The sequence below is a fragment of the Perissodus microlepis genome, chromosome 1 (assembly GCF_051167445.1).
Source record: "Perissodus microlepis isolate ML-2025 ecotype Zambia chromosome 1, ASM5116744v1, whole genome shotgun sequence".
Taxonomy (NCBI): domain Eukaryota; kingdom Metazoa; phylum Chordata; class Actinopteri; order Cichliformes; family Cichlidae; genus Perissodus; species Perissodus microlepis.
Genome location: NC_140461.1, coordinates 8,141,837 through 8,197,881, shown reverse-complemented (window position 1 = coordinate 8,197,881; position 56,045 = coordinate 8,141,837). Strand labels below are relative to the sequence as shown.

At 37.8% G+C, this 56,045-nt stretch overlaps 1 protein-coding gene and 1 pseudogene across 3 annotated transcripts; both read left to right on the top strand.

Moving 5' to 3' along the window:
- The first annotated feature begins 14,437 nt into the window (after positions 1 to 14,437).
- Positions 14,438 to 31,773, top strand: pepd (peptidase D). 2 transcript variants are annotated; one of them, XM_084928794.1, is made up of 15 exons: positions 14,438 to 14,529; positions 17,586 to 17,769; positions 19,253 to 19,380; positions 20,049 to 20,112; positions 23,342 to 23,389; positions 23,732 to 23,793; positions 24,151 to 24,195; positions 25,426 to 25,501; positions 26,810 to 26,856; positions 27,702 to 27,770; positions 28,471 to 28,548; positions 28,854 to 29,002; positions 29,379 to 29,563; positions 30,334 to 30,525; positions 31,302 to 31,773. In XM_084928794.1, the coding sequence occupies exons 1-15, from the start codon at positions 14,513 to 14,515 to the stop codon at positions 31,428 to 31,430; spliced, it is 1,473 nt and encodes a 490-aa protein (XP_084784920.1). In that variant the 5' UTR covers positions 14,438 to 14,512; the 3' UTR covers positions 31,431 to 31,773. The 2 variants fall into 2 exon arrangements, with proteins under 2 accessions (XP_084784920.1, XP_084784912.1); XM_084928786.1 differs by lacking the exon at positions 14,438 to 14,529 and adding an exon at positions 14,538 to 16,837.
- Positions 31,774 to 40,262: 8,489 nt separating this feature from the next.
- On the top strand, positions 40,263 to 55,522 carry LOC146393268 (xaa-Pro dipeptidase-like; annotated as a pseudogene). The gene is made up of 14 exons (XR_014800024.1): positions 40,263 to 40,291; positions 40,400 to 40,575; positions 40,961 to 41,088; positions 41,750 to 41,850; positions 46,245 to 46,261; positions 46,541 to 46,606; positions 46,993 to 47,038; positions 48,450 to 48,530; positions 48,772 to 48,797; positions 50,531 to 50,611; positions 52,219 to 52,296; positions 52,463 to 52,600; positions 52,920 to 53,101; positions 55,073 to 55,522. The product of XR_014800024.1 is annotated as a xaa-Pro dipeptidase-like (transcript).
- Positions 55,523 to 56,045: the final 523 nt, after the last annotated feature.

Sequence of the window (56,045 nt, the reverse complement as noted above, 5' to 3'; positions counted from 1 at the left end):
TAAAGAATGTTGCAAAAGATCCTAAGACTAAAGTAGAGTATTTCTAAGCAAGTATAATATGAAAAACAGAATATGTGTCATTTAGCATGAAAAGTAAAACCAGCTTTATGACTAAAATTAGGTTAGGCAGAAGCCTGATGTAGATTGCAATTAAGCACCCAGTTTAAAAACCTTTATTCTTAGTTACCTCCCTAAGTGGTTTCATGACTAATATACTTAATTCACATATATTTAAATATAATTTTAAAGACATCTCCAATAAATGACAGCGATTGTGCGAAGATAGGTGTGAAGAAACTCTTCACTTAATGCATATAAACAAATTCCATTTATAGATAAATTTCAATCATCTGGCACTAGCAATTCAGCAAAATCTCTCCTGCTTATAGTTGATTGATTCATATATTCATCAGTCACAGTTCATAATAATTGATTTCAGTGAGTGTCCGTCTGTGTTTTTCAATATATTATATATAGTAACACAGTTAAGGTATAATGAGAGGTTCTGTTCCGAAGATTGTTTCGTTTTTCCAGGATTCACACAGACATCCTAAATGCTAAGAAGGAAATTTGTCAGCCTTACATCAGTAATGATGGAGTGCGGCCAAAGAAAATAGGTTAATATAATGGGTTTAAGAGATACATTTAAAGATTATTTGAACACATTAAACTCCAAATATATTGGATTACAATACAGGTAACAAAATCTTAACTTGGGCAAAATAGGACTTTGGAGTTGGCCACTTCCACAGGAATGAAACCTGCCTCCCACCACATTCATATTCCAGCACATGATATTCTGTTTTTTCTGCAGCTTATATAGCTGGATCAGATTAAACTAAAAATTCACTGAGCAATATTTTTTTTGACCAAATTACACAGTCTAATGTGAGGCTGCTAGGTGTTGCCAGCTCATAAGCATCCATAGTGCACACCCATGCAGCTCTCAGCCAGCTCTCAGCCTTGTTATCTTCGTCCAATAAACCACAAATGCTGGTTAACAGGAGACTGTGGGCAGCAGCTCTCACCCACAACTTGTCACTGACCAATTATTATCTACTTTCAATCACAACAAAAGCAGACCTCGAACAAGAATGAAAATTCTACTTTTCACATTGATAGAATAGAATAGAATAGAATAGAATAGAATAGAATAGAATAGAATAAGATGGTCCTTTACATGTACAACAAAATTATGGGTGCTCCACACCAACTGCGCATAAACAGTTGGCATGGAGTAGCAGGCATAAATAGAATACAGAAATAATATATCCAATCAAGAGGAATAAATACAAACTAGAGAAATATATGTAAAAAAAACAACAAAAAAACAACAACAACAACAAAAGAAAGACACATATTGGAAAACAAAGTGCTTGGCAGCAGTGCAAAAGGACCTGGTCTGAGGTCTGAGTTTAGAGTCTGTGTGTGAGTGGACTGAGTGATGAAGGTTGGCTCAGATTGATGAGGTGGGTGGGGGGATAGTGAGAGATCAGCTACTAGTGCCTTTCATAGATCTTTAAGATCGTTGTATAGAACTGAAGATTTTCTTATTTGAACCTTTGTTTACATGCAGCTTAAGGAAACTCTCATAATTTTCCTCTGTACAAAAATATAAAGTGATGTTTATCTTGTTTGGTTCTCTGCTGTTCTCTCATCAGCATATTAACAAGATGGAAACAAGCAGATCCGACTCTACTGGACCACATGTAAGGGCACATGCATGTAGATGATCATAGCTGCCATATAGTGCCTCAAGTGGCCTGTCTGGGTAAGGCGAGAGGAAATCAAATAGAAGTCAGAGAACCCGTGCGCGCGCTCTGGTGTGTATGTGTGGAGCCGAGGAGAGAAGTAGCTGTCTCGCACGTGTTGTCACGGCCAGCCACATTAAGAAAGCCTCACGGTTCGACTGAGCCCAAAAGGGGTATCCGTGAGGTCAGTGAAACAGAAGTCGCGACTGCGGCAATTTTAGACGGAGTTTCGCTCCGTGCGTGAAGCTTGGCTTGTGTAGCCGCGAGCCGCAACTGGTGGTGCTGCAGGCCACCGTCGAGGTAGATAGCGTGGGGACACGGAGTTGGAGTGAGAGCTAACTCCAGCTGTGCTTTTCTTTAAGACCCTCCAGCGTTTCCAGTTGGGTTAGGCTGGGTTTGGCCGTTAAGTGAACGTTCGGAGCGAGGGAGCACAGTTAGCCGTCTCGCTGGGAGCTGACGAGTCTATAGGAGGACTTTAGCCACGTCACTTAATGTTGCCCGTTGCTAACCTGACGTTGGATGCATTCTACGGACCCGACGTCGAGGACAAAGTGGGTCATCAAGGAATAAGTTACCCTACCATCTAGATGACGTCCTGGTTGTTCATCCTCCTTGTTCGGCTGTATGTGAAAGTGTCGCCTTTTCGTAGCCCAGTGCTTTTCCCACGCACTGTCGCCGAGAGACAAAGGTACGGTTTCTATTTCCCTTGCCTTTGTGAACCTGAGGCTGGATTGCTCACTCCGGCTGCTGTAACTTTCGTCAGCTTAACGGACTGGGACCCTGCAGTCAGCTCCTGTTCACTACAGTTACTCCTTCAAAAAAAGAGACTGTATATGGTTTCATATTCAAAGGACATTTTGTTGGAACTGACTCGTAGAAACTGGGACTATTACCCTGTGAACATTGTAAATTGTGTTATGTTTGTGATACAGTGTTAATCATTCTAGAGAGGAGAATTTCTTTGTTTTATTTTATTATTTTATTTATTTTGTGATTTTTGGATCCCCTTTTGTGCCTAGTGTAAACCAAGGGTTTTACAACAGTCACAATTGCCTGCTTCATTCGTTGAACCTGATTTCTTTTTATTTCTTTTGTATTTTTGTTTCTTGCCATCCATGATTTTCAGGGCCCATCGTAACCGATGGATGGTAAAGTTCAAAGGGCCATCCGAACAAATTAAAGTTTAACATTGTTTAGAAGTGACTGTTTCATGTTTTTGTCAAACCCAAGTTGCCTTGGAGTAGGGGCACCCTAACTATCTGGTTGGGTACAGAAAATCAGAGGGAAGGTAGGCTAGGCTGTGTTAATGTCTGATAGTGTAGCACACTCCAGGCAGGCATCGTTTCTCAAGATTGAATTCTGGAACCCCTCTTCTGTGCCCGCAGCAGCCAGACAGGTGACAACATTCCTATAGTAGTATGTCCTAGGGGGGGTCATGGACACAGATCCCAGCACCCCTCGGTCATTCAGGGCAACTTGTATACTCCTGCACCCCTACATAGCGGGGGCTGGTAGCCACCTTACAAGTGGCGTGACAAACAGGATCAGCTCATTGGCTTGGGGTTGTTACACTGTGATAAAGAATAGAGCTGAGGAAGGCTAAGGTAAACATGTCTGAACTAGAAGATTTGAAAAAGAGCTTTGATGAATACAAGTAGGAAAGCTTGTAGTGGGCAGAGCTGGGATCAGGTGGAGGCAGCACAGAGAAACAACCCCATTGTTAGGCCGGTCTACCAAGTGGTTGAGAAGGGCACTGGGATGAGCCATGCTGAACTGTGCTTGTCAACACCCGGTACAAGGCGACTTTACCATCAGCTTGACCGCCTTAGGCTTTATAAAGGTGTGCTGTATAGGCATGTTAGAGACCCCCGTGATGGGGAAGAGATCAGGCAGCTCATTGTTCCAGCGACCTTGCAACGTAAGGTATATGAAAGCCAACATGAGCATGGGGGACATTTCAGTGCAAAGAGTACCCTCAGAGTGATGAGGAGGAGCTATTACTGGCTGACAATGAGTAAAGATGTTCGGGGCTGGGTCAGGGATCGTCACAAGAAACTAAGGCCAGCTGTAGAGGTAGCAGACTCAGCTGCACAGGGTGCCTCCAAGAAAAGGAAGAGAATATATGATTGTAAGTCCCACAGTGCTCTGCTCCAGTCAAGTGACCATGTGCTGTTGCGCAATCACAAGCCCAGGGGTAGGAATAAGATACAGGATAAGTGGGAACCAAACCCTTATTTAGTGGTTAAGCAGAACCACCCTGACATTCCTGTGTTCACAGTCAAACCGGAGCGAGGTGGCTCAGTAAAGGTCGTTCATAGGGATGAGCTCAAGTTGTGCACTTTTCAACCGCCGACACGGCAGTTAAGGCATGTCAATAGGTCACCAGCACAGGTGGAGTCTGATACAGACTGCATGGAGGTTGTTTGTGTTCCGCCACCCCCGTGTGTGTCAAACCCGAACGCTCACATTGCCCCGGGGGTCGAAGATGTAGGTACTTGTGTTTCCCAGGGGTCAGAGCCAGATTTAGCGGGGGGAGTGCAAGCAGCTATGACTCCAAAGGAACAGGAAAAGAGTGATGAGACCTCAGAAATGAGTGATGAGGTACTAGGAGAGGGGGGCAAAGTTTTGCAGTCTAGGTGCCAACTAAGACGAAATAGAGGAATACCCCCTGTAAGGTATAGGGATTATGTTATGAGATAAGGTACATTGGAATCCCTACTGTGTTTATTTGCAGTTGTAAATGTAATTCATATGTGAATGTCACTGAATGTTTTTGGACAAATGACTTGATTTATGTTATTCTGTGTTTTGTTACAGTGATGCACTGCTGTAGACGTCACTGGTATGGCAGGGTTTAGCTGGGGGGAAATGTAAGGGCACATGCATGCAGATGGTCGTAGCTTCCATATAGTGCCTCAAGTGGCCTGTCTGGGTAAGGCGAGAGGAAATCAAATAGAAGTCAGAGAACCCATGCGCACGCTCTGGTGTGTATGTGTGGAGCCGAGGAGAGGAGAAGTAGCTGTCTCGCACGTGTTGTCACGGCCAGCCACATTAAGAAAGCCTCATGGTTCGACTGAGCCCAAAAGGGGTATCCGTGAGGTCAGTGAAACAGAAGTCGCGACTGCGGCAATTTTAGACGGAGTTTTGCTCCGTGCGTGAAGCTTGGCTTGTGTAGCCGCGAGCTGCAACTGGTGGTGCTGCAGGCCACCGTCGAGGTAGATAGCGTGGGGACAGGGAGTTGGAGCGAGAGCTAACTCCAGCTGCGCTTTTCTTTAAGACCCTCCAGCGTTTCCAGTTGGGTTAGGCTGAGTTTGGCCGTTAAGTGAACGTTCGGAGCGAGGGAGCACAGTTAGCCGTCTCGCTGGGAGCTGACGAGTCTATAGGAGGACTTTAGCCACGTCACTTAATGTTGCCCGTTGCTAACCTGAGGTTGGATGCATTCTACGGACCCGACATCGAGGACAAAGTGGGTCATCAAGGAATAGGTTACCCTGCCATCTAGACGACGTCCTGGTTGTTCATCTTACTTGTTCCGCTGTATGTGAAAGTGTCGCCTTTTCGTAGCCCAGTGCTTTTCCCACGCACTGTCGCAGAGAGACAAAGGTACGGTTTCTATTTTCCTTGCTTTTGTGAACCTGAGACTGGATTGCTCACTCCGGCTGCTGTAACTTTCGCCAGCTTAATGGACTGGGACCCTGCAGTCAGCTCCTGTTCACTACAGTTACTCCTTCAAAAAAAGAGACTGTATATGGTTTCATATTCAAAGGACATTTTGTTGGAACTGACTCGTAGAAACTGGGACTATTACCCTGTGAACATTGTAAATTGTGTTATGTTTGTGATACAGTGTTAATCATTCTAGAGAGGAGAATTTCTTTGTTTTATTTTATTATTTTATTTATTTTGTGATTTTTGGATCACCTTTTGTGCCTAGTGTAAACCAAGGGTTTTACAACAGTCACAATTGCCTGCTTCATTCGTTGAACCTGATTTCTTTTTATTTCTTTTGTATTTTTGTTTCTTGCCATCCATGATTTTCAGGGCCCATCGTAACCGATGGATGGTAAAGTTCAAAGGGCCATCTGAACAAATTAAAGTTTAACATTGTTTAGAAGTGACCGTTTCATGTTTTTGTCAAACCCAAGTTGCCTTGCAGTAGGGGCACCCTAACTATCTGGTTGGGCACAGAAAATCAGAGGGAAGGTAGGCTAGGCTGTGTTAATGTCTGATAGTATAGCACACTCCAGGCAGGCATCGTTTCTCAAGATTGAATTCTGGAGCCCCTCTTCTGTGCCCGCAGCAGCCAGACAGGTGACAACATTCCTACAGTAGTATGTACTAGGGGGGTCATGGACACAGATCCCAGCAGCCCTCGGTCATTCAGGGTTACTTGTATACTGCTACACCCCTACATAGCGGGGGCTGGTAGCCCCCTTACACATACATAATTGCCACCAACATTACATCCACAGGGTTGCAAACACTGTGCCTCTGAAAATCTAATGGAGGTTTTGAAGTAAAGATTAAAATACACTTTTTTTTTCAAGTATTCAAGTAGTTTTTTCAAGTAGTATTTACATTTAAGAGAATATTAAATGACTAAATGGTTGTTTGTGGGCATTTTTGTCTGTGTGTGTAATACAGCTGTCAAACCACAAGGTCATGTTACTAATAGTTAAAAATCATGATAAATAGTCTATTTACACGGTGTTCGTTTGTCTTGAGAAAAATAAGCTTCATTCATTAATTAAAAATGCAAGGTTTACTAAGATCTGTGCTTCTGCATTAAGTTGACAACACACTGACCTTGGCGTAGTACTCATGTGGCTTCAATAGATCAATTTCATCTGCCAAAACAAGACTGATTGGTTCACACAAGTGGGGCCTAATGTTTCCCATCATAAAAACAGCCTGCATTCGCATGAGAGAAGCAGCTTAAGATCCATGTACTCTAAAGCGTTTGTTGAGATCCCCACATAATTATTTAAATCTTTTCAAAGGACAAATTGAACCAAGTTTGACTAATCAATAATGATTCATTCCAAGAACTTAAATAGCATATAAAGAAAATTCTAGAAGATTTGTTATCTGTCTCCTGACCAAGAGACAGTATTACATCTTAATCAAAAAAGTTTTCAAGTACTGAGTCCTACTGGATACTAGGGCTGCCACGATTAGTCGACTAGTCACGATTACGTCGACTATCAAAATCGTCGACGACTAATTTAATAGTCGACGCATCGTTTGAAGCTTTGTAAGATCACAAAAGACGCAGGAATAAGTAGTAGGATTTAAGAGTGTAATAACGGACTGAAACAGAAGATGGCAGCACTGCATGTACAAGGATGCCAGCTGCCGTTAAACCCCGAAGAAGAAGAAGTAGCTCTGTCCCAGAATTCATAGCGCAGCCCAGCTCAGTTTCCAACAATGGCGGCAGCTAGTTAGTTTTAATGTTACTCTTATTATTCTTTCTGGGTCACAAAATAAACGTTTAACATATTTTCAGGCGAGAATGTAGCTGTGTAAACCTCAAATATCTGCTCAGTTTATCAAGACACCACATATTTTCAAAAGCGCTCCGACGTTTTCAGAGACGTCTGTTACCCACTAGCTCGATAGCTAGCCGGGGGCAAGGCTCACTAGAGCCGTGAGAACACCGGACTCCCGGCTTCAAACCCATCTCCGTCTTTCGCTACTCAGGTTAAACATATATAAGTCACTTAGATAACTTAAATATTTTATTGTTTGGCTTTTTTTAGTATTTTATTTGTTCCTGAGTAAATCGGTTTGGCTGAGATCAAAGTTATAGTTTTTACACAGCTGAATAAATGTCAGGCAGACAGCTGATTATCAGAAGTGTGAGATGCTCCAGAATTTACTCCGGTGTCCCGTTATATGTTAGATATCAAGGAGCAGACGGCTGAGTTTATTAAACTTCACCTAAACAATCTGCAAATTTCATTAAAATTTAATAAACTATCATCTTGTCTTTATTTTTAGTTAGCACCTTAAACACTTAAAGCTGTAAGCTAATGATAGTTATATAAGAGCAGATGCTGCTGGTGCAATAAGCTGTAGTTTTACGTCCAATGGATGCATGATCTGATTAGTCGACTAATCGCAAAATTAATCAGTGACTAGTCGACTATCAAAATAATCGTTTGTGGCAGCCCTACTGGATACCAAATTTAATCAAGCACCAAGTTTTCAAAAGTCTTTGAGATGCTCTCATAGGACTGGTATAGACCACAAGGTGAATCACTGAAAGCAAATAATAACGGAAAGGCATTAATTGGGAAGATCAGAAACCATAAAAGTAAATGTATGACTGAGATATACTCCTTCATTGTGAGGAAAATGCGTTCTCCCTCATCTTGTTCTCAGATGTCTGATTATGTCAAAACAGCCGTGGTTTCGTTTCAGACTGTGGTGGTAGTGTTACAGTAATTAGCTTTTCTGTCTCAGGAGCTACTAATCAGCTCAACTCTATCTCCAACAGACCCCCTACTGAGGGAACTACAATTTCCAGTCCTTTGTTAACTCAGCTTTTTGCATGGTTGTGTGGCAGTAATCACTTTTCCAATTCAGGTAGTGTTCTTCATAAGACATAGCTCAATGTTAAAATCAACAGAACTTTTGTTTATTCAGTGAGGAATGGATTTTCTCACTGAAAAGAAAACCATTAGTGTTGCATGAACACAATATAATAATTAAACTTAATTATTAGACTTGACCTATAACATGCTATGCCTTGTGTTGTAAATGCACTTTTCTATCTTTGCTTGAGTCACTATGCCACTGTTTATTATTATAATAGCCTCAGTTGACAAATTGAATTTAAAAACGCAATTGTTTTAAATTGGTTTTTATACTAATACACAGGATCAGGCATAGAATGCAAATGCAAAGTAGATTACACATTCATTTACATTTTGTAGAAGACTGGAATTTTGAGCAGTCAGAACAGTAGAAGTGTTTCATGTGGCCTCCTGTGCAGCAATTAGAGAACACAACGTTTTAAAGCTTCAACAGGAAAAGGGTTTGGGTGGGGGTGTAAGGGAGAAGCGAAGTGGTTTATTTGACAAAGACCTATAAAAAGAGTTGAGAGATAATAAGCAATTTTTTTTTTAATCTCTAAGAGCTATCATAATTAATGAAAAGGTTATCTTGAGTTTCTCCTTGCTGATTTCTCAGGTCAAACAGTACCTTTTATTTTCCCTGTTTAAAGATTTTTCCCACGTATAAAAACCTGAAATAAAACTGAGATTCATTTAGAATTTAGAATCTAATTAGGGTACAGTTCACTTTTATACACATAATCTGTTTTATTATATATTTTTAAAAAATATTTTAATGAAGACTGGAGCTGCTGTGGCCACTACTATTTAAAGTTTACACTTTTGTGTATTTATTTCTTTTTGTGTATTTATTTCTTCTTCAGCACTCCCCTCATTCACATTCATACTTTTGCTTGCTTTCACACCTGAGCTCACCCGTACATGTAAAACTTAATGCTGTTATTCAACAGCTTGCCTTGCCGTTTATATTTCCATCTGGCTGATGGTCATGCACTAACTAAATCCGAGAGATTGGGAGTATGATGAAATTTGTGAATTTGCAAATAAATGAAACTTGCTCGAAGCAGTTCAGTTACAATGAAAAGAAGAGACTAAGATTTAAGTGAGGTAGAATATCCCCATCCACACTTCATTAACTACTGCTCAATTCAGTAATCCTAATTTAGTTATTCAGTGTGCAATGCCCGGTAATCCCTGGTAAATTATTATTATTGTTGATGGCCATATTAGAGATATCGCCTCTTTTTAATACAGGTATTTTGCATTATTTGAAATTTGGACATATTTAATATGAGCATGTACCACTGTGCTAAGACTGTTAGCACAATCATTAGTTTAATATAAACAAGCTCTGACAGAAATTAAACATATTTCAAATGTGATTCAAGTCCTTATGGGCCTTGTATTGTATGGTTTCACATGATGTACATATGTCTGAGACATTCTCATCAGAGGGTAGTACAACAAGAACCTACTCATCAGAGTCCATCTGCCTGCAGAGAGCTTTTTTTGCTTTAATTAAACGCTCTTCTGGTAATCTGAAGAGAGTAAATCATTTAAATGAATAGTGCTTGGCACCACACTCTTAGTATCTGCTTAACTGATGGAAGCATTATTATAAGACTGGCAGTTGTAAGAGAAAATAAAAAAAATATTCTGCTCAGTTTTTGGAGTATGAAAATGATCCTGTTAATATAAGGTCTGCAGTTTAATAATATTAAATTGAATTTAACTACATTTATAATAGATGCTGGCGCCAAGACATAAAAATTTGTTAAAATGTTAACAGAAAAAATGTTCATGGTCATACCTTGTTAGCCTGGACAAGAGAGAAGCATCATTGGCATTTTGCCTCTGCATCCACTGAAGTGGAATTGCCCTCCAACTCTCTATGGATTAAATCTTGGATGCAAAAAATAAACTTTTTAGGCTTTATTTAATGAGGCAAGAACAGCAAATTTGTAGAAATGATCTGTGAGGGGATATGTTTAATAAGGACAAATACACGCTTTTGCATCTGTGAGCTGCCCTCATCAATCTCAGTCTTGCTCGTTAAGGTTTAAATACCTTGCTCAGGGAAACTAATCACTGAAGGATGGAGGACAACCCTTATTTACTATCTGAGTAGGTATTTCTGACTTTTTGGCTATAAAATATCACTCTCTATATATTTTTCTTTTCTTTTGGTTTAAATAACCATTCATTTATCTTTTATCTACTATTATATCCTTCATATTACAAAAGTCTGTGATCACAGCCATGCTGCTTTCTTTTTAATTAATAGTCTAGTATTTTTGAAGATGCCCTGCCACCCATTGCAAATGTCCAAAGCCTGCAAGGAGCAAAGTTTGGAGTTCAAAGTCAAGCAATATGAACTGCATCAGCACAACTTACAGCTGGTGCGACAGATAAAATTTAGGATGCAGGGGAATTGGCGCTTAGTCCCTAGTGACAGTGGTGGCTTGATGCCTGTGTCCTAAAGCCTTCCTTTGTACTAGTAGCAAAAACACTTCCAACATTATGTGTGTGGAACAGGACAGAATTTGACACAAGCCACCGATTATTCTAAGAACCAATCTGACATTTTTTGTAAATAGTTTGTAAAGAATTAAAAAAAACTGGATTTTACTCTGACCTTTTGAAAGTACCGAGTGTATGCATATGAATATAATGAGTACTGGATAGAACAGGACATTAACATAATTTTCACTATTTTTTTTTCTCTATACACACCATAATCAATTTGAAATGAAGCAACCAGGTTGTGAAGGAAGAGTAATCTTTTAGCTTTAGATTAAAAAAACCCAACAATAACAACAAGTAGTACCTCTACTTTCATAGACCCAAAAACTGGGGGTACTATATAAAGGACTATTGACTGATAAGAAGCTTCATGGCCAGGTGCGGGCTGTTTCCACATAACTTTAAGAACAATTAGGTGATAAAAAAAAGTCAGGAGCTGAAGTATTAAAAGCTTGTACATAGTAGAAAAACCTGTCAATGAAGTAACAAAGGCAAGGAGACTCATTAGAGGGATACTGTATAGCAGAAAGTGGCAGAAGTTAATTATTAAAGTAAAGGAAAGCTCAGCAACACCAAAAGGCATAGAGGAGCATGGAAAAACCTCAAATGAAGGACTGGGGGATTTCTGACTATTGGTTATTTTTAATTATTGTTGATTATTGATTTATTTATTTTTTTAGTTGTTTTTTTTTTTCATTAAAATAGGTACATCACTGACAAAGTGTAAAATCAAGAGATGTCTTCATGAATGTAGAAACATATAGTTTATCTCAAGATGTAAACCAGTGGTAGCACTGAAAAGGCCATATTAGACTTTGGTAGAAGTCTGCTCAGTCCTGAAAGAAGATTCTTGAAATATTGTATTTTACCAGAATGATGAGTAAGAAGATTGAGACAAAAGGCTCCTGGTCATAAGCATAACACCTCATCTGCTTTGGAAGGCAGTGTTATCATATGAAAATGCATAACTGAAAGTAGTACTAAATTAATGTTGTTTATTCAGGGATCAATGACAAGATATAGGATTAATTTTAGGTGTATAGATCACGAAAGCATCTTAAAACAAAGAATTATAATATATGTATCAAAGTCAGTCACCTGAATTCAACTCAGCTGCACTTCATCCTTGAGTTACTGAACACACAAAAAGATGCCACAAATAAACAATAAGAATGAAAAGTAATCCGTAAATTAATCCAGTACAAATGGTTGTAATTCCTCAGTAGTTAACACCATATTTTTGCAAAAACCATACGAATTAAAGCTGAATTAAAGCCTGTGCTTTCAGTCATATCTGTATTGCTTCATTTCAAATCCATTGTGGATTAAAAATATTGGGTCGCTGTCAAATACGGACCCGACTTAAGCTAAAATTAGGCTCAATATATTGAGCAATGGCCTCATTTAGTTTAGAAACCACAGCGGGAGAAAAAGTAGTGGAAAGGTTATGAGTCTTATTAATAATATCATGAAATCTAAATAAGTGTTCATTTTAAGAGTCCAAATAATTTGAAAACTTTTAGAGGAGTTTAGACATTTCCAAATGACATTTCCAAATACTTAAAGCAATGACTACTCAGCTCCATTCTCTCTATCCCACCTATAAATGACCCCGACTAACTCAACAAAGAATAAAGAGGAATGACTTTTATCTGCCCTGATTGTGTGTGCATTTATAAAGCTATTCAAAACTTTCTTTCTCAAGAAAAAGAGACATGAGTCATAATGTCTTGTTAACCTATCGTCAGACATCTAACTTTCATCTCAGTGAAAGCTGTTCATGCTTCATGTGGTGTGTCAACTCTCTTGACAGTCTGTCATCTAGTTCTGGGTGCTGTCTTCCATGACACATTGTTTGGTGTTATTCGCATCATGTATCTGCAGTAACTCGTGATGATTAATTATTTTTCAAACTCCCCCTGCATTGTATTAAAAGAGAGTTGCATCTCCCCCTACTGTTTCTACTGTAAATGCTTCCATGCAAAATGAAATCAAAAAGAAATATATTGTATATTTCCAGGTTTTTATGTGTCCTCATCTCACTTTGTTGTGAGAACACTAGGATTTTGATATGAACAACATCTCATGTATAGTAGCTAAACTTTTTTTCTCCTGTAAACTAAAAGTAAAATGTATATAACGGAGGGTGTTTATTTGAAGGCTGAGTACATGTAAAAGTCAACATATACACAGAATACATTGGTAATAAAGCAGATATTCTCTCACACTTTGTTTGAACTGAAGCTACTATGAGTGTTTGGTGAGTTTCTTAACCCTTGGGCTGTTGGTAAATTAAGTTCTAACTTGTAAACAATGAGGTTTTGTACACTAGTTATGATTTTAAAAAAATTTAAAAAACTTTCTTCGCTGAGCAAGGGCAAAACATTTATGAGCAAATAATTAAATGATAGTGTCCTGCCACATGTGCACGTTAAGTATAAACACATTTATTCCCAGTAGGTTACAGATTATGTAGATTCTAATTCTCTTAGTGTGAGCTCATTTATATTCATGACAGTAGATAATTTCACTTCCTCAGCACACTATGCACAGAAAAACGTTGAAGAAACGAAAGCAGAATCTTAGTATTACTGTCAGTGTGTGGTCAGGTGTCTTAATTGCACCACGCCTCTTCCATCTAATGTATGGCAGCACTTATAGCTTAAACAAATAGAGCACACTACAAAAAATATTAATAATAATAATAATAATGATAATAATATTAAATAATTGTAACTATATCCAATTATCCAGCATGGTTTTATTTTTTTGTTTATTAACGGTCATGCACAAAAAAAATGTACATTACTGATTAGTAATTTTCATCTGCAGGTAAATTAATGTTGTTTATTTAGGGATCAATGACAAAATATAGGATTAATTTTAGGTGTATAGATCACAAAAGCATCTTAAAACAAAGAAATATAATATATGTATCAAAGTCAGTCACCTGAATTCAACTCAGCTGCACTTCATGCTTGAGTTACTGAACACACAAAAAGATGCCACAAATAAACAACACAATATTTGATGAGGTTAGGCTATGAAACACAAATAAAGAGCCGTATATGATGCCTACATAGCCCCCAAACCTTCCACAGCCTAAATAATACACAGACACACAGTAAATATTATATGGTTTATTTAAAATAAATAAATCAGGAACCCTTATTAGGATATTGTCAAAAATTAAATATGCCAAAAACAGTCTTAAAAGAGGTATTGAACATGATTCCTATATTATTCTCTGTACTTGTGTGCAGACATTTTTTTGTTATAATTATTTTTTCTGTGACTATAGAGGAGTTGCATATTATTGCATATTTATTCCTCTAACACATCATTTTTCATTTTAAGGACAAGATTTTTTTTAAATTTCACAATCAGAACGTTATCAAACAAACAGTAGTATTTTGAGAAGTGCCCCATTTATAAGGACTCTTCTTAGGACTTTCTTTTATGTCTTTAAGGTAATGTGTTTTTGTACTATGGGGCGTTGTAAACGTTTAAGCCAAGACTGAAATTCTACTTCACTGACTGCTGGTGCTCGTATTTCCTGAATACGTGAATGCAACAACATGCCACGTCAGCTGATGTCGCCACGTAAAACTCACGTGACTGCTCTCCCCACGTGACATTCGTCGGACACTTGGCAATATCATGGCTGCAGCAGCGCAGTAAGTTGTGATTGACTGATGAATATGTATTTATTATACGCCTAATAATTAATAGAGTGGTGTTAGCGTAACCTGCTTTGCTGCATGCATGCATGTTTCACTTACGTATTCGCGATATATGTTGCCAGCTAAAAAACACCCTTTATTAACTGTCAAACTGCGCGATAAGTACCCGTTTTTTAGTGAAATATGGGACTTCTTAACTATTGATACTTGCAGCTACTTTTTCGCTATTGTCTGTAATATTGTGACGCACTTTTGCTTTACTGCATGGATTTGTGTGTGTGTGTGTGTGTGTGTACCTAAACTGTTGGGTGCGTGCGTGTGTGTTTTAAAATCAGTATCAATATTAGAAAATAATCCAAAAAGTTACTAAATATTTCAGGGTAAAACTACATAGAAAGGGAACATTATCTGAGCTCAAGGAGCCACATGATTAAACGGAAGACACAGAGACAGCCTAAAAGCCACAGGAGAACTGGGACAAGTGTACCTTGAAAAGTTGTACAAAAGTCTGCAAATTCAACCGTGCATTGCTTTAGAATGTTAGATATAAAGTAACTATATATAGTAAATTAAACGTTGTCCTCAAGGGCTGTATAAGAAACGCTGTGAATTCCAGCAAAATGGAAAACCAACTTTTGAATTACTTTAGTTTTTTTAATGAATAAAAAAAAAAAACTAGCTAGCTACAAGGCTATAGGCTATAAATTGGTTAAAACTATTTTAATTCTTAAATTTCAGTCTTCTTGTTCCGAGTTTGTACACCCTGTAGTATTATGCTGATCTCAACAAAAGTCAATTTTATTGCAATTGTGAAACAACCCAGATTGACTTATTAACCATTATAAAACAATAAAATAATCTGCTGTGGTAATCATGAAAAAGTCTGCAGTCAGCACATATAAAGTTATCTCTGCTAGAGCGTCCCAGGCAATTTTCAGAGTGTGGAACAACAGATGAGACACCTCACAGTATTATGTAATCTAGCACAACAATAGAAATTTTGCCTGCAAAATTAGGGTTTTTCTAATCTTAAGTTATTGATACAGTTGTACTTATACAAGCTATTATTCTTATTTCTGAGCTTTTGCTGGGTGGAATAGTTGGCTTCCAGTTTCATAGATTTTATCTGCCTTGCTCAATAATAGAAGTGGCTCTATTTTTTTGCAGATACACACTTTAGCCAGTAAACTCAGTCAACCGTGAATGATACTGAAAGCCATCAGCCATTAAATTCTAGGAAGTTATGGATTAACCTTTGGTACAGATATGTTGGGTTTTTTATCTTATCAGCCAAGCTACAGCCAGAGATCAAGATTTATACCCAAGACCTATCATTTACAAGGCTGTCTATCTGTCTGTAGCTTATGTCTTAACTCTTCCCAAAGAGAGCTCGGGCAAAGGTTCACCTCTCTCTTTAAAAGTTTGATAGTACTGAGCAAATCCTGACGATTACTCCCAGGTAGAACTAAAAACACGACAGGTCATCTACTCCTGCTATTTATTCTGGAATAAATCTTTTTTTTATAGTGACTGTGATGTATTATTAGATAAAATCTTCATCACTCAACCACAATATTAAAGTTCCAACACCACAGTCTGTAGGGCCCAATAGCAAAGTCCATGTTTTGATGGTTCAGACCACTTTTGCTGACACAAGGAGGCCGGCACGGTATTAGGCAGGGTTTGGATGTTCTGTCTGAGTGCTGCTGGTTTGCCCTAACATTAATTGAGAATTGATCATTTATACTGCAATTATAGACAGATTTGGGACCAGAGATGGGCAGTAACGCGTTACTTGTAACGCGTTACTGTAATCCGATTACTTTTTTCAAGTAACGAGTAAAGTAAGGGATTACTATTGCAAAAACGGTAATTAGATTACCGTTACTTTCCCGTAGGAACGCTGCGTTACTGCGTTACTAAAACCATGATTTTTTTGCAAGAATGTCTCATGACAATGACGTAAGCGAGTGCGACGTTTGTGACAACAGCTGTGTGCAGATCAACAATGGATCATATATCGAGTGCAGGAGAGAGTATGAGCGTGCAGCGTTTAAAGCGTGGAAGTACTGACCTTATTTTGAGTTTGATTCCATAAAAAGTGACAAAAACATTAGCATCCGTTGTGCGTGGGAAGAAAACTTCTTTTTACAGCGAAAAAAAACCCTAAGCTTCCAAGCAAGCACCGAGTGCGCTATGACGTAATGGGAAATTCACAGAGAAACTCGCGGATTCTTCCACTGACCGCTGCGGCACACCTGCACCAGGGTAAACCTCCGCCTACCCTGCTCCTGCTTTACAGGTGAAAATAGAGCAACAGGACCGCTAGTCTGTGACTTCATTTATTTTCTGCTGTGTTTTACTTGCATCTATTTGAAAGAGTGAGTGTAAACACACACAAAAAAATATTTTATGTGCTGGAATGTACAGAAAATAGGTTTAAATGTTAAACTAATTTATTCAAGTCAGAGAATGTTGCATATAATTTAATTTTTGCTTGATGCACAAAGTTAAAAGATTAAAACTAATAAAACAAGTTTTAAAAAGGGACTTTTCCATTTGATTACATTTTGTGATGGATTATGCAGAAAAAGTAGAATTGGCCTGACAGATCTATTACTTTATTACCTATTCAGGTTGTAAATCGTGTTTTTAAAAAGTAACTAAGTAATTAATTACTTTTGAAAATAAGTAATCAGTAAAGTAACGGGATTACTTTTTTGGGTAAGTAATCAGTAATTAGTTACTGATTACTTTTTTCAAGTAACTTGACCAACACTGTTTGGGACATATGACTCCACTGTGTACTACCACAGTGGTACAACATTAACTGTGTGAATCAAGACAATTAATTTTTGCTATATAAATATCAGGATATGAGAGAATAACTGAATGATGCAAACAGTGTGGTAGGTTTAGTAATTGTGTTTGCAGTCTTGTGCTCGCTGATACAGGGCAGTTCTAATTTTGACTCCAACTATGCATCATTTTCTCCAGCCACTACTCCACCCTGAGCCACGTTGAGATATCTTGTCTTCCTGTCCTTTCAGACCTGTCTACTGGCTGGGTAATGACACCCTGATGGTGTCTGCTGCCCTTTTTGTCGAGAACCGACGGCGACTGTGCCAGGAGCTGAAAGCCAAAGATGGTGTGGTGCCAAAGTCAGTAGTGGTGCTGCAGGGAGGAGAACAGACGCAGAGGTACTGCACGGACACAGACGTCCTCTTCAGACAGGTTGGTACATGTATTGGTAGTGTATTTATTCATTCGTTAAAGGAGCCCAGCCTATCAGTGAGTTTGCTCTTTATTGTAGAGCTGCAGAGATTCCTTGTGTAACTTGATTACAAAAAATCCTTGAGGGAAATTCTTTGCTTCAATGCTTTGTTTAATCAGTGTAAGCATGAACGTTTCTCTCACACAAAAACAGAACTGCAACAGAAACATATTTAGGAGTTTGCGTGTGAAGAAAAAGTATTACAACATTAAGCCCAAACGACCCCCAGTTTTCTCCACAAAAAGTAGGGAAGATGATGCTGTCGTAGTTTAATGTGGAGTCTACTCAGGTGTTAAGAGTTAAAGTGTGTTTTTAAGGTCTAAAACAGCAGGATTGCCATAAAAACTTTCTTCATCGGATCTTCATCAAACCACAAGCACAAATCTGAAGACTTTTTAGCTCCTTCCATCCACCACCAGGTTTTGGCTTCTCTCTACTCCCAATGAGGTTTAGAATTAATTTCAAGAGCCTTTTGTTTGACTGCAAAGCCCATCATGGTATAATTTGCTCAGTATGGCTCTTATGCGTTGTTTAGCCACAACTGCACATGTTTAGCACCTATTAACATGTATTTTACTTATTACTTATCTATTCCATTATTTATTGTGATTTATTTTTCTTTTCATAGCACGTTGGCCAATGTGAGTTGTTTTTAAATCTGCTTGTTTTCTAAAAATTTGAGTTGAATTTTACACAGCAACAAATATACAATATGCCTCTTAGTCTGACACTATTTTTTAGTCAGGCAGCTTGCTTAAGGCTGACTACTGACTAAAGCAAGGGGTGAGTCTAAAAGGGGGACATGGGGTGTACTACTACGTCATATTTATTTCAATAAATTATATTATATATTAAAATGTAAATGGCCTGTATTTGTATAGCGCTTTACTCAGTCCCTAAGGACCCCAAAGCGCTTTACACTACATTCAGTCATCCACCCATTCACACACACATTCACACACTGGTGACGGCAAGCTACATTGTAGCCACAGCTGCCCTGGGGCGCACTGACAGAGGCGAGGCTGCCGAACACTGGCGCCACCGGGCCCTCTGACCACCACCAGTAGGCAAACACGGGGTTAGTATCTTGCCCAAGGATATTTGGGCAAGGAGGAAGCCTGGGATCGAACCACCGACCTTCTGGTTAGTGGCTGACCTGCTCTGCCACTAACATAATTCTCCACACCCTGCCACAAATATCTTGGACAACCTGTACACTGCATAGAAAAAACTTACCTGCATTTTTTTCTTGAATATAACTCTTCTACAACACAAACTCAAGACTGTTATTTGTTTGAACAGAAATCAGTCTGAATATTGAAGGTTTACTTTTGATGTCACTTGACCTAACTGGCTGGACAAAGGAAAGCTCTTATATTTCCCATGAAATATTCTGAACAAAGCTAGTTCATTAATCCTGTTACTGATTCTTGGATTGTACAGGAGTCTTTCTTCCACTGGGCTTTTGGAGTGACTGAGGCTGACTGCTACGGAGCCATTGATGTGGACTCTGGGAAATCCATTCTTTTTGTTCCTAAACTGCCCGAGAGCTATGCTACTTGGATGGGAGAGTGAGTCACACTAATCCTCAAAGAGCAGTGTACAAGGCCGACATCAGCATCCGCTAGTCCATAGCAGTGAGCTATACCTTCAAGGAAGGGCTGACAGTTATGTTATCAGCTTTTAAACCTTGTGTATTTAATTGTGTATTTTATTTATTGTCAAATGCAATATAATATATAATCATTTTATAAATACATAGACCTCCTCAGTCTTAGTTATTTGGACTATAGCAGTGCTGCCCTATAATATCAAGATCACTTACTCACTACAGAATAAATTGTTCAGTTAAACTAGATTTATTTATTTATCCATAGTATTGTTTGGTTGTGTATAAGACGATCATTGAAAACTCTGGACACCATAACCGATACTGACCATCTCACATGGTCATGCTCACTTCCCTAATCTAGAAACCTAAAAGCATCTTTTGTCATATGACTCTTTAAGAAAAAAAATTCACTCAAAAGTAACGTGATCAGCAATTAATGTTCTAGGTTCTGCTCAGTTTCTTTCCCCTCTGAACTCTGTCCTCAATACTGCACTTCTGCTAGTGTGTTGTAACATAGCCCATCAGTAATGTTTTAAGAGACAAGCCTTTGAAAATTCATCTGATTTTATGTGTATGGTTTGTCTAGTGCACTTGTTCATCAGTTTTATGTTTTTCGTTTATTGACAGGATCTTTCCCAAAGAGCACTTCAAGGAGAAGTATGCTGTTGATGAGGTGCACCACACCTGTGACGTAAGTCTGTCAGTGTTGGTCTTTACAGCCCAGCCTCTCTGGTGTGATCTATTTTTCTGTATGGTAGCTGATCTTTAATGTTAATTGATAAAGCCATGACCAGGATCAAAGGACATTAGTGCCGTTTTCCTCACATACGTTGCAGCTCTGAACTTTTATAGTCATTACCCAGCAAAGGTGCAGTTGGCTCACTCATGAAACTAGAAACGGTTACAAGTGAGAAAAGTCAAAGAATCTTGAATTCAAATTTATTGAAGAATTCTGTGAGACCAAAGGCAGCGATACACGTGTAACTTCCCAGGGGAAGAAAAAACTGAAACCTTATGCTGGGGCAATAGCACTAAACCCTTTAAGAACATTTGATCAGATTTTACTGGTGATTTTATACATACCCTGATAACTATTAGAATTAAAGTTAATGTACATAATGCTTCAAAATTACTGGCCACATAAGTGCCTAGAGCCATTTCAAGATGAATGGCGAGCCTTGCTTTTAGAAGGACTTTGATTAAACAGCCTAACCTTTCAGCTCCCTGGTACAAAGTCAGTGTGATATATAATTATACTGATGTGTGAAAAGCGCAGGTAATAGACAGGTGTATTCACAAGTAGATAAGATAAGATAAGATAACTCTTTATTGTCATTGCACAGTCATACATAGTACAATAGTACAATGAAATTGGAAAAACTGTCCTACGTCGGCACTACATATAACACAACACGACACAATATGACACATCACAACGCAGGTGGCCTTTATGCATCCTGCCTCCTGCATGCTACCCAGGCACCATCTGAGCCTAAATTAAACAGTATTTTCAGTAGTGAGAATACTGCTGATGTAAGCCATCTCTTGCTCTGTGCTACAAATAAGAAAGGGTAACTTTTGAAATTGTGCTATGTGTTTTAAAACAGATATTATTTTTTTAAAGAAGAATCGTCACTATGCTAGTTGCACATCTTGGCTAAACCCCTATCGACAACCTTCTACAAGATATGTGCCAAATACATTTTTAGTGCAGGTCTTATTTGATTTATAGTTAGTTATTGAAATTATAATAGAATATTCATGGAAAGGTTTGAAATGATTTCTGAGACCTGTTTGTATTTGCATATAATAGAAAGATAGAACTAAGGTTATTTGTGTGAGACGGTGGAAAATCTCAGAGGATAGTCCTTAACCTTGTTGAGAAAATGTGGACAGTGCTTTTGGCTCCCCCAAAGCACATGGAGCATTACACTGATAATCCATTTGGTACAACAGTTCATTAGAATGCATAACTGAGAAAGAGCCAAACCACCCATACTCTTAGGGGGGCTTCATTTTGAATTTTATTATTTAAATTTGTAACCTGCACTTCTGTTTGCTTCATTTAACAGCCCAGGGTGAGGAATGCACTTAAGTTAAGGCTCTTTGTAATTGCATGTTTTGAGAGACTAGAAAAACGGTTATGTTTATCAATTTTGACAGCAGATTCCCAGGGGAGCTGTACTGGTGGATTGACAGCACCAGAGCTATTCTGGAGGTGTTCATGTTAACAAATCATAAAATATATTCAGACTACAATATAAGAGTGTTCACTAGCCAGAAAATAATAACATAATTATACAGTAATTTCCATGTTTACATTTTGTCCAAGTGATGATTCATACTTCAGATGATATTTCAGGTATTTTAACATCTCTGCACCTGCTTGAGGTGTTAGATATCCTAATTAGTCACACGTTAAGATGCAAGTCATCTGCCAATTTTTCCATGAATCAACACCAGCTTGAAAAAAAATAATAAACTGCGTGACTACCTACAAATACCCAAGGCTGACATCTAGAAAGACAAAAAAACAGTTGGTGGTGTTCAGCATTCAGATGGCAATGCTGCCTACAGAAGAACCAAAAAGAGAACAATATTTCTTTCTTATCCAAATCAGGTCATGAATATTTTAGGCAGCACTCAGACATGGGAGGTATTGAGGCACACACACACACTTTTCATTGCACTACCCTACTTTAAATGCACACAAATCACCTTTAAATTGTTGAATTTGTGTTTTAATAGTATCTGGCATTTTTATGATTCTGTTGTGTTGTTTCAATATTTTTTTAACTTTTAAATAATAGATGCATTTCTAACCATGAGCAGATCCTCTATGCATCATCACTATATACAGGGTAAATGTTTTCATGTTTTAAATTTACAGTTGAGAATGATAATGATTTCCTCACATTGCCATTAAAACTGTTCAGACACTATTCATGTGAGTGTCCTTTCAAACTATGTCTTATTCCAGTTTCTAAAAGTTGAGCTGCTAGAATCTAGATTGTAGGTTTTGAAGATAAAGTGTGTTTTAAGACAATGAAGTGAATATTTTAGGAATTTTAGTTTTATTAATAATAGTATTATTATTTGGCAGATACTTTTCTGACAGGCAGATATGTTGTATTGTAGAGGGTGATAACATGTAGTCTTACAGAGTTGTAATATATGTCCTTGTGGCGAAGGAGCTGATTCAGTCTGTTAGATAAGGAGCTCCGCTGCCTGCCCAGTAAGTGGTGCAGAGGATGGTCAGGATTATCTGTGATGGATAGCAGATTGTGTGACCAGTTTTCCAGCCAGTCATAAAGCCAGACTTCCTAATTAGTTTATTGAGTTTATTGGTGTCTCCGGCTCTGATGCTGCTCCTCTAGCACTGTAGAGCATTTTGGTGCACACATCATTTCAGCTGCCTTTGGAACTCTGATCCATAGAGTTCACTTGGGGAGAAGAAGGGGAGTGAGGGTGAGTGGAGACCAGAGTTTGTGTGGAGGAGACAGCAAAGGGCTGTGAACCAAACCTGTTGAAGACATCGTTTAGCTCATTTGCTCTCTCCAGGCTGCCCACTGGTTGTCTGTCTGTCACTTTAAACCCAGTGATTGTCTTTATTTTACTCCCGTAGGAGTCTTTGCGTTTCCTCAGCTTCACCCTTAGGTCGTGCTACATGCTTCTCAGTTCTTCCCTGTCCCCAGACCTGAAGGCTTTTTTTCTTTTTATTAAGCAGCTCTTTCAGGTCAGTGAGCCAAGGCTTTATTGTTCTTACAGCAGCATAGCGTCCTGCTGGAGAAGCCACAGAGGCAGGATGGTTCCTGCCAAAGTCACCTTTATTCTGCCACCTGAAAGCAAAGGAAAACTTGTGCTTGTTATTTCTACCATTCTATTATATGTCTAATTAGTTTTTGTCTGCATTCCTGTAGATAGCCAATGTCCTGTCCAACCTAAAACCAGCAGTTCTCCTCACACTGGTATGTCTCACTCATTCTTGCCCAATTACAGCTAATACTAAGCTTCTGTTAAGTAGTATTGAATATTGCTGGTATGGGAGTATTTTGCTGAATCATCCTCACCCTAATCACCCCTCTGTACCCTGCTTTATGTTGGCTCCCACCTCAGTTGTATGAAAAATAAAAATTTTGTTTAATTGAGCTCTTACATAGTAGCACCAAATCTGTTTTTGAAAAAGGTTACCTTTTAAAAATGGATGAACTCCTAGATACCAGAAAATATTTACTAAGCTGTATAAACATTTGAATTCACACGGTGGTGATGTGATCACTTGTTTGCCTGTTTGAAATTTTTTTTTGCAGCGAGGACAGAATACAGATAGTGGGAGCACTTGCCGTGAGGCCTCCTTTGATGGAATTAGTCGGTATGTTTAATTGGCTTCAATTTGCATTAACATAATTATACTTTGTTTGTGGATGGGTTTTTTTCTGTTTTTCACTAAGTATGCAGAAAACTCTTACATATACTTATTGTTGCTGATTAACCTAATTTCAAAAATATTTCAATTAAACAAATTTTCTTGTTATTCATTGATTAATAATAGCATTGTCCTTGGCACTGGTCTTTGTTCTTTTAACTGCATATATTTGCTATTTTTATCATCCTACTCTAACCCCAGATACTTGTGAAAAAGGCTCAAGTACTTGTTTCAAAAGAAATGTAACCATTTGCTTCATATTCATTTAATTTCTTTTCTTTTTGCTTTTCTTTCTTGGATTAGCTTCCAAGTGAACAACACTCTTTTACACCCTGTCATTGTGGACTGGTAAGTAATTAAAATTTGTCACTGAAAAAGTCCACTTGAGAAAAAGCACTTTTTGCCTACGAGTTTGTTCAGTCAGATTCTCGCAAATCTTGGCAATTACAGCTGCCCAGTCAGGTAATTGTGTGTCTGCTATCAGAAACGGGGGCTTTTCTTGTGGTTGTTTCTTTTTCTTTCTTTTTTTCCCCTCTCAATTGAGAAGTGAGACTGTGTGGATGTAATGGACTTCGTGCTTGCCTGGTTGTCCTTGGCATTAGAGCTTGCACCCTCCAGATGAATTGACATTTTCTAAAATGAGGAGGAATGCTTTTCAGGCACACCTCATGGGAAGCAGGGCTTGATTGAACCCTCTGCACACTCGTCTCACTACAGCTCTTTTTTCCCCCCTTTTAATTACTGTTACTGTTTGTTACAAGTGCATTGGATTATTTATGTGGATTATTTGTGTAGAAATCTTTATTTCATTTCATTACTAAGCCATCTTAGGTACACACAAAACATGAGAACAGCATGGTATGAATTAGCAAGCAAAGTTTTAATTCAAGTGAAAGACTCACATTGTAGACATACATATTATAGGTAGCTCTGCAACAGTAGCTTATAAAGCATCAACTGTAATAACAAAAAATGACAGATCTCATTTATATACAACTTACCTTAAAATTACCTAAAACAAGCTTCTCGACACATGATTCTTACACTCGTTGCTATGTTAGCAGTGTATATTAGAAATGACTATTTCAGCCACTAGAGTACAGATGTTGCACTAAATATGGGTACTTTTTCAAACTTTCTGTCCTTGCTCATCTTAATAATGACATCAGTGGAATGGAATCAGTCCAGTTTTGAGTTTGCATACTACAAGAATCGTCCACGAAATAGCTGCCATGAAAATCCCCCTGGGCAAATTGACAGCATTGCTACTACCTCTCTTACTGGTGGTACCAAACTAGTTAAAACTGATTGTCTCTACAAGTTTTGAGATTGCAGCTAATTTCTATTTACCTCAAATAAAAATAAGGACGTTTGCTTATTTTTTTACTTAGTCACAAACAGAATTGCAGTGTTGCTAGCAAAAAGGTTTGGAAAATAAAGTACAGGTTAAAGAAAAATACAGTTTTCTTTTAGTCTGGGGCCTATATTCTGTATACTATATGGCTGTAGATCCACTGTAATGTGTAATGTGATTTTCTTAGTCAGAGAGACAGCTGGTTACTCCTTCTCTGTTTGCAGCCGTGTCGTTAAGACTGATATGGAGCTGGAGGTCTTACGCTACACCAACAGAGTTTCCAGCGAAGCCCACAAAATGGTAAGTTAGCTCTCAGTTAAACAGGCGATTTTTAAAAACTGAAAGTAGTATATTTATGGAACGAAAGGAAAAGGAAGGAAAAAAAATCAGAGCATGGAATTAAACACGCAAAGTATCAAAAAGCTTATTACATTTTAAAACTCCCCCAAAGGTGTAAAGATCTCAGGATCCTCTAAGACATAAAATCGATAGTGTTTAAACAGTTTAAACTTCCTCCAGTAGCTTGGAGGCGAGCAGTTAACTGTGGTAGCATTTGACCAATAAGCTGTAACATTAAAGCAATACTTTACATCTGCACAGGATTTGACTCTATCAACATAAATAACCTCTTCAGGGGCTGAGCAGCAGTTAACCTCACAATTTTATCTGTCCTTTAAAGTCACTCACAATAAGTGTTGCGTGTGTGCTGTTTAAAAAAGAGAAGCTCCCAAATAAGCATCTCTCATACTTATAAAAACCTTATGCCTTTATGTAGTACTTCACTGCAGCTCTACAAAATACACTATTTTGCACATAAACTGTGTAAAGAACATTTATTAAATGTGTTATAAAGAAGAAGAGCAGAATCAGAAATTAGCACATTTGGTTATACATTGCGCTAAAAGTAAACTACTTAATTATGATGCACTTCCAGTTGATTCTTTATCCATATAATCTTTAAATATAACAACTTTAAACACCCTAACGTGCTCTAGCAGCTCCAAATGCTTAACTAGAATAAGCAATATGAGCACCTAATTACTTAGCATATCCCTTCGTAGTGCACATTACAAAGTGATTTTCAGCCTCCATTACTCATGCTGTGTTTACACACTGGTTGTTTACACCAGCAGAAATGTTTAACCACTTTATCAAAAATAGTTAAACTGATGCTCAGTTAAAATGTTTATTTTACCACAAAGCTTGGCTAGAATCCAGTAATGTCCCTGCAGTTAGCTACTGCAATGAAAAGATCCATCTGTTTCTTTATTTCCCTGCCATGTGTATCACACACAGTCAGCTTTGTCTGTGTTTAAATTCATGGGGGTATTGTGGGAAGATAAAACCATGGCACAAGATCATGGACATTTGTTTCATAGTTTGATAGAACTGGAACCAACACACCTCCAGCAGAGATTCAAAAGATTTCTGCCACAGTGCAGTCAGGTACAAAAATACATTAATAAGTTTAAAAAAAGCTTAACTTGCACTCTGTGGACATTGAAGATCATTTTAAAGGAGGATGGAATTTGAATTTAATTTAAAAAGGATTTAGAAAATAGATTTCAAGCTGGCTAATCTCATATATTGTTTTTCTTTTTTGCATAGATCATGAAGCATGTGAAACCCGGAAAGAAAGAATATGAAATGGAGAGGTCAAGTTTTTTTTTTTTATTATGAAGACGTAAAAACTTGTGTTTGGTGACAAGACATGGAAGCACACTGCATTCCTTAGACTTTACTTACTCTTGCTTACTTACATGATAATGAATTTTTTGAGCAAGTGGACTTAGTCCACAATAATTTGGGTAGATGTTATGCTGATGCATTTACTATGTTTGACGATATGTAATTGGTTTGTTATATATTATAATTGGATTAGTTAAACCTTTGATGTGTAAAATTAGCAGCAGGTGATGATGAATGAATAAATCAGTTTAGATTACACCCTGATGACACAGATGAAACAAACAGAAATGTCACACCTCTTTGCTTGCTTAGAATTATTAGCTCCAGTGTAGTAGGAAATCTGAAGCCCTTGTTAATAATGATGTGTAACGTAATGACTGGTTACTCAGTAACTGGCAAGTGTGCATATTGCTTCACTGCATGCTTCTGGTATACAAACATAGTATAGGATTACAATTCAGATTCAGTGCTTGGTTGTAGTTTTGAGGTACTCAAAATATCGGTGCTTAACACAAGAAATATGTAATGGTATAAATATTTCAGTTTACTTTCTTCATGTCTGAGTATTCACTACCCTTGGTGTCTTAGTAGCTTTCCATCATGCTCATTTGTGCTGGCCATTTAAGAGGAATCGTTTAACATCCTACACAGGTCTGCAATGCTGTCGAGATTCATAAAGGTGTTTGATGTGTTTGGCCATGTGATGATTAAAGAATGAGTGCTGAATGAATTCTTAAAAAGCATAGAGTCAGGAAAAGGGCAGAGGAAGCCTGTCAGGTAATTAGATTTTTTTTTCCTTCTATCTTTGCAGTCTTTTCCAGCACTACTGCTATACTAAAGGAGGAATGCGCCACACCTCTTACACCTGTATTTGTGGAACGTGAGCATTGACAATTCATTACCTGTTTTATTTCTGGTATTAGAAATCAAATTGAGTCTGTTCTTCCTGGTGCCAAAAATGAATGAAGGAAAACCATTGCTGTAGTGCTTTTTTTCCTTTAGAGTTTAATACCGGCAATCGTAGCATACTGATCATACAATCGAGCAGTTGACCCTGACACCATAGCCCTAGGCATTAGAGCACCAAATACTCTGTTCCTCTATTAAGTTGAGCGCTCCTAGGGGGAAAGAAAATACTTCAATTTTAGACAAAATTGCAATACATTGGAGGAAACTATGCTACTGCAGTACCTTCAAGGGTATATGACACAGTTGAGCAGGCTCCATGCATCTCTTCTGTATCCCTGGTGATTTGTTGGCCAGAATAAACTATGCTCATTAAAAAAAACTGTATTAACATCCCCCCTTTAGCTGTGAGCGAGCAGCATCATTATGGATGAAAGATTTTGAAATGTTGTTAATCATGTTCTGGCCTTTTGGGTTAAAGGCCATGCATCATGAACATTGTAAAGATTAGTGGCCTGTAGATGAAAGTGTTTTTCCTGTTAAAACTAGGGGTTTAAAACAAGAGATTGGAATCCATTTGATGGTTTAAAGTATTCTGTGCTTTGAAGAATAATAGTTATTTATGTTTTGTGACTGGATGTCTTTTCAATGTATGCATTGTTTATTCCCACCAGTGGCAATAATTCCTCTGTTCTCCATTATGGTCATGCTGGCGCTCCTAATGACAAGACAATCACAGATGGAGATATGTGGTGAGTACCGATGGGTTGTGGGGTTTTTTTTAATGAGTGGGGGGGGACTACAACCACCTCATTCTTCTGGATCTTAATTCAGAATGTGTACAGGTTCCCCTAAATGAGCCATTTCCCAGCATACAGTTTTTGTCAAATACCATCGCAAATGCCATCAAGGTTACTGTTCTTGTGACCTTTAGTGACTTTGCCATCTCTGTGCATCTCTTTTTATCGAAAAGCATGTGGGACACAAACCTAAAACATGTTGGAAATAAATTCTTTAATAATTCTCTAATCATTTTTATTTGTTTTGTCTCCTGCAGTCTCTTTGATATGGGTGGAGAGTACTATTGCTACTCCTCGGACATCACCTGCTCCTTCCCAGCTAATGGCAAGTTCACTCCAGACCAGAGGGCCATCTACGAAGCCGTCCTGAAAGCCTCACGTGCGGTGATGGCTGCCCTCAGACCAGGTTATATTATTTTACCTAACTAAAATTAAAGTGAGCAAATGTCATGAAAACTGAATCTGCTGTTCCTATTGAAACATAGCAGCATAGGGGTTAAAAACTAATTAATATATTACAGATATAGAAATCTGTTTTTCTTAAGTACAAATCATAACTGATCACCATGAGGATACTTGTCTGTAAAGTCTTTAAACTGGTTACACGTGTAGTGTTTTCGGTAGTTACAAAAGTATTCTTTAGTATTCATTACAATTGGAGCTTTGAAAATAATATCCTTGTCAATTACAGTTCCTAAAAAATTAATAAGCTTTTAAAATAACATGCATAGTTACATTTTTAACTGCTTTGTTGTTCATTGACAAAAATGCTTGTTTTGAAGGTGTGAAGTGGACCGACATGCACCGCGTGGCTGACAGGGTTCACCTGGAAGAACTTGTAAAGATTGGCATCCTACATGGCAGCGTGGAGGACATGATGAAGGTCCACCTGGGCTCTGTATTCATGCCCCATGGCCTTGGACATTTGCTGGGTATTGATGTGCACGATGTAGGAGGTTACCCTGAGGTGAGAACAGAACTCTTATGTTCTGCAATTTCACACAACACAACAACTAGTCAGCAGTTATTTCTGTGACAGTAATAGTCTGAAGACAGTAGAGGACGAAAATATTTCTGTTACTGGAATATTGATGTGTCCTCAGTAATAAAGAGACCATTGGTGCAGAAGTGAGAGAGGAACTAAATTAGGCCAAGCTGCAAGGAACAAGTTCAGGATGAGGACAGGAGCGAGGGGAAGATGAAATGTCATCTGAACTTTGAGCACAGATAGTTTCACGCTGTGGTGGAGGAATTTGTAGTGATATTCAGTTTTGACATGTAAATAGAGAAGTTGGTTAACCCTCAGCATTTCCAGTAGAACTACTGAATGTTATCCTGCTGACAGCAACAGTATGAGAATTAAACTTTGAGGGGATGGGAATCACTGAATGCAGTGCTCAGTGTGTGGATACATGACAATACTGTTGACTGACTTTGGTAAGTGTGACAGGAAAATATAAAAATGATGAATTAATAAACTTCCATGTTATATGGCTCTTACCTGTCTCTTCTTCTTGTTTGGGTAAAAAGCATTTTGATGATTTTTACATAAAGTCTTGCATGAAAAACCCTGAAATATTTTGACTTTGATGAGCAAACTGACAAATAATATAATAGCATTTATTTATGGTATCAGACACAGTAGTTGGAGAAACCTCAATTTAGTCAGTTTTGCACATATTTTAAAAGTACATTCATTTAAATAATTAAATAATACTACTGTCAACTGCTGTATAGGGTATCGAGCGAATTGACGAGCCTGGATTGAAGAGTCTTAGGATGGGCCGCCTGGTGCAGGAGCGGATGGTTCTTACCGTGGAGCCTGGCATATACTTCATCAACCACCTGCTGAACCAGGCCCTGGCTAACCCTGCCCAGAGCTGCTTCATCAACAACCAAGTGCTGGCTCGCTTCCGTGGCTTCGGAGGGGTTAGTATGCTTGCACAGTTCTTTTTGTTGTTTATGTTGGACCAGGGTGGTAACAGAACAAAGGGCCAACTGATACTGAAATTAATTCAGCTTCTGCTTGGTTTACAGTCTGACAGGATTGGTATTCTTTCATGATTTGCTAAAGGCCAAATGTGCAATGTTGAAGATACAAGCTATAAAGATTGAATAATGTCACTTTAAGCATGAAAATGTCAGCCAGTTTAAAATTTAAGGTGCTGCTATCTCTAAAATTGTGTCTGTAGAGTGTGCTTTTCCTTGTCCCACCATCTGTGACTTTTTATATGTAAATTAAACACTGCAAGATCTATTGAATGTTATGGTATTTTAGGTATTGTGTCATATTTTTGATCAGTTCAAAGTCACAATAGAACCTAGATTGTCATACAAGTATTTATAAAGTCTATTAACTGAAAAGTAATATCACAAATATGTTTATGCTAATTAATGTTAGAGTAACAGATTTTCTGTCAAGGCCATTTAATGACAAATCCTGAAAAATCAGCAAAATAAATGTGAGGATGTATTCCTCCAAAGAAAGTAGTATAGTAGCTCAGATCAACCTAAAATACATTTCAAATTGATAGTTTGAGTTAAAATTTCTTAAACTAGGGTATTCCTACAAAATAAATCAGCAAATGAAAATGTATATTTAAAAAACTTTCAGTAGCTGATCCAGCTCATTTCAAATCTTTGAATGCCTCCTGCTTTTGACTATTGTCATGTGTCACTAACCACTTTGTTCCTTCTTTCTGTAGGTTCGCATTGAAGATGACATCGCGGTCACAGCAGATGGCATAGAGCTGATGACTTGTGTACCTCGTACAGTTGAGGAGATTGAAGCTTTTATGGCTGACTCCACAAAACCTTTCAGTCCAGTTGTTTGAAGAAACTAAATTAACTTTCATTGAAGTTTTCTATATGATTACTGAGGAATATCAACAGTAATCAGTAAAGCTCAACTTATTTCTTGACTCTCATATCTTAATCATGAAACAGATACGCAATCAAGATCAGCAGCATCACATAAAGCTTTTGTAAAGTTTAAAGTTCTGATGTACATTAACCACTGTCAGTTTTACTTGACAAACTTTGCAATAATACAGTATTACATTAAAATCTTTGTGCCTCCAAGGAAAATACATTTTCTGATTTTAAAAAAATATTCTTATATGTTCCTCTTTGTAAACATTGCATTGAAATTGCCGTAAATAAATCTTTTAATTTCCAGCTGTGTAAAAGATTTGTTCATTTATTGGTCAGTTAAAAAAGCATTTGTAAATATACAAATTGTTACACTTGACAAAGAAATAGTGCAAACAAGACAGTAATTAGTGTAAGTATGAATGGTGAGTACTTCAGTTACACACCATATATTAGCTTGAATTACTACAATAAATGTTTTAATTGCATGATTTCTCACAAGCATAATACAACAGTGACACTGAACATGATGAAATCTGATCAATTAAAAGGGGTATACATCACTGTAGGATTTGGATACAGTGTTTAAGAGGATTATTGCACCCGAGTCAATTAAATGACAAACTACACTAAATGATCTCTAATGATCATTTTTAAGATGATGTTTTATTTATGTTTAGTGAATCCCTAAATTGTTAATTTCATGAAATTGTGAATGTCAGGAAGAGACCCCGGTGGATGGTGGTGACAAGGAGGGGGTCAAACTGCGGGCTGGCACTAGCTGGGGCTCACTACTGGAGCTACCTGCGGAAGCAACACCAATGGAAACACTCTCCAGGGTGAGGAAGAGAGCATACCAACTTCTCCTGCTCCCAGAATGGCTATGCATGCATCTTCCTAGAGCTAGGGAAGGTAACTGTCTCTTGGAAGGGCCGCCCGTTCAGCAGCACAAGCTCTATACAGGGGGCTTCTTCCCTTTGAGGGCATGAACCCTGCCAGCCCTCTGGCACCCCTCTGGGCCTTAGCAGTGGTGCTGGAGGGGCTTTGTGGCTCTCCATTTGAACCTCTGTAAGAGGCTGATTTGAGGCATCTGTCTTTAAAGACAGGATTGCTACTAGCTTTAACCAAGCAAAGGCTGCATATGCTGTGTCCTCTTTGTATTTTGCATGCTTATTTGGACAGGACGAAGGATTTTTGGAAAAGTGACCAGCTTTTTATTTCGTGGGCAGGCCTATCACTAAGCAGCAGCTCTCACACTGGTTTGTGGAGGCAATTGCTCTTGGGTATACGAGTTTGGGGCAGTAGACACCAGAGGGCCTGCGGGCTCACTTCAGCAGTGATCTGGGCCCTTTTTAGAGGGGTGTCAAGCCAGGACATCTGTATTGCAGTGAGCTGGTCTTCACCTCTCGCCTTAATGGGCTAGACATCTCCACTCCAAGTGTAGCCCAAGAAGTGCTGGGCATTGGGTCCTCACTTGGATACTGGCTATTGTGACTGCATGAGATAAGCTTGTCTGGCAATACGGGAATTTCCATTTCCCATAGTGAGACATCAAAACAAATGCTAGGAATGAGAACTTTAGGTTACTTGTGTAACCATGGTTCTCAAAGTAGCCTGAGTGAGATGTCTTACCAGACAGCCCTTCTTGTTGAAGCGAAGTGAGAAGAGGTGCTTATCTTGAATAGCGGCTACGTAATAGCGCAAGATATTTAAGCATGGGTGGTTTTGCCTGACATGATTGTTGCAATCACCAGCCAATCTGGATTGGCAGAACAAGAGGAATGAGGAATACGCAAGGAGGCGCACCCCATAGTGAGATGTCTCACTCATGCTAATCTGAGAACCGGGATTATGCAAGTAACCTAAAGTTTGCATGTGGCTGATGACACCACTGTACATTATGATTAACGCTATTAAATGCTGCAGTGCAGTGTTTGACAAATAGTATACAAGTCAACATTTCTAAAAATTAAAATACATTTCCACTGAAAATGTTAAAGACTTATTTAAATGAGACCTTTTGTTGTAAAGTGTTCCTAAAGCAGCTTCCATCTGTAGTTTTGCTAGTGGATAAAAAGATGCTAAACATATACCTTTTACTTTAATAGACTTCATTTCCAGAAAACCTTCATCCACTTCCCCTTTGTTGTTTTGACTGTAAAACAACCAAAGTTATACTTATCTGACAAAATATGCACCACATACACCAATTACATCAAAAACACTTAAATGCAAGGCAAATGTCCAGCAGGACGATTTAAGCATTTGTTTAATCTAAGATCATTGGTTTAAATGTTCGGTAGAATTGATGCATTTCTGTGGAACGTTTACACAATTTTTTACAAGCAATTCAATCCTGAGCGTGTTGTGTGGCATGAATAAGCAATGTGTCACAGTGTGCATATTTTCCCTTTCGGTTACATTACTAATGTCAGATTAAAAAAATACATACAGCTGACATTTAATTTCAGGCTTGATCCAATGTTGTCAAAACATTGACTCATGACTTGTCAAACCTTGATTTTTCAAAATTAAATTGCACTTTTTCAGTTGCTGATCAGTGAAGACAATTTGTCACAAAGTTAATGGAACTGATAATGTGGGTCACAGCATCACAACATAAATTATTTTGATAATAATGTGTGAACTTTTCACCCTCAGTGTAGTGTCAGAGGGAATATGGTGACAATGTGAATGTCCTTTTCTCGTCAAGAACTGGAATAGCTGGACAGGGATAGCTCAGTAGGTAGAGTGGTCGCCCCATGATCTGAAGGTCAGGGGTTAGAATCCACTGAATGGCTACTCTGAGGGTACCCCTGAGCAAGGTACTGTCCCTACACACTGCTCCCCGGGCGACTGCTCAGTGGCTGCCCACTGCTTCACTCAAATGCAGAGAAAAACAAGTAATTTCTCCACGGGGATCAATAAAGTATGCATTATTATTATGAATATTCAGAGACAGAAGTCAAGGGAAAATGTGCTGCAAAATTTGTAGCTGTGTCTCAGTTACTCTCAGCGACCACAGTCTGAAAGAGAAGCAGCTTTCGTGTTATATATTGTTATATACTGTGTGAAGTTTGCATATTTTCCCCATGCTTGTGTGGAGTTTTTGAAATGTGCAGAGTAAAGCTCTGTATTAATTCTGGTTAATGAATAGATAAAATGTGACTTGTAGTCTAAAGAGGTTGAAGTGGTCAGTAAGACAATAAGAAGGCTATAAATGTGTGTATGTTACATACAGAAGGCCCTGCCCAGGTTTAAACCATGATCTCTCTCACCGTGAGGCAACAGTACCGACCACTGAGCTACTGTGTTGCCATCTGTTTGACTACACCTTATTACGCCTACACTCCAGCATTAGTTTTTTTGGTTGTCCTAACTGTGACATAAATGTTCCCTTGGATGATGTAAATAAACACACATTTGATGAATACTTTTAGCTGTAATTCAAGAATACATATATTACTACTGAGAAATTTCACAAAAATCTAATAAGATAAAATTATGCAATTACGATATTTTATATCTAAAAGTTCAAAGGTAAAGTTTGAGCTTTACCTTTGAGCTTTCTTGGCATTTATCATGTTATGGAATAGAAACAGGTTTAAACTATAACTTGACTGCTTGGTGAAGTCGTACAAAAGAAGGCTTAACTTTTTTTCCCCAAAACTAGAGTATGATCATAGTGGCTTTTGCTCATAATTATGTGCTTTCCTTTACTTCAGGGAGAAATAATTGATGTGGAATGATAAGTAAGTCTGTGTCAGTGTTGGTCTTTACTGTCAGTTTGATGTGAGTTTTCTGTGCAGTAAATGAGGATACGGCATGAACCATGACATTTTACTACAACATTAGTGCATTCAGTTATTCAATAATGTTCTATTTATGTCATCATAACTAATATTAGATTAGCTCTCGAATCTTCTACAGTTGAGGGCACAAATTATTCCATCCATATTCTTGACTGCTTATCAAGTTCAGGGTCCCAGATGGGCTGGAATCTATCCAAGCTGTCACAGGGCGAAAGGCAAGGTACACCCGTGGACAAGTAACACCAACTGCAATACTAATGAAATCTCAGACCATAGTCATATCCGTACTCAGCCTTCATTCTGAAGTCAGCTACACCCCTCTTTGTAAAGCTTTGTGACTGTATCTTGCTTGTTTGGAACGCTACTGATAAAATCTCTCCACAGACAGATATATAAACACCTGTTTTAGTACTCAAAATTGTGTTTCCAAGTGCCTCTTGGCCTACTTTTTTTTTTAAATAGTGAGACATATAGTCACACAATTTAACACACAAATATTTTATTTATTTGTGAAGTCTATTCTTTTTAATCCTTATAAGTCATTATCAGTGAAGACTCCAACCCCAGCATCTTAACAATCAAAAAATATGTTTAATGTACGTGTTTTTTATCAGAACAATCACATGTTCTGATAAATTAGGATTAGGGTTATCACTAGGGGTGGGTTTCAATAATCAATTTTCTGATTCAAATCAATTTTAGCTTGAATAAAGCAATATTGATTCATTAAATCCTGAATCGATTTCTAAATATAATGTATTTTGTCAGAAACGTCAGAATCTCAGGTTAAAGCTCACAAACAAACCAAAAAAAACTGTAAATGAGCTTAATTACACATGCTGCATTTGACTTTACAATGTTATATGTATCCAGGGTGTGGTAACATTTAAAGAAGTTCATGTGTTTTGAGGTGCCCAGGTGAATTATTCTGACTCTGGCACCATCTCATGGTAATGTTATGAATGACATTGTGCTACAAATTAATGCTGAATGACTGAAGCAAAACACAAATAACAACAACAACAACATGAGGAAAACGAAATGTAATTTAGCTTCTTTAACAAATACTTTAATAAAAGTTTTGAAAACGGGACACTGTTTTTTTATTTTTAATAACATACCATTTATAAAGGGTTTACAGCTTTATTAAGGTTAATAAATCCATTACTAGTGCTTTGGAGAAGGAGCATAATTTTGGAGTTGGGTCCTAATTAACATAATAGACCATCCTCATAGTCCTCATAGACCATCATTCACTGGTGAGGCATGCTCAAATAAGGAATTTTGTGTTTTTATTTGGTATACATAGCTGATTTCTGATTTTCTGATGAGCAATTAGGCATGACGAGCTTTAATTTCTAATAACTCGTAGGCTCGCAGCAATGTTAGCTCTCCATAATGCCAAGTCAAGATAATAACTGGATTTTTGTCCTGCAGCCTGTTTCCAGACGGTAGAAAGGCAAAGCTCATCTTAATGTTTTAAAAAGATCGCTCCACCTAAAGTTGTTCTCTTTGATAGCTTATAATGAATCACATATGAAACAGTAAATTTATTATTTAGCAATAAATACAAAATTATTTAGCCAAGTAGTCAGTGATTGTATTTTAAAACATTACATTTGTTTTTTTACTGTAAGTTCTGAAGCATGTGAAACCTTGACAAGTATGTATGAAAATATGCAACAAGTGCTGTGTTTTACCAACAGAACCTACTGGGAAGGCACTGGCGCGCCATGAAGTGTGAGCTCATCATTATGCACATCTTTGCGATCGTGTCAAGAGCCATAAAAGTGTTTGATGTGTTCAACCGTGTTTTGCTACAGGATTGACTGTTGATTTACATTTTTAAAAGAAGCAGGAATATATCCTTAAGGAGATTTGTGTGTTCTCTGATCTCTGCTTTGCTAAATTCGTTTAATTTCCCCAATACGCACAGCATTGTTATGGGTGGAGTCTTTTCAGATGTTGCTTCTAATAATGACTTAGCCTTTTGGAATAAAGGTCATGCGTAATGAATGCTTCCATTTTTTCTGGTCAGGGAGAGATTCAAAATGAGGAGCTGGTAAACACAGAGAAAAATTATCTAGGTTTTCCATCCGTCCGTCTATCCATCCACTTATCCAAATAAAGGTTGGGGAGCTAGTTTTTCTAGATAAAACTTTAAAAAGAAATGACACTAAAAAAAGAGCTGCAGTTCATTTGTTTTTGAACTGAAGTGCTTTATTTTATTCAAAATAGTTTGGCAAGCACTGAATTGCACCTCTTTCGAGAAGTCATGAAGCCATCCTGCTGATTCTCCAACAAGTGTGCAGTTGTTTTCAATATCAGACAACTTGTTCACACAAATTTTACACAGAAAACAGCCATTAAAAACATGCTGCTATTCTTTAGTGCATTCAAATAGAAATTATATATAGATATAAACTCCCCAGAATATCTTCATCTTTTGCTCAGGAGCTTTGACTACTACTGTAACTTTGCTTTAAAAATGCTACAGTAACTACATGCAACTGATGCAAGTCTTCCATTTGTCAAATTACTTCAATTTCACAACCTGTTAATAAAATAAAATAACTTTGTATTTTATAACTGGAATGTGCACTAAATTACTTCCACATAAGCCACTTTGACCAGTTGCTTATCAGAAAGTTTCCTCTACTACAGCATATACGTATGACTTTTCACACCTATAGTTTGTTTACTCTGGTTTGAATCAGTTGATGAGTTTGTATACTTGTAGCTTTTTCCTGTAGTTTGATATTTTTTTCACACAGAGAAAAATCCAATTGAACTTCAAACAAACCAAAATGTGCCACTGTAAACCACTTGAGAATGTTCAGTCCGCTCATTGGCCAGATGTGTTTGGGGCAGGAGCAAAAAAAAGAAAAGACAGGAGGAACCAATGACTGTAGGAGGAACGTGTTGCGATCTGGACTATTGAAGAATATGGAGAGTTTACATTCATTTCATGGCTAGCTGCCAACTCAGATAAACAACAGCACATTACATTTTACACCATCTCATTATGTATTAAAAAAAGCTATGCCAAAATGCAGAAGCATTGTGTGAAAAATTAATTACACTTCGTGATTCAGTTGCACTTCAGCATTTCAATCACATTGCGGTTTGGGCTTTGAATGAGCAACTGCAACACACAGATTATTTTCTTTTTTCAGTCATTCAGTTAGATTTGAGATGCTGTGAATGGAATCATTGTCCTATTGCATGACTAAGCTTGGGCCAGACTTTATCTATTACACAGACAGCCTCACATTTGATTAGAATACTTTGGTATAAAGAGAATGTCATGGTTTACTCAATAACTACAAGGTGTCCAGGTTCTGCAGCTGCAAAACAAAACAGAATCATCATCTTCTGCCACTGTGCAACCACTCAAAACCTTTGACATGAAGTGTTCATACTAATATGGTCTGTTCCTTTTCATCAAATGTTGTTCTGTGCATCATGACCGGACATCTCCACATTGTTCCAAAGTCAGATGTAGTTTTGCAAACCTAAGTGGTGTTACCATGTTCTTTTTAGGTCAAGTGTCCCTTCAAAAGCTCTACACAAGTGTACAATGAAAATGGGATTCATTTGATTTAGCTTCTAATGCTTACTGTCCTATGGGTTTGAGATAGATAGATAGATCGATCGATCGATAGATAGATAGATAGATAGATAGATAGATAGATAGATAGATAGATAGATAGATAGATAGATAGATAGATAGATAGATAGACATAATAATCTTAAGTAACTGTGTCAGTTACTTAGATTACAGTTTCATACATTTTATGTGCCTTTCTCAATGACAGAAGTGACTGTATTGTTACAGATACACAGTTAAGCCATTAAACTCAGTCAACTGTGAATGCTCCTGAAATCTATCAGCCATTAAATTATGTGAGATTATGGATTAACCCTTGTTACAGATATGTCAGCACCAAGGTTGCCTATCTGTTTGTAGCTTATGTCTTAACTGTTCCCAAAGGTATCCCAAGCTAAGGTTCAATGCCCTCTACTGAACAAATGCAAAGGATTAATTCCAGGTAGAACTAAAAGCATAACAAGTCATCTGTCCCTACTGAGCAGATATATTACACCAAAATAAAATGTTTGACAATGACTGTGGAATCGATAGTATCAGATAGCATCTACACCAATCAGCCGTTGCATTAAAAGCTTAACCTCACAATCTATGGACCCAAAGGATCCCAAAGGATTAATGTCTTGGTGCAGCCACCACAAAACACCTTCAGAGGTTGCATGTACATGTCTTGATGGCTCAGACTTCTTTTGCTGACACAAGGTGGACATAAATACTATAATGCAGGGTTTTTAATGAGCTGGCTGATTGCTGCATTTTAGGTTTAACATTAACGCTTTCATGCATAGTGGTCACAACAGTGGACAGCTATTCAAAGGCTGTTTTCTTGTATTTGTGTCAGTGTTGATGGTATACTTGCACATAAACCATTACATTGGACACTGATGTGTCACTCCATACCCTGCAACCCACTGGTGGCAGTGTATGTTACTATAGATGTAGGATGTGTTTTATTGTAGTTATTGTTATTTAACCCTTTCATGCATGAATTTTGACAACCTTGATCAGATTTTTTTTCTTAAGTATTTTTACTTTGATCTTTTTATGCCTAAAGATGAATAAAAATACTTAAGAAAAAATCCTGATTGAGGTTGTCATAATTCATGCATAAAAGGGTTAATAATGGAATTATGGAAAGGTTGGGTTTCTTTGGGAAACCAAATTCTATTGTGAGAAAATCAGAAGACAACACTGAATCATATCTCGGGTGTTGCATTAGGAGGACCATCTTGCATAAAAGTCTGGCAAAGCCAAATATGCAGAACTGCATGCTGTGGTGACCGCTTGCATTTAAGGGAGCAGCTAAAAGTAGTTTAATCTTAGTGTGATACAAATATCAGGATATCAAAGAATAAGTAAATGATGCAAGCAGCATGGTCAGTGTGGTGATTGTGTTTGCAGGGTTGTGCTCTTTGATACAGGACAGTTATAATTTGGACTTCAATTATGAATCCTTTTCTCTACTCCACCCTGAGCCACGTTGAGATATTTTGTCTTTCTGTCCTTTCAGACCTGTCTACTGGCTGGGCAATGACACCCTGAGGGTGTTCTCTGCCCTTTTTACCGAGAACTGATGGCGACTGTGCCAGGGGCTGAAAGCCAAAGATGGTGTGATGCCAAAGTCAGTAGTGGTGCTGCAGGGAGGAGAAAAGGCACAGAGGTACTGCAGATGTCCTCTTTAGACAGGTAGGTACTTTGTAATTTTGGTTTTATTCATTCTTTCTCGGGCCTTAAGCCAGCAGTGAGTTTGCTCTTGGTTGTGTCTGATCACCCAGAGTGCTTTTGATTTGAGTGGATAAACACATCACTTGGTGAAAGTCAAGTTGCAAGTTTCTCCAGTTCTCATAATCAACCATACTCTGTCACAAGTATGCAGACCAACCTGCACATTGTATAGGAATCACTTATCTGTATGATCTTAGGTTTTCCACCACATGAATTTGAACAGAAATCAGTTGCCATATTGAAGGTTATTTTTGATGTCACAAGTGGCCTGACAATGGGAAGCTCTTATATTTCTTTTGAACAAAGCTAGCTCATTAATCCTGTAACTGATTCTTGAATTGTACAGGAGTCTTTCTTCCACCGGGCTTTTGGAGTGACTGAGGCTCACTGCTTAGGAGCCATTGATGTGGACTCTGGGAAATCCATTCTTTTTGTTCCTAAACTGCCCGAGAGCTATGCTGCTTGGATTGGAAAGTGAGTCACACTGATCCTCAAAGAGCTGTGTACAAGGCCAACACCATCACCAGCTAGTCCATAGCAGTGAGCTGAACCTTCAATATTATTATTGCCAAATTTAATAGGTAATATTTGGTATCATTATCTAAATTGCCTCAGGGCTGTTTGACTACAGCACTGCTGCAGAATTGCAAGTTCACATAGAAGAGTACATTTGTATTTATTTACTTAAATAACTACAAAATTATGTGAAATTGCAAATTTGATCGCTCCACTTTAAAAATTGTGAATGTGACATGTTATGGATTAAATAAATGTTGCTCCACATCGATTGTTAACTTGTGTTTAAGATGATCAACATTATAATGTGATACTGACCATCTGACCATTTGCTTTTCCCTTATCTATAAACGTAAAAGAATCTTTTGTCATTTTATTATAAAAAAAAAATAATAACTGTCACTCAAAAGTAATTTGGTAAGCACTTTATGTTCTGCACTATTTTTCTGTATTATTTTTTTCCTCTGAATTCTGTCCTCAAAACCGGACTTCAAAGTTATAACATAACCCATCAGTTTTGTTTTAAGAGACAAGCCTCTTAAAATCCCTCTGACTTCATGTGTATAGTTTGCTAAGTGCACTTGTTTTTGTCAGTTTTATGTTTTTCATTTTTTGACAGGATCTTTCCTAAAGAGCACTTGAGGGAGAAGTATGCTGTTGATGAGGTGCACTACACCTGTAAGTCTGTCAGTGTTGGTTCTACAGTCCAGCCTCTCTGGTGTGGTCAAAGCATCTTACAACCTTATTTTGGGGCAAAGGCAAGAAACCCTTTGAACAACTTTTATCATATCTGACTGCTGATTTTATACATCAGTTTTTATATCCATGTAACTATTTAAATTAAAGGTAATTTAGATAATGAATCAAAATTGGTGCCTAGAGCTGTTCAAGATGAATAGTGAGACTTGCTTTTAGAAGGACATTGATTAAGCAGCCTAACCTTTCAGCTCCCCGGTACAAAGTCAGTATGATGTATAATTATACTGATGTGTGAAAAGTACAGTTAATAATCAGGTGTATTCACAAATAGCAGGTGGCCTTGATGTGTTCTGCCTCCTGCATGCTCTACCCAGGCAGCATCTGAACCTAAATTAAATGCACTATTTTCAGTTATGACAGCTCAGCTGGTATATGCCATTTCTTGCTCTGTGCCACATGTGAGAAGTTATGCCTGGCTCATTTAAACTATAATAAAGAAGGGAGTTCCACAGAGCAACAATATTCACCACATCAAAATGTATTAATCATAATCATAAAAAATGTGAAAGAGAATAGGAGTTAGCCTAAGGGCATGTGTGGCTTAAACTAGGGATAACTACAACACAATCAAACCAAAGCAAATGAAAGCAAAACAAAAAAAACAAAACAAAGCAAAACACATCTGGGTGCTTGAAAGGGATCAGTCAGAGAGAGGGAGAGTGTGAGAGAGACATCTTGGAAGGCCACGGGCTTGTATGGGCTCCCAAGCAGCTGAAATAATTTCCTCTATTAGAATGGAAGAGCTGTTAATTAAGACCTAAAAAATAAGGAGGTAACAGGCAGGCCCAAAAACCAAGACTGACACGAGGCCTGGGGCTGTCATAAAGGGCAACTTCAAAAAGTGTAATAATCTGATTCTCCTAACATTTTTCAGAAGTTTATGTGTTTAAAAATGCTGATGTTTTTGAAGAAGAATCCTCACTGTGCTACTTCTTCTACAGTAGGCATGAATGCATGCCTTGTTATGGCAGGTCCCGTTTCATTTATATCTTGTGAGAAAGTCATATTATTGAAATTTTAAATGAACATGCATTTAAAAGTTTAAGATCACCTGTAATATGATAATAGGGACCTGTGCTGATATTTCTGTGGGATGATGTGAAATCTCAGAGGACAGTTCACAACCCAGTTTTTGGCTCCCCCAAAACACATGGAGCATCACAGCAACAATCCGTTTGGTGCAACAGTTCATTAGAATGCACAATGGTGAAAGATCTCAACCACCAATACTCTTAGGGGACTTTTATATTGAATTTTATTATTTAAATTTGTAATGTGGAATTTAATTTACTTCATTTTGACAGCCCAGTGGGAAAAATGCAATCAAGTTCAGGCTCTTTGTAATTGCATGTTTTGAGAGACTGGGAAAACGGTTATCAGAATCAGTGTCTATCAGTCTATATGTCTATCAGTGTTGACAGCAGATTCCCAGGGGAGCTGTACTGGTGGATTGACAGCACCAGAGCTATTCTGGAGGTGTTCATGTTAACAAATCATGAAATATATGCAGAGTACAATATAAGAGCATTGACGACCGAAAATTTGTCTATAGATTGGTAATAAATGATCACATAGTTTTACAATTATTTCCATATTTAAACTTTGTCCTATTGATGATTTGTTCTTCAGATTATATTTCATGTAATTTTACATCTTCGTACCTGCCTGGGGTGTTAGATACCTTTATTAATCACAAGTTAAGACACAACTCATCTGCCAGTTTTTCCATGAAGTAATACCAGCTTAACACAGCAAGTAAAATTAGAAAAAAGTAAACTGCATGACCCACAGCTGACATCTAGAAAAGACAGAGTTGGTGGTGTTCAGCATTCATGTGACAGTGCTACTTATAGACAAACCAAGAGGAGGACAATATTTCTTTCTTATCCAAAGCAGGTCATGAATATTTTAGGCAGCGCTCAGACTTGGGAGGTATTCATGCACACATACTTCAGGGCAATGCCCTGCTTAAAATTCTGGCAATTTACCTTTAAATACTTGAATTTGCGATGTAAAAGTATTTGGTTTTCATCTTTATTATTTATTGTTGGGATAGTGTTTTTAGTTTCCATATCTTTGGCTCTCTTAAATAGTAGATGCAGTTCTACATCCATCAGGTTACATTTGCCTTCTCGGCTGCAAATAAGCTGTTGAAAGAATTCCGTGGACTTCAAAGTTCTTTCATCTTGCTTTAGTTGACTGATGTGTGTTTTACTCCTTAGATTTACAACTACTGCTAACATTAACGGTTTTTCATTCATAAACTATAACCCCAATGCCAGAAAAGTTGGAAAGCTGATCAGAATGTAAATAAAAACATGCAACGAGTGAGACATTTTACTATTTCATTAAAAATATAAGTTCATCTTGAATTTGATTGCAGCAACATGTCTAAAAAAAGGTTGGGGTGGGGGGAAACAAAAGGCTGTAAAAGGCTGATACTTAAAAGAAACAGATGGAGTAAGATTTTGCTAACTAATTAGATTAATTGGCACCAGAAGAGTAACATAACGGAAGATAAAAAAGAGCATCTTGGGGATGGACTTCTTAGAGTTTCGCCGAGGTAAAGATGGGCAGAGGTTCATCGGTTTTCAAAATACTTCATCCCCAAATTGTGGAACAGTTTCAGAATTAAGTTCCTCAATGTAAAATTATGAAGACCATTGCACAGTACATCAACAGTACATTGCACAGTACTATTGCACAGTACATCAACAGTACATAATATCATCAACAGATTCAGCGAATCTGGAGAAATAACTGTGTGCAAGGGACAAGGCTGAAAATCAGAATCGAATGCCTTTGATCTTCAGTTCTTCAGGTGACACTCCATTAAAAACAGACATGATTCTGTCATGGAAAACATCAAATCTCTTTCATTGCATTTATTATAAAAAATAATAATAATAAGCTGCTTAAAACGGCCTTTGATATGATTTCTCACACTATCTTTCTGAAAAGACTTGCGTTCAGTGGCATTAATCATACCCCCCTTGCCTGGTTCACCTCATATCATGCAGATCGCTCTCAGTTCGTTAAACTCAAATCTTACTCTTCAGGTTCATTTTCTGTTTCTGCTGGTGTGCCCCAGGGTTCAGTATTGGAGCCTCTTTTATTCATTATTTACATGCTTCCACTTGGTCACATATTTTGGAAATACAATATTAACTTTCACTGTCACACAGATGACACTCACCTGTATATTTATTCCAAACCCAATTTCACCCTTCCACCCATCTCCCTTTCTGACTGTCTCATGGAGGTTAAATCATGGTTCTCCTCCAATTTTCTAAAACTCATTAGTAATAAAACTACTACTCATCAGCACAGCTTCCACACTAACCAAATCCCACAAGTTTTCCATTAATATTGACAACTCCTCCATCCTTCATTCCCCTCAGGTTAAGAGTCTGGGTGTCATCCTCGACAGTTTCGACATTTCAGTCTCATATTAATCACATCACCCGATCTGCCTACTACCACTTAGATAACATCAATCGTCCCCAGCCTCCCAGCCCCATGCTGCTGCTATGCTTTTCCATAGCCTTGTCACTTCTCGGATTGATTATTGTAATTCTCTTCTCTTTGGTCTCCCTAACAGGTCCCTTCATGAACTGAAACTCCGCCAGAATTCTGCAGCCCAGATCATAATTTGCACACCCTCCAGAGAGCGCATCACCCCTGTTCTTCAACTGCTTCACTGGCTGCCTTTCAAAATATCACTTCTCACTTTCAAAAGTATCCGTGACCTGGCCCCTCCCTACTTGTGTTATTTAGTCCACATTACTATTCCTTTTCATTCCCTTAGGTCTTTGTCCGCCACTTACCTTATTGTTCCCTCTGCCCAACTCACCACTATGGGGCACAGAGCTTTCAGCCGTTCTGCCCCCTCAACTTTGGAATTCACTTCCTCCAGATTTCTGGAATATTGGCTCTCTTCCCTTATTTAAGTAAAAACTCAAAATCCATCTGCCTTCTTTAATACAACTGAAGTTAAGCTGCTAGAATGGATGGATGGATTTTAGATTTTGAGGATAAAGAGGGTTGGAATACAATAAATACAAGAACTAATTTTAGTTTTATTAATAATAGTAACAGTACTAAAATATCACTTTAGTACCTGTGTGCATTGAATTAGGAATCTATTAGGTGACATTTAGGCTGCTGGCAGAGGAGTAATAAAGTCTGTTGAGTTATATCATTCAGTGTGCTGCTGAGTGCTAGAGAGGCCACATAGGCACAATGGTTCCTTCCAAAATGACCTTTATTCAGCAGCCTGTAAGTAGCAGAAAATTTGTTCTTGTTAATTCTGCTGCACTGAACAGCATATAGCTGATGTTGTGTCCTGAAACCAGCAGTTTTCCTCACACTGGTATGTACCAATCACTGAAAATAAGTGTGCAACTATTTGGTTATTTTTGCACTAATCACCCTTCTGCACGCTACTTTAAATTGGCTCCCAACTTATTTATATATATATTAAAAAAAAACCTTTGTTAATACATAGTTTAAGCACTAATATCACATTTGTTTTTTTAGTTTTCAAAAAAGCAAATTAACCATACACACCACAAAACATTTAATGCTGTATAAACTTTTGAGTGCATAACATGGCAATATAATACCTTATTTGTCTGTTTTTTTTCTGCAGTGAGGACAGAATACAGATAGTGGGTGCATTTGCCTCACCATCTGCCTCCTTTGATGGAGTTAGTATGTTTAATTTCACTGACTAGCAAGATAATTATCAACATAATTATACTTTCTTAATGGATGTTTTTATTTTTATTTTTTAACTAATGTTGCAGAAAACTTGATATACTGATTCCTGCTGACTAATTAAATTTGAAATGTAATTCAGTTAACCAAGCTGTCTTGTGTTTGTTGATTATTACTTTAATTATTATTTTTATTATTTATACACTTTTTTAGCACCTTTCAAAAACAATGTTACAAAGCGCTTTGCAAGACAAGACAAAATGAACAGCAGTAAAACATTTTTCAAATACTCATCTCTAATGGAATGTAACCATTTGCATCATATTGCATTTTTATGTATAATATTGTCCTTTTTTCATTTTCATTTTTATTTTTTTTAATTAGCTTCCAAGTGAACAACAGTCTTTTAAACCCACTCATGAATGCAATGGTAGGTAATTAAAATGTATTACTGAAGAAGTCCACTTAAGATAAGGATAAAAAAGCTTTTGCCTAAGATTGTATTTAGTCAGACTCTCACGAACCTCTGCGGTTATAGCTGCACAGTTGGGTAATGGCATGTTTGCTATCAAAAACAGTGACTTCTCTTATAGACGTCTTTTTTCCCCTTCCTCTCAATTTAGGAGTGGGTCTGTGTAGATGTAATGGACTTCGTGCTTGCCTGGTTGTCCTTGGCATTAAGGTTTGCACCCTCCAGATGAATTGACATTTTCTAAAATGAGGAGGAATGCTTTTCAGGCACACCTCCTGGGAAGCAGGGCTTGATTGAACCCTCTGCCCCCTCTTCTTACTCCAGCTTGCATGGCTATCTTTTCATAGGCTTTCTTTCCCTTTTATGTTAATTACTGCCTGTGTTTGGGGTGAGTGCCCTGTGTTATTTATGTTGTTTATTTGTGGGAAAAAAAACTTTAATTCACTTCATTAATAAGCTACAACATGTGCACACAAAAAAATATAATAGTATGAATCAGCAAGCAAAGGAAAATTTTGATTTAGGTCTAAAACTTACATTAGTTGTGGACTGAAACATTTTCATCAGTTCTTCAGCAGTCGATTACAAAGTTTCCACTGGAATGACAAGATCTCATTTAAAAGCTGTGTGACACATGGTCCTTGCACCATTCCTCTTTTAGCAGTGTATATTAGGTTTATTTCAGTCTTTAGAGTACAAATATTGCACTAAGTGTTGGCATTTTTTTTTCAAACTATGTCTGTTGGGTGTGTGGAATCGGTGTAATTTTGAGCTTGAATACCACAATCAGCAGCTGCGAAATAGCTGCTGATTGTGTTATAATGTAATCCACAATGTGGTATATATGTAATCCTGCTGGGTAATTGACCGTGTCAAAGTATAAATGCTTGTTCTGTGCCATTTAATAACTCTGTTATATATCACTTAAAGTACACACAAAGATCAGCCACTTGGGACAGCTCTCTATTGAGGATACTTGGAGTAGAATAAACCACCAACATATTCTTATTTGTTATACATTACTTACATGTTACATTTTTTTTGTGCATGTGAAAAGCTGTGCATAACTTCCCATTTGATGTGTCTGCTTACTAGAGAAGCTGTAAAAACTAATTGTGTCTGGAAGTTTCAAGATTGCATCTGAACCTGTCACTGACAAAAACAAGCACTTTTGCTTTGACACAAACTGTTGACTCCATAAATTATATACCAACAATTTTTCCTCAAAAGACAGGAATACGGGCCCCCTCTTAGAAAAAACAAAGTGTAAGAGTTGTTTTCTATTTATTGCATGGCTGTAGATTCACTGTAATGTGCATTGAGTTTACTGGTCAGAGAGACAGCTGGTTACTCCTCCTTCTGTTTGTAGCCGTCTCATATGGAGCTGGAGGTCCTGTGCTACACCAACAGGATTTCCAGCGAAGCCCGCAAAATGGTTAGATCCTCCTGAGTTAAACAAACCATCCTTGAACATAACAAAAATTCAAAAAGAAAAATGTTCAAGCTCACCCAAAGTATTCAAGGTGTAAGGATCCTTGTGATAATATTTGACCAATAAACTGTAACACTAAAGCAATTCCTTACGTCTTTCTTTAATGTTCCTTGGAAATCATTTTTAGGAAAAACAGAAACAGAAGTAATTTTCAAGCTTGATAACTGCATATAGTTACTTTTTTTTTTATTAAAAAAAGGGGGCAGAAAAATATGAAATAGAGAGGTAAGTGGGAATATTATTATTATTTTTTAAATTTTACTTTAGAAAGATGTAAGGGCTGTGTTTAGTGACAAGACATGGAAGCACAAGCAAATGGATTTATTCCACATTAACTTATGTAGATGTTATGCAGACGCTTTCACTGTATTGTTGTGTGTGTGTGTGTGTACGCACACACAAATACAGTGAATGTATATATGGAATTAGCTGCCTATGGCTTTTAATGAAGGCAAGATATTAGAGCAAAACACACAAAAGCAATTTAAAATGATATTTCGGGTTATTTGGCTCATGCTTATTTTTATTTTATTATAAAAGCTATTATTTTAGTTTGGCTGACTTTCAATACTCTGCCGTCAGAGTAGCTTTCCATGAGACTGATTTTTGTTTACCATGTGAGAGGAACTATTACCTGTAATAATGTTCTTGAGGTAACAGGTAATGCGATTTACAGAAGAAGGGAAGCATATACAAGTAGAGTAATTTTTACAAAAGTGGAGTTGGTCTTATGCAGACAGCACAGTCTTAAAAAGATAGGTGACTCCAGGGTGGTGGAAATGGTGCATGTAGCAAGGCAGCAGTGGATGGGGAGCAAGTGAAGGCAGAGGCAAGGATTAAATTGTAGATACTTAAAGATGGAGAATGATGCACAGAGTTCAGGGAGGAGCTGAGACAGGCTCTGGGTGGTAGGAAAGTGTCAACAGATGACATGGAAAGTATAGCTGAAGTGATGAGGGAAACATCCAAGAAGGTCTTTGGTGTATCATCTGGACAGAGGAAAGAGGGCAAGGAACTTGGTGGTGGGATGAAAAAGTACAGTAAAGCATTCATTGGAAGAGATTACCAAAGAAAAAGTGGGATAGTCAGGGAGATGATGAAAGTAGACAGGAGCACTGGGAAGCTAGGCATACCAAAGGGGGAGGTGGAAAAGGAAGAGGCTATTAGTGAGTTGTATTTGAGCTGGACACTAAGTAAGGAGAAAACGACTTGTATTGATTGGTTAGACAAAGTGATTGTGCTGGATGGTGCAGCCAGTCAGCGTGGTTAAGGACTGAGATGGAAATGTACTCTGATGGCTGCACAATCTCTTTGTCTAACCAATCAATACAAGTCTTTTTTTGTATTTTTGTATTTTTTTGTATTTTTTTTTTGTATTTTTGTAGCTGTATTTGAGTTGGACACTAAGTAAGGAGAAAAAGACTCAAGATGGAAGGAACACTTTAATAGCTGATTAATGAAGGAAATTAGAGAGTAGGGTGGATAAGAGAAAGCTGGTGAATCAGAAAGTGGACAGGGATTAGTAAGGCAGAAGTGAGGGCAACAATGAAGAGGATCAAGAGTGGAAAGACGGTTGGTCCTGTGGACATACTGTGCAGTGGAACAATGGTGATGAGAGGAGCTGTAGTAACTATGGATGAAGTGATGAGCCAGGTATCAAGAGAATATCACAATGTCATTGTGCCTTTGTAGATACAGAGAAAGCATATGATCGGGTACCAGGAGAGGGACTGTAGTATTGTATTAGGAAGTCAGGAGTGGCTGAAAAGTATGTGAGGGTGGTGCAGGACATATGAGCACAGTGGTGAGGTGTGGAGTATTGCGACTGAGGTATTTCCTGTGCTTGACAATGTGATTAAAAAGTGAGTGAATGACTTCAACGAATTCTTAAAAAGCATGTAGTCAGGAAAAGGACAGCAAAAGTTCTTCTGCTAATAATTATTTTTTCTTCTTTGCAGTCTCTTCCAACTCTACTGCTACACTAAAGGAGGAATGTGTCACAACTCGTATATGTGTGCTCTTCTTCCAGGAGAGGACAAGTGAACTTGAGAACAAGGGAGCTCATATGACTCCTGTTTTAAAGTCACTACACTGGCTACCGATCAGATTTAGGTTCCATTTTAAAATTCTAGTTTTAACCTTTAGAGTACTACAGGGACAGGCCCCTCCCTGTATTGATGATTTGATTCGTACACATACCTCTTTTTATAACCTGAGGTCATCGAATCAAAACCTTTTAGTGGTCCCCCACAACCCCACACGAGTTTTAGAACTCGAAGGGACCGATCTTTCCAAGCTGTTGCACTCAGACTGTGGAATGCACTATTTCTACGGTGTCTGGAGTCAGTGGAGACCTTCAAAAAGCAGCTAAAACCATTTTTATTTCAAAAAGCTTTTAATTAGACCAGGGTTTTTATGATGTATTTATAACTGTATTGTGTTTTCTTACCTTTCTTGTAAAACACTTTGTGACACATGTCTGTGAAAGGTGCTATATAAATAAACTTTATTTACTTATTTACTTATGTGTATCTGTGCATCGTGAGGATTTATTAATTGATCCATTACCTGATTTATTTCTAAGGACTTCATACAAACAAAGAAAGTACAGATGTACCTGCACTTAGATCAGTCAAATGCTTGCAATGGGGAGAGGGGTCTCTACATCATTTAAGTCAGCCACAGCCACTTCTGTTTTGGCACTAATGTTTTTGTATGGTACTACATAAACTGAACATGAAAATGGGAGCCAGAGCTGCAGCAGCTCTATATGCATGAGTCCTTTCATATTAGTTTTAATTAATTATATCTGCTTTATGTCTGCACCAAATGTGGCACTCTAAGACAGACAAAAAGTTAGCCTCTTAGTTTTTAGATGATGCCATGTTTGTTGAGATGCTTGAACACAACTGGTGCAAAGTTTAGATTTCACTTTTGGGCCATCTTTATCAACAAAATACAGCCACACAAACGACTCCTCAAATATAAAATCTATTAATCTGGAGAAGATGTTTAGTAAATATAAACATGAAATAAATTGGACCATTTTAGATTAGGTTAGTTAAAAAGGTATTTTCAGTCTGATCCTCCTGGTGCAAAAATTAATGAACAAAGATCATTGATGTAGTGTTTTTGTCTTTGGGAGTCTAATGTCGGTGATTGTAGCATATTGATCAAACATTCGAGCAGCTGACCCTGAGACGATAGCCGTAGGCATTAGAGCACCACATACTGTGTTCCTTTGTTCTTTCAGAGCACAAAATGCTGAGTTTATGACATAGTTGAGCAGGCTCCATGCATCTCTTCTGTATCCCTGGTGACTTGTTGGCAAAACAAACCGTGCTCATTAAAAAAATACATTAACATCCCCCCTTTAGCTGTGACCTAGCAGCATCATTATGGGTGAAAAATTGGGAGATGTTGTTAATCATGTTCTGGCCTTTTGTGTTAAAGGCCATGTATTGTGAACATTGTAAGGGTTAGTTGCCCATAGATGAAAGCATTTTTCCTGGTTAAACTAGGAGCTTAAAACAAGAGACTGGAATCTGTTTGATGCTTTAATGTATTCTCTTCTTTGAAGATTAATAGTTATTTATGTTTTATTACTAGTTGTCTTTTTAATGTATGCATTGTTTATTCCCACCAGTGTCATTAATCCGTCTGTCATCTATTATGGTCATCCTGGGGCTCCTAATGACAGGACAATTACAAATGGATATATGTGGTGAGTACCTTTTTGGGGGGTGGGGGCTTTTTCTCCTACATGAGGAATTTTTCCACTCAACAATCTTTAGTGAAGGCCATCAAGTGACATGGTTACTGTTCTTGTGACCTTTAGTGACTTCTGAAATCTATACATGTTTTTGCACTCAAGCATGTAAGATATGCAGTCTGTTTGACATGGGTGGAGAGTGCTATTGCTGTCCTCAGACATCACCTGCTCCTTCCCAGCTAACGGCAGGTTCAGAGGACCATCTATGAGGCCATCCTGAAATCTTCACATGCTGTAATGGCCGCGATCAGACCAGGCTATATTATTTTCTATTCAACTATGGATATGGTCATGTAGAAAAACTTAAGAGTTACATGATAATATATTATAGAAATCTGTTTTTGTTTTTAAGTACAAATCATAACTGTGATGTCTTTTTAAAATCTTTCAGTAGTTAGAAAAATATAATTTAGTATTCATTACAGTTGGAGTCTTGAAAAAAATATCGTTGTGAATTACACTGACAATTCAGTAAATTTTAAGCTTGGTTTTAAGAATTTAAGATTTTAAAATAACATGCATAGTTACATTTTTAACACTTTTTCTGTTTATTGACAAAAATGTGTATTTCGAAGGTGTGAAGTGAACCGACATGCACGGCTTGGCTGACAAGGTTCACCTGGAAGAACTTGTAAAGATTGGCATCCTACATGGCAGCGTGGAGGACATGATGAAGGTCCTGGGCTCTGTAATCATGCCCCATGGCCTTGGACATTTGCTGGGTATTGATGTGCAGGATGTAGGAGGTTACCCTGAGGTTAGAACACAACTCATAAATTCTTAAGATCGCCTACAACATAACAACTAGTCAGCAGTTATTTCCATGACAGTCTTAGACTGGAGACAGTAGAGGATCAAAACGTTTCTGTTCCTGGAATATTGATGTGTCATCAATGATAAAGAGACCAATGGTGCAGACGTGAGAGAGGAACAAAAAGAGGCAAAGCTGTGAAGAACAAGTTCAGGATGAGGGCAGCAGCGAGGGGAAGATAAAATGTTGTTTGAACTGTGAACATAAATAGCTTCATGCTGCAGTGGAGGGATTTGTACTGATATGCAGTAAATAAAGAAGACAGTTAACAGTCAGTATTTCCAGTAGAACTGCTAAATCTTCACAAGCTAAAATCAACAGTAAGAGTAACACACTTTGGGGGGGGGGGGGGGTCAGCTGAATGCAATCAGCTTGTGGATTAACTCTCGCTAGTTAGTTAGCTACAGTCAACTGACCAAATACATCAAACCTGATCATCCCTGGGAAAAAAGGCTTTCTACAATTTAATAATTTAATAGATGGGGTTTAAAGTTGTTACACAGGTATCTACATAGAGGTATATACTAGATACCTATACTATATACTTTATCAACAGAAATAATGAAGCACAAAATTTGATGAAAAATCATTTCTGTTCAGGATCCAGCAACAGAATTCCATTTTCCAGCAGTAAATGGATCAACAATAGACAGTATAAAACATGCAAAGATCAGGAAAAGAAACCACAGGAAAGTTTTAAGCCTAACATTAAAAGTAGAGATAGTGTCTGTCTCCTGAATCTAAATGGGAAGTTGGTTTCACAGAAGAGGGGCCTGAAAACTGAAGGCTCTGCCTCCCATTCTACTTTTAAATACTCTAGGAACAACAAGTAGGCCTGCAGTGCGAGACCGAAGAACACTAATAGGGTGATATGGTACTACAAGGTCATTAAGATAAGATAGGGCCTAATTATTTAAGACCATGTATGTGAGGAGCAGGGTTTTGAATTCAATTCTGGATGTAACAGGGAGCCAATGAAGGGAAGCCAATACAGGATAAATCTGCTCTCTCTTTCTAGTCCCTGTCAGTACTCTTGCTGCAACATTTTGGATTAGCTGAAGGCTTTTCAGGGAGTTTTTAGGAATTCCTGATAATTACAGTAGTCCAGCCTAGAAGTAATAAATGCATGAACTAGTTTTTCATCATCACTCTGAGACAGGATATTTCTAATTTAAGAGATGTTGCGCAAATGGAAGAAAGCAGTCTTACATGTGTGTTTAATATGTGCGTTGAAGGACATGTCTTGATCAAAAATGACTCCAAGGTTCCTCACAGGGTTACTGGAGGCCAAGGTAATGCCATCCAGAGTAAGAATCTGGTTAGATACCATATTTCTAAGATTTTCAGGGCCGAGTAAAATACCAATAATTTACAATAATTTCCTTCTCTCACCCCAACCAGTCGCAGCATGGCCCCGTCCCTCCCTGAGCCTGATTCTACCTGTTAAAAAGGAGTTTTTCCTTTCCACTGTCGCCAAAGTGCTTGCTCATAGGAGGTCATATGATTGTTTTGGTTTTCTCTGTATCTATTATTGTAGGCTCTACTGTATAATATAAAGCGCCTTGAAGCGTCTGTTGTTGTGATTGGCGTTATATAAATAAAATTTAATTGAATTGGAAAAAAAAGAAACCGAGTGTGGAAATACCTTAAATCTGCGTTATTTCTGACAGCCGCCAGATCAATCCTTGAATGACAGGTCATTCTTAAATGGTTTGACAAACAAACAAAAACCTTCTTCTGAAAATGAGCAAAACCACCCAGAGAAAAGCTTTGAATTCTTTCAGGAATCCTGGGGAACTACTGCTAAAGACCAATATAAAAACTACAAGAAAGTCTGGTTTCTTTACTGTACTGTAGCTTAAAAATAGCCTCAATTTAGTCAGTGTACATTCACCACTACTGTTATTTACTGTTTAGGGCACTGAGTGAATTAACGAGCCTGGATCGAGGAATCTTCTGATGGGCCACCTGGTGCAAGAATGGATGGTTCTCATGGTGGAGGCTGGCATATACTTAATCAGCCACCTGCTGGACCAGGCTGGCTAACCCTGCCCAGAGCTGCTTCATCAAAGTGCTGGCTCACTTCTTTGGTTTTGGAGGGGTTAGTATGTTTCTTTTTGTTTATGTTGGACCAAGATGGTAACAGAACATAGGGCCAACTAATACAGAAATGAATTCAGCACAAAGTATGCACTTGATACTTGTACTACAGTATGTCAGGATTGGTATTCTTTCATGATTTGCTAAAGGCCACATGTGCAACTTTGAAGAAAAAAGCTATAAAGACAGGATAATGTCACTTTAAGCATGAATACATCAGCGAGTTTAAAATTTAAGGCCCAGCTATCTCTAAAATTATGTCTATCAGGCCTGACTTTCCATGTCTTTTTTCTTTGTCTTGTCTTTAAACATACGCTTGCATATAATCACTTGCTTTGGGCGTGGACAAGTCAGACACTGTTGCATGTAGTGAATGAATTGAATAACTAACATTTTAACATATTTTTGATCAATTCAAAGTCATAACAGAACCTAGATTCTTAGAGATTTTATAAACAACTTTATGAGCTGGAAATGATTATGGAGAATCACAAATTAGCTTTAACTAATGATGTAAAACTAACTTATTTTTGTGTCAGAACCATGTTGGGAAATTTCAATTTCATATTGTGTTTTCATTGTCAATCTTGTGTGACTTTTTTGTGCAGTAACTGAGCTTGGTGATGTGAAGTGATATGCCATGAGCCATGACATCACTATAAATAACATTAGGGCCTTCAGTTATTCTATTATTTGTAACTCATGTTAGTGAGAAGAATTAATATTAAACTAGTTCTCAGACCTTACATAGTTGAGCTAGAAGTCAATCAACATATTTTTTTTACTTCAT

Bases quoted from the DNA above. Each gene is read 5' to 3' on its own strand.
- pepd (XM_084928786.1), top strand. From the start codon at position 16,740: ATGGGAAATTCACAGAGAAACTCGCGGATTCTTCCACTGACCGCTGCG. The intron at 17,770-19,252 runs GTTGGTACATGT...TGGATTGTACAG, and splicing joins CAGACGTCCTCTTCAGACAG to GAGTCTTTCTTCCACTGGGC. The intron at 19,381-20,048 runs GTGAGTCACACT...GTTTATTGACAG, and splicing joins TATGCTACTTGGATGGGAGA to GATCTTTCCCAAAGAGCACT.